Source organism: Trichosurus vulpecula, chromosome 3 (genome assembly GCF_011100635.1).
Source record: "Trichosurus vulpecula isolate mTriVul1 chromosome 3, mTriVul1.pri, whole genome shotgun sequence".
In the NCBI taxonomy this organism is placed as follows: Eukaryota; Metazoa; Chordata; class Mammalia; order Diprotodontia; family Phalangeridae; genus Trichosurus; species Trichosurus vulpecula.
This window is the reverse complement of record NC_050575.1, coordinates 285120709-285175822: the sequence shown is the minus strand read 5'-3', so window position 1 is coordinate 285175822 and position 55114 is coordinate 285120709. Positions and strand designations below refer to the sequence as shown.

Sequence of the window (55114 nt, the reverse complement as noted above, 5' to 3'; positions counted from 1 at the left end):
GCGGCTCGATCCAACAACCTTTCATTATCTTTCCTTTGCCTTCTACTCTACAGTTAACTGCCAGATGGCCTGGTCCGTCCCTCTCAGCTTGAGGACGGAACTAGTAACGTCTAGGCGGAGCTCCGGGGCTGCCTCCGCCCGGCAGGGGGCGCTGGGCCCCGACTTAGCTTTGCATCTCCGCCAGCCTCGCTTACGTGTCTCCTGCCTTTACTATCCACCCTCGTAGAGCGAGGAGGGAGCCAGGGGGGGCAGTTCTCGCCCCGAGGGGAGACTGGGAGAAGTAGAGAGGACTAGGAGGCAGGGACTTCACAGACAGAAGGCGAAGCGGCTATGTGCCTGCCGTTGACGTCATCTCCCAGCGCCAGTCGGCACGCGACCGCCGTCGGCTGTTGTACGTCATCTTTACGCGCCTGTGGCCGAACCAACCGTGGCAGCTATTGGGATGTCGGGGCGGAGCCCAGGACCGCCGGGAAACGAGGGCGGGCCGGACGCAGGTGAAGAGGCGGGGCCTGGGCGGAGCTGGCCGTCCCGACGAGGGCGGGGCCGCAGACGGGCCCCGGACTGCTCTTCCTTGAGGTGGGAACCGCAACTGGTCACTTCAGTCTGGGCTTCGGGAGACCTCGGTATCAGCGCCATGAATGAGGCAGAAGGGCTGCGGCAGCGCCGGCCCGTGCGGGCTCAGGTCGTCACTGAGGACAACCAGGCGCAGGAGGCCAAGCAGGGCAGGTAGAGGTCGAGCCTTTTCGGCCCAGTATCCTCCGGCTCCCCTGACTCCCTTTCCTGGCCCGAACGTTGGATGGGATGGGCTCTGTGGTCCCAAGTCCAGTGGAGGCTTATGTTTGCATGCCTGAGTGTGTATGTGTATGTATGCTTGGGCATGCATGCATGTGCGTGCGTGTGTGAGCGCAGAATGCGCCTGCCGTTTGTCCCTCATTCTTTTCCTGAAGCTCCGGCTTCCCAGGACTTTAGCAGCCCTGAGTGTGGATTCTGTCACTCCAGTTACTCCTCCTCCTCCTTACTGTCAGCTTTGCTGTCATCATCTGGTCTCACTCCCCCGGCCTCTGGCTACCTGTCCCCAGGCTTTTCTCTAGTCTTGTGCCTTTAAACACTTAATTTTCCATTCAGTTCGAAGAGCATTAACTAACAAATGTAAATGCAAACAAATTGCCCTAAATGACTTCACAATTTAATGGGGGCAGTGATGAGTGAGGAACACCCGCACAGAAATAATATGGAAAGAGGGGAAATCGCTACGAGAAATTTGAGGAGGAACAGGTCACTTCTGGGGTGGTGGCGAGAATTCAATTTAAAAATGTATTAAGCACCTACATAGGTTCTGTTTTTTTCCATTTTATTTTTTAATAGGTTCTTGATAAATGTTTGTTGAGTTGAATCTACTTAGGTGTGGAAGTACACATACAGCAATAAATATGAAATGAGGGAGGGGGCAAAGGAGAGCTCTGGCAAAATGCTATGAGAAATTTAAGGAGGAAGAGATCACTCGAAAAAGTTTTTCTTTTTAAAAAAATTATTATAAACTTAACAAACATAGACATGAACATTTACATATACAAAGAACAGAAAAAGAGGATTTTATATAAGATCTTGAATGTTATGTATAATTTGAGTTTTTTTAAAAGTATATATTATATTTAATGATAACACTACCCTGCTTGTCCGTGTTGCTTTCTGAATTTTGAGGGATCACCTTTTGAGGGCATTTGGGTGGAAGATGGTGTGAATCCCAGACTGGAGATGCTACAACCTGAACTGGCCCTTGATTTCAACAGGTAGAGATGATGTGTGTTGTAGAGTTCCATTCCAGGTTTGAAGTTGGGCCACATGCAGGGGCATGAAGGTGGAAGAGAGAAGTACAAGAAGGAATGAAGGAATGAGGAATAGTCTATTGACTGAAGCAAATCAGGTAAAGAGGAGTGTGAATAAGGTTGGAAATGTAGGTTGCAGCTGGATTGGGAATATCTATGAATGCCAGAGCCAGCAGTTTATACTGTTTTGCTAGGCTTTTGGAAGGTGCTCGGAGGTTTTTGAAGAGAATGATGTGATTATAGTACTATATTAATAAAAATAATTGTGGTAGTTGGAAGAGTAGATTGAAGAGAGGATATCTTGGAGTCAGGAAGACTAATTAGTTAGAAGGGTTGTACAACAGCTTAGTTAAGAAGAATCGAAGGTTTAAAATGGAGATGTAGTGATGGTGAAAAAAATACGGAGTGGATTAATAGATGTTGCAGAGACCACCTCTTGTGCATGGAAAGTACACATTCCTCCCTTCTGCCTTTTAGAATTCCTAACCTCCTCCAAGGATCAGATCAAGTGCCACCCCTTTCAGGATGTTTTTTCTGATCTTCCCTTCTCAATTCTGAAGTTACTTTGTGTATTTATTTTGTATATGTCTTATATTTGCTTATCTGTGTGCCTGTTGTATCACCCAGTAGAAAACAAGCTCTTTGAGGGCAGGAACTATTTCATCTTTATCTTTGTGTCTGTAAGGTCTAGCACAGTGCCTTGCACTTGGAGTTGAGTTTTGATAGTGCTTGCTGAATTGAATTGAAGGTACAGTTGATAAGACTTGACAACTGGACAGGCATTTTAGGCCCAGGCAATATAACCACTAGACAGTTGGGATATGGTGTTAATGCTCTAGGGAGGGTTTAGGGGTGGAGGTATTGGTTTGAATCATCTGCATATAAGTGATAATTGATGCTATGGTTGAGGAGATGATTGCCAAGAGAGATGATGTAGAAAGACAGATGAGAAGGCCAAGAATAGAACCTTCAGGAGACACTCAGTAGTTAAAGGGCAGGAGAAAGATGAAGATCCAACAAAGGAGAAGGAAGGAGTGTTCAGAGAGGTAAGGGAAAAACTATGAGTGAAATGTTATGGAAGCCAAGAGAAGCGAGTGTATCCAGAGGAGGGAGCAACTGGAAATGTCAAAATGCTGTAGAAAGGTCAAGAAGACTGAGGATGGCATCAGAATGCTGCAGAGAGAAGTAAAAAAGGATAAAGGCATCCTCTACTCTTGGCTAGGGCTCTTCTGACCCCATCTTTAAGAGAACTTGGGGAGTCATTTGATCCCAATGTTATTCTTAAATTTGAAGCTTTTATCTGAAACTCCAAACAGAATTTAATTAAGTGAAATTTCTACAACCCTCTGTGGGTATATATAGTTATTCATCCAGGTATATAGATGTGATATAGCACTAAATGCAAGAAGGACTGTTTGAATAGGCTTACATATATTATTTATGAGAGGAAGAATGGTAATGCATTTTAGGTGTTTTTTAGCAGTCAGAAGAGGTTAATAAATGATATTCTCATTGGCTATGATTCCAGAAAATTAAGTTTTGGGAGAATACCTTGTAATGACACTTGACTTATGAGGAAAGCAGTGAATATGGTGTCGTAGTGTAAGTATACTTCTTAAGAGTCAGAAGATCTGCATTGAATCTCAGATCATACAGTTACTAGTAATAAGTTATTGGATAAATCATGTAACCTCTCTGAGCCTCAGTTCCCTCATTTGTGGAATGAGCATAATAATACTTGCACAGTGCATCTTAGAGGTTTTTGAGGAAAGTACTTCGTAAATGTTAAAGTATGTGAAATTATAAGAATCCTGTACTTTGCGACGTATGATCATATGATTTAGAACTGGAAGGGAAAGATAATTTGGCCCAATTCACACATTTTGCAGATAAGGAAAACAGATCCAGAGATCTTAAGTGCTATTACCCAAGCCTCAAGAAAAAACTAGGGTTAGAACCTGGGTCCTTTAACTATAAATTCAATGATAAGACTTGTTTGAGGCCCTTAAAGTATTTATTCAGTATATACAAATGGTATTTTTATCATTAACGTATACTGCACATAATTTACTATATTTACTAGCATTTATTGCTAGTCTCTCAGGATAGTTATAAAAAATAACAACAATAATAAATTGTTATTGTTCAGTTATATCCAGCTCTTTATGACTCCATTTGAGATTTTCTTGGGAAAGATACTGGAGTGGTTTACCAGTTCCTTCTCTAGCTCATTTACAAGTGAGGAAACTAAGGCAAACAGGGTTAAGTGACTTGCTTAGGGTCACACAGTATCTGAGACTGAATTTGAACTCAGGTCTTTTTGACTCCTGGCCTGGCACCTATCCATTAGCTGCTCTAATACACTGCCATAGCTCTTTACAATTTAAGAAGGCTTTCACTTCCATTGTCTCATTTATTCCTCACCAACTCTTAGATAATCAGAGAAAACACAATACCCATTTTGTAATTGAGGAACAGGCTCCATGAGATTGTGTGATTTGCCTAAAGTCACACAGCTTGTAAGTGCCAGATCTTTTAGTGCATAGTCCAGTTCTCTCTCTTCCCTATAAAATAGTGACTTCTCCATAGAAAATCCCAATCAAATGAACTCAGTGATCTATAGCAACAAATATAGAAAAGATTCACTCAAACACATTTAAAATAGAAAGATGAATGAAATATACATTTTAATGTTTTTAACAGGTATCTTTTATTGCTTGGAGATTTGCAGTGGGTGGCTAAATCTAATTCTGAGATCTCTGTTCATACTCCTGTCACTGGGGCAGAATGGGAATGGAGGGTGGGGAAAGGTTACATTTTTATTACAGAGGTAATTAAATTATTCTTACACTTCTCTTTTGGGATTTACTCTTTATATTTGTTTAGACTGAATGGAATCATATTATTCTGTTGTCTCATCTTAAATGTACTTTGTAGTGACTGGGTTGTTTTGATGGATTTCCTAACTTTTTTTTTATCATTTTTATTATTTTATTTGTTGCCAAACTGTTCTTATATTTTCTTCCTTTCTTTCTATTCTTTTGATATTATTTTTATGTTATCAGTCTTGATCTTCTCTAATGTAACACCTGGATGAGGAAACATTATTGAGGACCATGAGTTCACAAGAAAAATTAATTAATGGCCACATACTTATTTTATGTTTATCTTCCTTTTAAGAGAGATTCTTTTTAACATATACAGAACATTATGACTGTTTAGATTCTATCATTCACATTACTGATGATTTTGTCAGAGATTTTTATCACAAATAGTTAATTTTAGGGGACCTTTCCATTTTTTCTGATTACTTCCTTTAGCTATGTCAGAAGTCAAATGTTATAAAATATCAAAATGAAATAAAGAAGGAAAGCAGTGTCCAAAATCAAGGAAAAGAGTAGCAATAGGAATATATTGACACATAAGAAGAGGTTTTTTTGAGCTATAAGATGTGCCAAACAGAATCTATTATATGAATCCATAAAAGTACATATTCAAAAGAACAGAGTAGATCATAGATCTTAGAACTGCATGAATCCCCAGATTATTGGGTATAATTCCCTGCTTTCAGACAGGTGAAATATCATTATATCCATTTTACAGATGGGCTTCTTAAGTTTAAGAGGCTAAGGGATTTAACCATAGTTTACGCAGTAAGTAGTGGAATAAAAAGAAAAATTAATCTTAATGAAAATTCAAGGAAACAATTTAGTAAAAATTTTCTTTAATGGACATAGAAGTTGAACAGTGTTAGATAAGCCCATGTATAAAGCTACAATTCCGGACATTATATTTGCTGTTGTAACTTTAAATTTCTGTGAGCTGTGAAAGCAAATGATCTGGTTTTTAATCCCTTCATTCATTGTGGAAAAATCAGTGAGAAGCTTGCTAGCATATAAATGAAAGCTTGTTATTACTCTGTATCTTTCATTCCCAAATGCTCTACAAAATTAATTGACAATAAAAATTGTGTACACTGTGAAGCCATTTTCTTTTGAAACAAAGTTGCTTCTAGGAAGAAAGTGCAACTATGTAATAGCATATAGCAACCTTTTATTACTATTTAGGAGAGAAAGTAAAAGATGAATTAAGTTGTTGAATATTAAGTTAAAAATTCAATAGCTGCTCACTCTTCCCTTCAAGTAAATTTCCTACCTTCTTCCTACCCCACTCTCTATCCCAAATAGGCTTTTGTTGTTGTTTTTATTATTTTTTTTATTAGCTTTGTAAATGAGCAGTGTAGAATAGTCAGGAGCACTGAGAAGAGTCAGGAGACCTGGGTTCTCTTTCAAGAATGGCCACTCATTGAGTAAAATTGAATCACTTAATTTTCCCCCACCTAAAGTTTCTCATAACGAAAATAATGTGTTTTCTGGTCTGCTCTTAAGTTTAATGTAATATGGGAACTAGGTGGTAAATTTAAGTTATGATTATTTCCTAGATTTTTTTGCTATTTGACATTTACACGTAGTTCTAGCTCCAGTAATTACTTTGATCTTTGTTATAGTTAATTGTCCTGATCCAGGAAAACTATCAGGTTTATTCAGTCCCCCCTTGAGTTCTATGATGGTACACAGGTCTTCTCTAGTCAAATAAAACCATATTTCTTAGTACATAAGATCATGACAAAAAGTGTTTTTGTTCTTGGTGGAATAATAATGATAATAGTTGACATTTATATAGTACTTTAAGGTTTGCTTAGTGCTTTATACGCGTACTCTTATTTGATCCTTATAACAACTTTGTTAGGTAGGTACTATAGATATTATTTCCAATTTATAGAAGTAGATATTAAAATTCAGTTGTGTGTTGCCCTGGTCAGAAGTGGGACTCCAACTCTTGATTCTGAGTACAGTACCATTTCCAGGAGACCATGTTGCCACTGTCAGAGGACCTGGAAAAACCTTTTAATTTGGCTTGAAGAACTCTCTATATAAGTCCACAGAAAATCTTGTAGGTCAGGGCTGAGCCTTCAAAAACTGGCAGATCGAATTGCACCATCATGATTGTTTACTTACCCTTAGACAATGTATGAACTATTTAGTTTATGTATATTTTGTAAGGGATAGAAGGACTGCTTGAGGCTGAAATTATCTCCAGAGATTGAAGACAACATGTTTTCTCTAATCTCATGAGGTACCTAAAAGGCAAGGTACCAGTTTTCCTGGCCTGGACATGTCTGCACAAGTTAGGAAGGAAAAACATCATGAAATGGTTCAACCATTTTGTTAGTAAAAATTATATAGTCTTTAGTTTCAACAAATCAACTGCATACTACAAGATGGAGAACAATTATAAGCCCAGTATGAGCCAATGGTGTGACTCACCTGCCAAAAAAAATCTAATACACTTTTAGGCTTTGTTAATAGATGTATAACTTCTAGACCCAGGGAGATAATAATCCTATTCTATGTATTTGTCAGGAAATAGCTCTGTTATTCAATTCTGGATGCCACATTCTGGGGGTATTGACAAATTGGAACCTATCCAGATGAAGTTAATCAATATGTTAAAAGATCTGGGAACCATGTAGTGTTAGGAAAGTTTGAAGGAAGTAGAGTTATTTAGCTTGGAAAAGAGAAAACTTTGGAAAGGAGGCAAAACGAACTGCGATAACTATCTTCACATATTTGAAGGCAATATATAGAACAAGAGTTGGATTTGTTGTGCATTCTTTCACAGGGCAGAAATAGGTAGAAGCTACAAGGGAGCAGATTTTGCCTCAGTACCAGGAAGGAATTACCAACAACTGAAGATGTACAAAATGGGATGAGGCTTTTTTTTGTGTGACTTAGAGAGTTCCTTGTTGCTAGAAGTATTCAAGAAGAGTGTAAATAACTATTAGTGTTGTTACAGTGAAATTCCTATATTGTGAGGGAGGTTGGACTAAGTGATCTCTAGGATGCCTTCCATCTATAGAGTCCATGATTTTATGGATATGTTATGGTCAAAACCACCCTGTGTTTGATAGGATAATGTCTGGCTGTTATAAAAAAAATGCTTTGACTGGTTAAGATAACCATTGTTGGTACTGGCTAACAACACCTATCGACAACAGTTTTTTTGTGTTGACTGTAATCAGCATGTTCTGTGAGATGGCAACCAAATAACATTAAGTGAAATACTTTAATGTATTCTTTAAGGGTTAAACAAACCAAATGTGTGTCAGTAAATGTTTAACAATTGGCTCTCCAAAAAAAATTGTACTCATGCCACACTTTTAAGTGTAATCTGCATTATTAACATTTTCTTTGTCATTTTCTTAAACTTAGACAATCAATAAAACAATAAATCAAGCCCTTATTTGTAGTGTTTGCCAATTTCTGAGATGTAAATGGTTTAAAAATTTTAACATTTGGCTCTTGTACCAGTTTCAGCTGGCTCCAGCACCCTCTGATTAAAACCAATTTTTTCCTAGGATAAATGCAGCATGGTTAGTAGAATTAACTTTATTAGTGATCTGGTAATGCACCTGAGGAAAATAAACCTTCATATATGTATTAAAGCACATCTCCATTTATGCTACATGTGATTACTTCTCTTATGCTATAGAGAAAGTGTGGGGCTTCCACTGCACATAGAAACAGTGAATCTCCCTTTTCTTCCCGATAAAACATGAACTGAGCAATTTGTGAATTTGTTAAAGGTTAAGACAGTTAGGGTGGCAAAACATTTCCTTATGAGGGATTAGATTTTCACAATTATTGCCTGGGGAGCTCTTTCAACACATGGTGTTGTTTAGTCTGTTGCATCAGCTTTAGTTTTAACATCTGAAAAATTCCAGTGGGACCCTATAATGACTATTATATTCTTGAAAACATCCCTGTGTTCAATCTTCAAAATAAGCAAATTAATGCTCCCACCCTTCAGCTTAGAGTATGTTAACTACTTTTTTTTAGGGTCACACTATTTAAAAAATACCACATTGGGACTTTAACTGAACTTTATTGTGTTTGATATTCCTATTTAGTAAAAAGTATTCAGGTAGTTTTAATTAAAATACATTTATGGAATTAGATTAATTTGCCCCCATCTCCCTCATCTGAATAGAATCATTAAATTTTGTCTGGCTGGGAATAGAGGCAAACATGAAACAATCTCTACCCTTAAGGCCCTTATATGGGAGAGACAATATATACATACACACATATGAAATATATATTTATGTGTATATACATATAATACATATATAACATGTGTATACAAAAATTTGCAAACTGTGTTCATGGCAAGTTTTTTTTTGGTTAGGGCTGGAGTAAGAGAAAGGCACTAACAACTGGGAGGGACTCAGGAAGGCCTTTGTGGAACAGGATTTTTAACCATTTTGGAGTCATGGACCCCTTTGGCAGTCTGGTGATACCTGTGGATACTTTCTCAAAATCATGTTTTTAAATGTATCAAATGAAATACAAAGGATCACAAAAGAAACTAATTATATTGAAATATAGTTATCTAAATATTTTTCTAAAAATTCATCCCAGGTTAAGATTCTCTTGTGTAGAAAATGTTTCTTGAACTCTCTTTAAGGAAACAAAAGATTTTAAGAGGAAAAGATGAGGTGGGATTACTTTCCAGGGATGGGGACAGCTGGAACAGAGGTGTGGAGATGGGAAATATAGTCGACATAAGTAAAGAATAGCAAGAAGACCCGTCTGAACAGACCATAGACTTTGGGAAAGGGAATAATATATAATAAGTTTGGAGAGGTTAAGTTGGGTCCAGGTCATGAAGATCTCTGAAAGCTAAACAGAGGAGCTTATAATTGATCCTGAGAAGCAACAGGGAGTTTATTGAGCAGGATGACTGACATACTTAAGGGTAACTTAGACTCACCCTTAGGAAAATCATTTTGGCAACTGTGGAAGATGGATTGGAAAAGGGTAAGAGACTCGAGAGACCAATTAGAAAGTTACTACAGTGCACTAGTATATGTTCATGTGTTAGCATGAACACAGCTAACATAAACCACCAGTACTTCTTTAGACACTGACAACCTCTCAGTGTTTAGCTTCAGAATGTTATGCTTGTGAGCCATATTTGAGAAATTTTTAGAGTATTTTTTGTTTTGTTTCTACCCGTATTTTGTTTTTTGTTTTTACCTGTATTTCCCAATGTATCCTTCCCATCTCCTCATCCTAGAGAGCGATTGCCTATAAGATACAATAAAAAGAGGGAAAACAGTCCAACAAAACCAACACATTGAAAAAATTCTGAAGCATATATAGAGTGTTCTACACTTATAAGTCTACTACCATGACAACAAATTTCATCCTTGAAATAGGTATGTTAATCTTTCCTTTTAAGTCTGCTGTGGTGTGCAAATGGGACCAGGATCTGGAATAAGACTAATCAGTTTTCCCTGTTTTCCCATGTAGTCTTGAGCAAAATCACCTAATTCCTTTTTATTTGTTTTTATTCTCACTATTGTGAGTTGTATTGGTAAGGCTATGAAAATGGTATGATTTGGAGCCGTTGAAACTTAGGGCAAGTAAATAATGAGTTGAGCAGGCCCTTTGTCCTGAAGTATTTAGAACTCAACTCTTTAATGGTGCCTAGGTGTCCAGGTGAATAGAATGCTAGGCTTGGAGTTAGGAAGACATGAATTCAGGTGCAGCTTTGGCTTTTTGGTAGCTGACTGTCTGCCTCAATTTTCTCAGTTGCAAAATGGGGATCATAATAGTACCTATCCCCCAGGATTAAAGCACCTAGCATAGTGCCTGGCGGGCCCTTAATAAATGCTTGTTCCCTTCTGTCCCCTCCTCTTTTTCTTATTTGACCCTTTCCCCACATTCTTCCAAAGCAGTAATGCTGAAGCCAATAACTGTCTGGCATATGCCAGGCAATTTAGTGTTTCCAGCACTTGGAAGAAACAAAAAAACCAACATGTTTGCTGGTAAAAGGCAAAGCATGCTGGAAGGGGAGGAGCAATAGTATTAAACTTTAACACAAGTAGAAAAAGCAAATAGCCGCTTGTGAAGAAATTAGGTGAGAGGCTCTTCTGCTCCTAATAGTGTTTAAAGAGATCTGTAATGCTGTTTTTATAGTTTGCTGATTGCGTTTATATATTTTATTTTTTGCAGCACTTATAGCAGTAGAGTTTTCCAGATGACCTTTATGATGCTAGCAGCGTCCCTTACCATTCCGTTGCTTGGGGCAATAACTCTTCTGAATTGCCCCATTGATCCTCAACCACTCAGGTGAGTTGTATTCACAATTCCCCACAGTGATTTTCTAAAGATAATATAATGAAGCCATTATTCCTTTAGGGTGAAAGGGGATGATGAAGCAAATCTATAATTAACGGTAAGTTATTATGAGACAGAACATATTTTTTTGGTATTTAGATGATTTTTTTTTTAACTTGACATGTTAACTTTTCTAAATTCATTATGGATGATATAAAAAGAAGGCTTTCTTAAAATCTTACACAGTACATGTTATGCTTAATATCTCTAAAATATTGAATATAGCCTTATTTTAAAAAATTAAAACTTCCATTTTGGCAAATAATTCAGGATATGAATAGTTTATCTCGATTCACATCTGGGCTTCAAATTTTTTTTCCCCCTGAAGTACTCTTTTCTTTCCAGGGTTCTTTTTTTTAATATTTATTTATTTATTTAACATATTTAGTTTTCAGCATTGATTTTCACAAGAGTTTGAATTACAAATTTTCTCCCCATTTCTACCCTCCCCCCCCCCCCCCGACTCCAAGATGGCGTATATTCTGGTTGCCCTGTTCTCCAGTCAGCGCTCCACTCTGTCAACCCACTCCCCTCCCATCCCCTTTTCCCTTCCTTTCTTGTAGGGCAAGATAAATTTCTGCACCCCATTGTCTGTGTATCTTATTTTCTAGTTGCATGCAAAAACATTTTTGTTTGTATTTGAACATCTGTTTTTAAAACTTTGAGTTCCAAATTCTCTCCCCTCTTCCCTTCCCACCCACCCTCCCTAAGAAGTCAAGCAATTCAACCTAGGCCACATGTATATCATTATGTATAACCCTTCCACAATACTCATGTTGTGAAAGACTAACTATATTTTGCTTCTTCTCAACCCATCACCCTTTATTGAATTTTCTCCCTTGACCCTGTCCCCTTTCGAAAGTGTTTGTTTTTGACTACCTCCACCCCCATCTGCCCTCCCCTCCATCATCCCCCCCCCATTTATTTTTATCTTCTTCCCTCTTCTTTCCTGTGGGGTAAGATTCCCCATTGGGTATGTATGGTATTCACTCCTTAGGCCAAATCTGATGCGAGCAATGTTCACTCATTCCCCCCTCATCCTCCCTCTCCCCTCCTCCCACAGAACTGCTTGCTCTTGCCTCCTTTATGCGAGATAATCCACCCCATTCTATCTCTCCTTATCTCCCTCTCTCAGTATGTTCCTCTCTCATCCCTTAATTTGATTTTATTTCTTTTAGATATCTTCCCTTCATCTTCAACTCATCCTGTGTCCGCGCTCTCTCTCTCTCTAAATATATATATATGTATATATATACACACAGACATAGATATATACATACATACACATTCACCCATATATATACATGAACATATATGTATGCATATTCCCTTCAGCTACCCTAATACTAAGGTCTCATGAATCATACACATCATATTTCCATGTAGGAATGTCAACAAAACAGTTCTCCTTTAGTAAGTCCCTTGCAATTTCTTTTTCTTCTTCTTTTTCTTGATTACCTTTTCATGCTTCTCTTGATTCTTGTGTTTGAAAGTCAAATTTTCTATTCAGTTCTGGTCTTTTCACTGAGAAAGCTTGAAAGTCCTCTATTTTATTGAAAGTCCATATTTTGCCTTGGAGCATGATACTCAGTTTTGCTGGGTAGGTGATTCTAGGTTTTAATCCTAGCTCCATTGACCTCCGGAATATCATATTCCAAGCCCTTTGATCTCTTAATGTAGAAGCTGCCAGATCTTGTGTTATTCTGATTGGGTTTCCACAATACTCAAATTGTTTCTTTCTGGCTGCTTGCAGTATTTTCTCCTTGGTCTGGGAGCTCTGGAATTTGGCAACAATATTCCTGGGAGATTTCTTTTTGGGATCTGTTTGAGGAGGCGATCAATGGATTCTTTCAATTTCTATTTTGCCCTGTGGCTCTAGAATATCAGATCAGTTCTCCTTGATAATTTCTTGAAAGATGATATCTAGGTTCTTTTTTTGATCATGGCTTTCAAGTAGTCCAATAATTTCTAATTGTCTCTCCTGGATCTATTTTCCAGGTCAGTGGTTTTTCCAATGAGATATTTGACATTGTCTTCCATTTTTTCATTCCTTAGGTTCTGTTTTATAATATCTTGATTTCTCATAAAGTCACTAGCTTCCACTTGCTCCAATCTAATTTTTAAAGTAGTATTTTCTTCAGTGGTCTTTTGGACCTCCTTTTCCATTTGGCTAATCTGCCTTTCAAGGCATTCTTCTCCTCATTGGCTTTTTGGAGCTCTTTTGCCATTTGAGTTAGTCTGTTTTTTAAGGTGTTGTTTTCTTCAGTGTATTTTTCAGTATTTTTTGGGTCTCCTTTAGCAAGTCATTGACTTGTTTTTCATGGTTTTCTCGCAACCTTCTCATTTCTCTTCCCAATTTTTCCTCTACTTCTCTAACTTGCTTTTCCAAATCCTTTTTGAGCTCTTCCATGGCCTGGGACCAGTTCATGTTTTTCTTGGAGGGTTTTGGTGTAGGCTCTTGCACTTTATTGACTTCTTTAGGCTGTATGTTTTGGTCTTCCTTGTCAGCAAAGAAAGAATGCAAAGTCTGAGACTGAATCTCAGTGCGTTTTCGCTGCCTGGCCATATTCCCAGCCAACTAACTTGACCTTTGAGTTTTTCAGTGGGGTATGACTGCTTGTAGACTAGAGAGTTATATGTTCCACGTTTGGGGGGGAGGTGCCGGCTCTGCCACACCAACACTGCTCCTTCCCCAAGAACCCCCAACCCAGACTGGGCTTAGATCTTCAGCAGGCTGTACACTCCTGCTGTGATCCACCACTTAATTCCTTCCACCAGGTGGGCCTGGAGCCGGAAGTAACAACAGCCTTAGCTGCCCCACCTCTGCTGCCCCCGGGGCTGGAAGCCGAACAGTGAACTCCTTCTACTCCTGCAGCTTTTCCCACTAACCTTCTCTGCAGTCTTTGGTGTTTGTGGGTTGAGGAGTCTGGTAACTGCTGCAGCTCACTGATTCAGGGTGCCAGGGCCCCCTCTGCCCAGCTCCTGGTTTCTTTGGTCTACGCCGCTCAGGCTGGGCTGTGCTCCACTCCTTTCCCAGCTCCCAGCTCCCAGCTCCGTGTGGGATAGACCTCACGCAGAGACCATCCAGGCTGTCCTGGGCTGGAGCCCTGCTTCCCTCTGCTGTTTTGTGGGTTCTGCCATTCTAGAATTGGTTCAGAGCCATTTTTTATAGGTTTTTGGAGGGACTCGGTACGGAGCTCATGCTAGTCCCTGCTTACCAGCCGCCATCTTGGCTCCGCCCCCCAGATTATTTTTTAAAAAAAAATTCCTGAGGGCCTAAAATGTTTTAGGATACCATATACAATGTATTTATGTATAATGATCTGATTTCTGCCATTCTTATCATTATAAGAATATCTTTAAGCAGAACTTAAATGGCTTAAATTTGAAAAAGACTGTGATTGTTCTTAAGTAGGAATAAAGCTATGTTCAAAGAAGTTAACTTTAACTTGTCTTAAAGTCTACTATGCATCCATATAATATTTTTACATGTGATTGTGTTCTACTTTTCCTTAATCATTTGCTAAAAATGCTAATACACTCTAAATTTAGCCAATAGTCATATAATGCCAAAAGCAAATAGTTGAATTGTGCTCTACTCTAGTCAAACTATTTCTTTTTTTTGATAGTCAAATTATTTCTTTTCTCTCTTAACAATTATTTTATTATTTAATATTTTAGTTTTCAAGATTGATTTCCACAAGATTTTGAGTTACAAATTTTCTCCCCATTTCTACCCTCCCCCCCCACTCCAAGATGGCATATATTCTGATTGCCCCATTCCCCAGTCAGCTCTCCCTTCTGTCTCCCCACTCCCCCCACCCACATCCCCTTTCCCCATACTTTCTTGTAGGGCAGGATAGATTTCTATGCTCCATTCCCTATATATCTTATTTCTCAGTTGCATGCAAAAACAACTCTTTTTTTGAGCATCTGCTTTTAAGTTCCAAATTCTCTTCCCTCTTCCCTTCTCACCCACCCTCCCTAAGAAGGCAAGCAATTCAACATAGGCCACACATGTATCATTATGCAAAACACTTCCACAATACTCATGTTGTGAAAGACTAACTATATTTCCCTCCATCCTATCCTGTCCCCCTTTATTCAATTTTCTCCCTTGACCCTGTCCCTTTTCAAAAGTGTTTGCTTTTGATTACTTCTTCCCCCATCTGGCCTCCCTTCTATCATCTCCCCTTTTTTATCCCCTTCCCCCTACTTTCCTGTGGGGTAAGATACCCAATTGAGTATGTATGTTATTCCCTCCCCAAATCAAATCCAATGAGAGCAAAATTCACTCATTCCCCCTCACCTGTCCCCTCTTCTTTCCAACACTTATGTGAGATAAGTTACCCCATTCTATCTCTCCCTTTCTCCCTCTCTCAATATATTCCTCTCTCATCCATTAATTTGATTTTATTTTTTTAGATATCGTCCCTTCATATTCAACTCACCCTGTGCCCTCTGTCTACATATATGTATATTCCCTTCAACTACCCTAATACTGAGAAAGGTCTCATGAATTCCACACATCATCTTTCCATGTAGGAATGTAAACGAAACAGTTCAACTTTAGTAAGTCCCTTATGATTTCTTTTTCTTGATCACCTTTTCATGCTTCTCTTGATTCTTGTGTTTGAAAGTCAAATTTTCTATTCAGCTCTGGTCTTTTCATAGAGAAAGCTTGAAAGTCCTTTATTTTATTGAAAATCCATATTTTGCCTTGGAGCATTGTACTCAGTTTTGCTGGGTAGGTGATTCTTAGTTTTAATCCTAACTCCTTTGACCTCAGGAATATCATATTCCAAGCCCTTCTGTCCTTTAATGTAGAAGCTGCTAGATCTTGTGTTATCCTGATTGTGTTTCCACATTACTCAAATTGTTTCTTTCTGTCACTTGCATCATTTTCTCCTTGACCTTGGAACTCTGGAATTTGGGGACAATATTCCTAGGAGTTTTCTTTATAGGATTTTTTCTAGGAGGCGATCGGTGGATTCTTTAAATTTCTATTTTATCCTCTGGTTCTAGAATATCAGGGCAGTTTTCCTTGATAATTTCTTGAAAGATGATGTCTAGGCTCTTTTTATGATCATGGCTTTCAGGTAGTTCAATAATTTTTAAATTATCTCTCCTGAATCTGTTTTCCAGGTCAGTGGTTTTTCCAATGAGATATTTCACATTATCTTCCATTTTTTCATTCCTTTGGTTCTGTTTTATAATATCTTGATTTCTCATAAAGTCACTAACTTCCATTTACTCCAGTCTAATTTTTAAGGTGGTATTTTCTTCAGTGGTCTTTTGGACCTCCTTTTCCATTTGGTTAATTCTTCCTTTTAAGGCATTCTTTTCCTCATTGTCTTTTTGGAGCTTTCTTGCCATTTGGGTTAGTCTATTTTTTAAGGTGTTATTTTCTTCAGTATTTTTTTTGGGTCTCCTTTAGCAAGTCATTGACTTGTTTTTCATGATTTTCTTGCATCACTCTCATTTCTCTTCTCAATTTTTCCTCTACTTCTCTAACTTACTTTTCCAAATCCTTTTTGAACTCTTCCATGGCCTGAGACTAATTCATATTTCTTGGAGGCTTTTGATGTAGGCTCTTTGACTTTGTTGACTCCTTCTGGCTGTATGTTTTGATCTTCTTTGTCACCAAAAAAAGATTCTAGAGTCTGAGTCTCAGTCTGTGTGGTTTTTCACTGCGGTCATGTTCCCAGCCAACTACTTGACCTTTGAGCTTCTTGTCAGGGTATGACTGCTTATAGAGTAGAAAGTGCTTTGTCCCAAGCTTTAGGGTCCAAGCACTGCTGTTTTCAGAGCTATTTCTACTCTACTGTCACCATAAGCTCTGCCACAGCAGCGCTTCTCCTCTCCCAAGAACTGCCAACCAGGACTGCAACCCAGATCCAAGCAGGGCAAAGCAATGCCTGAACCCCCGCTCTGGTCCGCTGCTCCATTCCTCCCACTGTGTGAGCCAGGAACTCTGGAAGCAGTCCCAGGAGCTTCCTGCTGCTGCTGCCACTGCACCACCTCCGTCACCCCCAGGCCTGGGGCAAGATTGCTCTCTAACCCAGTCTAGCAGTTTCCCCACTAGCCTGCTCTGTGGTCTTTGGTGTTTGTGGGTTGAGCAGTTTGGTGACTGCCACAGCTCAATGATTCATGGTCCTAAGTCCTGCTCTGAGCCAACTCCCATTCTGGTCTGTCCTGGGGCAGCCCACGCTGGGCTGTGCTCTGTTCCCAGCCCTGTGTGATAGACCCTTCCCAGCAACCATCCAGGCCATCCTGGGCTGGAGACCTGCTTCCCTCTGCTATTTCGTGGGTTCCACAGCTCTAGAATTTGTTCAGAGCTATTTTTTACAGTTGTTTGGAGGTATTTGGGGGAGAGTTTAAGTGAGTCCCTGCTTTCCAGCCACCATCTTGGCTCTGCCCCCAAACTATTTTTTAAATAGTACTTCCCGTTCTGGGTGCAACAAACTGAAATGTGTCCAGAGTAGAGTGGGGTGGGTGGGTGGGATTATGTTATTTGAGAAACAATAGAAGGCACTGGGGATGTTTGACCTGGAGAAGAAAGGAATTTGGTAGTATTGGGGGTAGAAGTGGAGCATAGTAGCAGTCATCAAATATTTTAAGGGCTGTTGTCTGGAAGAAGTAGGTTGATTGTGCCTGTGTTGTTCCAGAGGTCAGAACTAAGACCAATCAGTAGAAAAATTATAGAAAGGCAGATTTCAATGTAGAGTATAAGGAAAAACTTTCTGACAATTTAGGCTGTCCCAAGAATAGAATGGTTTTCTTTTTAGGTAGTGAGTTCTATTTCATGTTCTTCATTATAGAGGATTATCTTTTCAGTTGTAGGGGAAAGTCCTGCATGAGGTGAAGCATGAATTAGATGAATTTGCAGACCCCTTTTCAATTCTTAAGATTCTTTTGCCTCTTCTAGAAAATTTAAAGTAACATAAACTCTTAGGCTAGTGATTTTTCTGCATGTAGATGGCAAAAATATTTCACATAAAATAATGGTTGGTATTGCTTATGGTATTTAATAGGGCTATCTCTGACCGTAACTTTTCTGTAGGTAGTTGATTTTTGAAGAAATGTCTCTAAGCATATTCTTGTACAGTAGAAATGAATGTGTATAAAAGAATATATGTAACAATTTTCCGTGAATCAGGAAAACACTGTTATTACATATAACCCCTACTTCATATGCTAAATAGATGTAAACTAATGGTAATAAAACAATAAAGTGTTTTTAGGACAGATTTTAAAATAATTTTAAATTTAACCTTAAAAGTATTTGAAATTTTGTTGCCATTTGTAGTTTATATTTCCTCTATACTATAGATATATGTAATTAGGGCTAGAGAGTCAACAGAAAAATAAAGATGACAAGGACTTATTAAGTTATATTTAGGGCAAGAACAAGAGAGAATGAGATTGCTGGTAAAGCAGTTGGTAGAAAGTCAATAAAAATTTGTTCTTTCACTTATAGCAACTATAGTATATCTGATAGTTCTTATCACATCAACTTTGAATCAGTATTGCCTATGTGCAGCAGTCCTGCTTTTAAGCTTCATTTAAATGGGCATAATTGGAACATTTTCTTTATAGGTGTTCACAGAAGCTTTTTATGTTTCACAGAGCAATTGAATTCATTTCAGCACACAGTAACTGCCTGATTTGAGCAAGACATTGTGGTAGTTAATGAGAGGTGCTATTTCCTACTTTGGTCAAATCACTAAATCACTCTGAACCTCCACTTTCCTCGTCAGTAAAATGAAGAGGCTGGATAAAATAATCTCAAAGGTCTCCTTGGTTAGAAATCTTATGAAAAGATTTGGTCTTACCCTCAGAGACCTTCCAATCTAGTAGGATAGATAACACTTTTACACAAATAGGTGTGGTAGAATAAGTACCTGAGAAAGTTATAAACAATGGAATGTCAGTAATTGAAGGAGGATGAAACTACTTCCATCTGTGGAAGATCAGAGAAAGCTTCTTAAAAGGGATAGGATTTTAGTTAGGCCTTGAGGATGGGTAAAATTTTAGCAGATAAGGTTTATAGCAGATGAAAGAGTGCAGTAGATGGGAAAAAATTTTTGACCCATGAATATTTTGCGAACATATTGGCAGCATTATAAAGTATGTGAAGGGAGAGGTTTATGAAATAAGGTTGGAATGGTAGGTTGGAACTAGACTAAGGAGCATAGTCTTTGATAGTCAGTGCAGTTATTGAATGCTTTTGGTTAGGACAGTGATGTGATCAGAGGTCACATTAGCATTACTCAATCGTTAAGGTGTAGAGTAGATAGAATGGGGAGAAAGTGGAAGCAGGAACATCATTTAGAAGTCTACCAAAACATTCCAGGAAAAAAATGAAGGCCCGAACAGCAATTGGATTGGAACGATGGAGATGGATAGTAGAGATTTTGTAGAGGTAGAATCTATAGGACTTGGCAATTGATTGGATAAGAGGAATGAGTGAGAGGGAGAAGTACAAGAAGATTCTAAAGTTTCAAACTTAGATGCCTGGGGGGATGACAGAGTCATTAACAGAAGTAGGGAAGTTAGGGTGGGAGGAGGATAATAAACTTAATTTTAGAAATATTGAGCTTAAAATGTTGTCAGGACATCCTGGGGGATATGTTCTACATACAGTTGGAGATAGCAGACTGGAATTTGGGTGAAAGGTTAGATCTAGAGATAGAGATTTAGGAATTATCTTTTTAGATAATTCTGGCTAAGAGATTAATAGATAAAACTGTGGGAGTAAGTGTGATCACCAAGGTGGAATCTGTAGAGCAGGAAAAGAGGTTTGGGTAGGGGAGGGCCCCTGTATTTTTGGAGGATGAGAACTTAGAGAAGGATCAACCAGAGACTTTTGAAATAAACTATGAGAGGGCAGTGTCCCTAATGCCAGGGGAGAGGAAGGCATTGTGGGGTAATAATTATCAGTGTTAAATATTGCAGAGAGGTCAAGAAAGATGCATACTGTTTTTTTTTATATTAGCCATGTTGCCAAAAAAAGGCCAGAAAAATAAAGAAAGTGAAAAATTATAAGTTTCAATATGCACTCAGAGCTCATCAGTTCTCTGTCTGGATATAGATAGTGTTTTTCATCACAAGTTCTTTGAAATTTTTGTGGATTATTGTATTGATCAGAGTAGCTAATTCTTTCGCAGTTGATTCTTGTTAAAATGTTACTGTCTACAATGTTCTTCTGGTTCTGCTCATTTCACTTTGCATCAGTTCATATAAATCTCTCCAGGTTTTTCTGGAACTATCCCTTTTATCATTTCTTATAGCACACCCATCTAGATCACCTAATTAGCCTACTTGATTTCTTTTCACTGTTGTTTCTGGCCTACCCCAGACTACTTACCAGTCCTTAATCCCATCCATGTCCTTTCACTGTCCTTTTTGTATATAAGCATCAGTCTTATAACCACTAAGTTGCAGATTCACTTGGAATCTATCCTGCTCCTATTTGTTACAATAAACCCTACTACTCTGACTGAAAGAAGGATTGAGTGCTTGAATTCTTTCCAGGCAGACCCCCCCGACCCTTAAATTTCGAGGTTCCCAGCACCCCAAACCACAATAAGTAGATTGTCATTTTTATGATATTGGCTTGGCCTACTCACAAATAATTAATATTTCTCCAGTTGTTTAGATGATGATGAGTACTGTTAAGGGAATTTGGAGTTTGGGTAGGAAGAAATGAATAAGTACATTGTCATGCGGCCATGTGGAGGAGTTATTTGCGATTAGATAGCATGAATTGATAGTGGACCCAGTCAGCATGGTTTTGTGGATTTATCCATCAGTAGATCTGCATATGAAATGGAAAAAGCAGATGTAGAAATTATTTGATAGTGGTGATTAACAAGGTGTTGAGTGGTGGAAGGTTAAGGGATTTAAGGGTAGAGGTGTATGCAATTTGAAAAAAACTTCAAAAATTTTCTTTTCAAATGAAGATCTTCCTTCTCTCTGAGATAAATTATTATTTCTCTCTTATATTAATAAGTAATTAATTTCAAGGGGATACAGGTTTTTTTTTTGTCCTTACTATTTTCTCATTGAGAAATAAACCTCTGTAGGTTATTTAGCCAGTTCTTGTGAAGGACATCGCTGATAGATGAGACTGACCAAACCCTCTGGGTACCTGCTTCTTACCCCATCCAACTAGAAGATCTTATCCAATCTAGGTGGAATTTTTACTCTATCATCAGTTCATTGTTCGCTGACTAGGTAGAGGATAGATTCTTTTGTATAGATTGTATAGATTGGGAGTAGTCTGGCTTGAGATGAGTCTGTCTTTGTCTGATTAATATGATCAGAGTCAGCGTACCCAGCCCCTCATTGGAAGAGGCCTACTTCTCATAATATCCTTTCTTTTATTAATTGTTAACTAATCAGAATTTATTTCTGCCTGTCGGGAGCACCCATTCTTCCAAGGGTATATAAGCATCAAGAGGATTCCATGAAGAGTCTTTGATTTATGAGAGAAAGCCAAATGACCATCCTTTTATTAACTATTCACTAGCCGTAATTGATAAAATGATTAATTACCTAGAAATGATGTCTCTTGGCCTTTTTATACATCACATCTCCTTCCTTCCTCCCTTTCCCTCTCCCCCACTGAGAAAGCAAAAAAACCAAAACCAAACCCCTGTTAGAAATATGTATAATCAAACAAAACAAATTCTCAAATTGGCCATGTCCAAAAAAATTATGTCTCAGTCTATACTCTGAGTCCATTGGCTCTCTATCATGAGGTAGGCAGGCAGTGTATTTCAACATGAGTCCTTTGGAACTGTGGGTGATCATTGTGATCATTCATAAGCCTTTCATTATTGTTTGTCTTTTCAACATTGTTGTTATTCGCTAAATTATTCTCCTGGTACTACTCACGTCATTCTGTATCAATTCATATAAGTCTTCCTAGGTTTTTCTGAAACTGTGCTTCATCATCTCTTACAACACAATAATGTTAATGCAATGTTAATAAAGCTTACTGTGGGGTCAAATGGATAGGAAAATAAGTGATGTTAGAGCATGTGATGAAGGACTGGGTAAATAAATAAAAGGGACCAAGTTCATGGTAAGGCTAAAGAGCAGGTCCAGGAGGAAGGAGGTCATGGGAGAAATAGAATGATAGGAAGTTGTGGTCAGAGAGGGTAATTTTAGAATATAGAATCTTGAAGAGAGAACTGTTTGAAGGGATGGTGAAGTCTAAGATGTGCCCTGGGTGTGCGGCTAAAATAAAGTTCAGTTGAAGGGCAGAGAAGTTGAGAAGGCTGAAGAATTACGAAGGATGTTAAGGTCACATGGGACATAAAATGGAAAGGAAGACTGAACAAGATATTTAAGCCATTAAGGAAAGCAGAAGACTACTGACTCTGGAGTCAGCAGATGATATCAAATAGGATAGGGGCAAGATGGGATGAATAGTTGGCATGGCTTCAAAGAAGACTGTTAAATAGTGGCAGCAGAACAAGGGACTAGAATTGAGAGTAGAGAGCAAGAAGTATGCTTTTCTCTCTTGTTTACAGGTTGGAAGGAATGGGAATAGTAACCACCCTTGCAAAGTTGAGGTGTCATTAGGGGAAGCCAATTTGAGGATGTAGAGAAGTATAAGAAGAAGTGATAGGGGATGGAGAGGAGTACAATAAAGCAGGAGTTCTAGAGGATGTGGTGGAAAGAGTTAATAAAATTTCTCAGGGATATCTTGGGCCTAGGGAGAGAAAGTTGAGGTGGCTAGAGTGATTGGGGAGAAGAAGGCAGGGTGGCAGAATTTGCTCTTTTTTTATTCAGGAATTGAAGGTTTGAAGAGACATGTTTAGTTAACAAATGATTATTGAACTATTCATAAAATCATTTTGATTTAAATGTTAATGCTTTATATTTTTGTTTTAGATGATGTTTTCATTCTATAATTTTAGTTTTCTTACTTCCTGAAACAACCTCTAATGCTTCTGGTTACTTCTGCTATGTTTAAGGAATACATCTTCTTTATTAATAGAGCTATGATTGGTAATACTAATGGGGTAGTTTTTGTATCTCCTACATCAAATGATGTAGTCCTATGTCCATAGTACTCTCTCAATAAATATTTTGTTGCTGTATTTATTGTATACTTGGATAAATTAAATTTCATTCCTTTATAGTTTCAAAGAGCCTCCCTTCCTACTTGGAGTTCTGCGACCAAATGTGAAGTTGCAACAGGCAGAAAAGTTATTTGAAAACCAGCTTATTGGTCCAGAGTCCATAGCAAATATTGGTGGTAAGCATGTGAAACCATTAAGCTCATCCATGACCTTTAAACTGTTCTGATTTTCTTGTTCTGCTGAGAAGTATTTTTACTTGTCTTTTATTTCTTGGAGGGAATCTGTTCTGTTATTGGCTTCCCAACTTTCCAAGTAGAAATTGTATTGCTTATTAACTTTGGAATATTTATATAATTAGTTGGACAGCTTGTTTTTAGTTTTTAGCCTAGTCACATTTGAACTCATCCTGACTCCTGACTCCAGAGCCGGTGTTCTACTCACTGTGCGACCTAGCTGCCCCAAGAGATGTTACTTTTAAAGGAGAGATTATTAATAAACTGTTTCAGACTTGGGATTGCATTGTTCAGTCAGTCTACAAGCATTTATTAAATACTTATTGTGTTGCAGGCTATTCACAGAGGATACAAAGAAAAGGCAAAAAATGCAGTCCCAAACAGCATTTTATTTTGTATCTTGGAGATAATAGGGAGCCACTGAACTTTATTAAGTAGGGCAGATGACATGGTCAAACCCGTACTTTAGGAAGATCAATTTGACATTGTGGTAGAGGATGATTTGGAGTGGGGAGAGATTCAAAGCAGGGACTCCAGTTAGAGGTTATTGCAATAGTCCAGGTAAGTTGAGATGGGGGCCTTTTCAGGTAGTGGTTGTGTGAGTGGAGAGAAGGGGACATATGAGAGATGTTTGAAGATTTGACAATAGATTAGATATGCAGGGTGAGTACATGTGAAGAGTTGAGGGTGGCATGAAGGTTATGAACCTGGGTGACTGGGGGATGGTGGCACCCTTTAGGAAAATTGGAAAGAGGAAAACTTTTTTGGTGAAAGATAATGAATTATCTTTTGGTTATGTTGAATTTGAGATGCCTATGGCATATCCAGTCCAATTTGAGATGTTCAAAAAGTGGTTGGTGATATGTGATTGAAGATCAGCTGGGAGATTAGGGCTGGATTTATAAATTTAAGAATCATATATATAGAGAGATGGTAATTGAATGCGTGGTACACTGTCAAAAAAGATAGTATAAAAGACAATAGAAGAGGGTGGCTCTAATGCCAATACTCTCTTAGAACAGGTTGGGATGAAAGGAGGCACTCCCAAATCACTGAACAGTTAACAAAAGGTGGGGACCAGACTTTGTGTGTCTTGGATTTTTTTATACTCTTACGTGTCAGTGAAGCTGTGGCAGGGAACTTGAGACTGATTTAATCTGGTCCTGGGGACAACTTTGTCTCCATTTGGGGAAAATAATCCCTGTTGGTAAAAGAGAAGGAAGAAGGGTCTGTAGAGAAGAAGCTGCATCAGGGAAATGCTATAAAATATCAATCCTAACCCAAGGGCCCAGGCAGAGTCTTGGGAGACATTCATGGTTAGTAACCATGACGAGGGCAAAGATGCAGCAAAGGAGATTGAGAAGGAATTGTCAGACTAGGAGAGAGCAGTGTTAGGAAAACCTAGAAAAGAGAGAGAATCCAGAAGGTGAGCAACAGTGCTAAATACTATAGAGAGGTCAAGAAGGGTGAAGGTTGAGAAAAAGCTATTAGATTTAGCAATTAGGTGCTCACTGGTGACTTTGGAGAGCACAGTTACAGTTGAATGATCAGGTCAGAGCCAGATTGCATGCAATTCAGAATCTAGGGAGAGGATAGGTAGTGGAGTATCAATGGCTTTCTCAAGGAATTTAGCCAAGAGAAAGAGGAGAGATATAAGACAATAGTTACTGAGGACATTAGAATCAATGAGAATTTTTTTTTCTTAAAGGATGGAAGATTTCATGGGTGTATTTGTACTGATCACAGAAGGATCCAGTAAACAGGGAATAATTGAAGATTAGAGAGGGTGAGGATGATGGTAGTGGCAGCCTGCAAGAGAAGACAGGAAGGGAAGGGATCAAGGGTGCCTGTTGAGGGATTTGCCTTGGCAAGGAGGAAGGCATATCAGTAACTCTAAATCATTAACTTATCACACTTTTATATTTTACATGGTCAACATTAATAATAAACACTGATGCAAGAAGGTTCTTTGAGTCCAGACTTTCAGACCATAGGCAAGTGTTAAATGGAGGCATTTTTGTAATGGAACCCTTTGTATCTTTAGGTATGTCATGCTTCTTTTCCTCTGTTCTAGTTTGCCTAGAAATAATAATCATAATCATAATGCTAGCATTTATTTAGCATTTTAAGATTTTCAAAGCACTTTACATGCTATCTTACTTCATATTCACAGCCCTATGAGGTAGGTGCTATTATTATCCTCATTTTACAGATGAGGAAACTGAAGCTGAGAAAGGTTAAATGACTTGCCTAGTAAGTGTCTGAGGCAGGCTTTGAACTCAGGTTTTCTTGATGCCATATAAAGTACTCTATCCACTATGCTTCCTAGACCTTTTCAAAGTAAATGGAAGATTTTATTTCTTGGTTAACTTAATTTAGCAATCAATCTTCTAGAAAGGAAAGTTGCAGAGACTTTTACAATTAGTAAATGTTTTCACTAGGTGGATAATGAGTGTGTTCCAGACATAGAGGAAATTACATATGTTGATTTTAAGTAGGTAACATCCAGACATATTGACTGGATCTCTAATGGATGATTAATCAATCAATGAACATTTATTAAGTACCTACTATATACCAAACAGTGTTCTAAACATTGGGGATACAAAAAGAGGCGAAAGACAGCCTTTGCCTTCCAGGAACTTATTATAATCTAATGAAGCAAATAAATATGTACAAAGTAAATTATATACAGGATAAATAGGAGCTAAATAACAACAGGAAGGCATTAGAATCAAGAGGAGATGGGGAAGGCTTCCTGTAGAAGGTGAGATTTTAGTTGAGACTTAAAGAAGCCACAGAGATCAATAGTTGGAGCAGAGGAGAGACAGCATTCCAGACATGGGGGATAGCCAGAGAAAATGCCCACAGTTAAGAGATGGAGTGCCTTGTTTATGGAACAGCCAGGAGGCCAGGGTCACTGGATAGAAAGTGTAAGATGTAAGAAAACTGGAAAGGTAGGAGGAGGAAGTTAGATTATAAAGGGCTTTGAATACCAAACAGCATTTTGTATTTGCTCCTAGAGGCAATAGGAAGTCACTGGAGTTTATTCTCTCTCTCTGTCTCTCTCTCTCTCTCTCTCTCTCTGTCTCTCTCTCTCTCTGTATATGTGTATGTGTGTGTGTGTGACATTATTGGACTTGTATTTTAGGAAAATCACTTTAGTGGCTGAATGGAGGATGAATTGGAGTGGTGAGAGACTTGAGGAAGGCAGACCCACCAGCAGGCCATTGCAATAATCAAGGCATGAGATGCTGTGGCCCTGCACTGAAGTGGTGGCAGTGTCACGGGGGAGAAGGGGGCATATTCAAGATATGTTGCAAAGGTGAAATGGCTAGGCCTTGGCAACAGCTGTGGTAATATGGAAGATAGGAAGGAGGAAAGGTTTAGGAGGGAAGATAATTCTGTTTTGGATATACCGAGTTCAAGATGTCTAGTGGACATCCAGTTTGAGATGTCTGAAAGACAGTTGGAGATATGAGATTGGAGGTCAGCAGAGAGGTTGGGGCAGGATAGGTAGATTTGAGAATCATTAGCACAGAGATGGTAATTAAATCCATAGGAGCTGGTGAGATCACTAAGTAAAGTAGTATAGAGGGAGAAGAAAAAAGGACCCAGGACAGAACCCTGAGGAACACCTATGATGGTGAGATGGGTAGGAGGAAAACCAGGAGAGAGTGGTGTCCCCAAAATCTAAAAAGCAGAGAGTATCAAGGAGGAGAGAATGATCAACAGTGTCAAACTCTGCAGAGAGGTCAAGGAAAATGAGGGGGAAAAGGCCATTGAATTTGGCAATTAAGAGAACATTGGTAACTTTGGAGAGAGTAGTTTCAGTGGAATAAAGTTGGAAACTGGATTGTAAGACTTAACTTCTTACAAGAAGACATCGAGAGGAGAGAAAGTGGAGGCACCTATTGAAGACAGGCTTTTTGAGGATTTTAGCTGCAAAGGGCAGAAGAGGAGATATAGGATGATAGTAGTTAATGGGTCAAGTGACGGTTTTTTAGGATAGGGGAGACGTGAGCATATTTATAGGCAATAGCAAATGAACCAACAGAACAGAAGAGATTGAAAATAAGAAAGAGGGATGATAGAGGTTCGGTCTTTTGAAGGAGATGGGGTGGAATAGGATCACTTGAACAAATGGAGGGATTGACTCAATAAGGAGTAAAATCACTTCATTAGATGAGACAGGTATGATGGAAATAGTTGCAGAAGTCATCTGTGTAGTAGCAGATGAGGAAGAGAGGAGATGAGGGAGCTGATGGTGAATGGCCTCAAATTTTTTCTGTAAAATATGAGGCAGGTTCTTGCTGAGAGAGTGGAGGGGAGGGGGAAGTGAGACATAGGAGGTTTGAAAAGGGCTAAAAAGGTTTGGAAGAGCCACTGTGGAGAGTTGGATAATGAGCTGATAAGGGAGGTATATAGTAGGATTGTCTAACAGCAGTAAGGGCCCAGTTGAGGTCATGTAGCATAAATTTGTAGTGAGAGGACAAAGATAAGAATCACACAGTCTAAGAAGACATAGCTATGTTGAGTTCTGTGTCACTGGAGGGAGTACCCAAGAGATCATAAATCTTTTGAGGCATTCCTTAATTTTTAATTGGCATTTAGATTAGTGGCTATATAGCTTTCTCCAGATATTCCTCTAAACACTCACCATATTGATCATATGCAACCTGAGTTATATTCAGACCAAAGAGACAACTCTTTAAGCATAATATTCTTTTCCATATATTTAAAGTATTGTAGAGTTTTGCCTTCAAAAATGTCTTTTTTTTCCTTATGAAGAAGGGCAAAGTGAAGAGTTAAAAGTCACCTGTAATTTTTTTGAGCATCATGTTGGAAGATCACATGTATGTATAAATATTTATAATGTTGGAGCTCTGCAGATAAGATACTCAAGTAACTTCTCTTCCCTATCTTTTTCCAGATGCTTTGTTTACTGGCACTGCTGATGGTCGGGTTGTAAAACTTGAAAATGGAGAAGTAATCACAATTGCCAGACTTGGTAAAGGCCCTTGCAGTAAGTCAATGAAGAGTTCTCATACATTTCTTGAAATCTTCTGGAGAGACACTGAGTTATTCCATAAAACTACTTGAATTTAGAGATCAGATAAACTTTCAAGGAGGCATAGTCTATCAATGGAAAGAGCAATGGTCAGGAGGTTGAGAGACTCCTGGGTTCTACTAACAGCTTGCCTAGGACTATCCATATGACCTAGTGACTGCTGGAATAATTTTAGTCATGCTGCTCAAATTCTATTTAGTTTGGTCTTCCCAAAGTACAGTACTAAGAAATGGAAATATTTATCCTCTACTGCATTGTTCATTTTCATGGACCAATAATCATTCTCTGTGAACCTCATACTCAATCTAGACTTCAGTATTGCCACCTAAATCCTTTGTCTTTTTTGGATGGCACTGTAGTTGTTACATTACTCTGTACAGAGCTGAAAGCCTATTTGAAACGGGAAAATGTTGCAAAATGATTCAGCTTTTGAAAATAGAAATTGAACACTTAAATACCGATTGTTGTAGGTTTGGTAAATTACCTTTACAAAGAGAGAAAAATAGATCCGTAGACTGACATGGAACTATGTTTAAAAGATTAGTTTTACATTTTCTGATTAGTAGAAAAAAGTTCTTTAGGTTAGGGCAATGGTATAGCCCACTAAGATAAATGGTAGCTTTTGGAGGCTGTCACTAACTTATTTTATTAACTGAGAAAAGTCTGAAAATCCCGAGACAAAGATGAAGCTAAATAGTGATGGTTATTGCTAAGCACATTCTCACCCTTGTAAAAAGTCGATGTATTGTGCAGAGATCATGACTGAGCTGGCAAGGCAACATTAAACAGGTGAAACCATAACTTTATACCATAATTAGTCTTTTATTGGTATTATGTGTAGGAAAAGAGTAGTAATGAAGATACTATGGAAGATAATCTGCTGTGGTTAAAATTCTGGATTGAGAATTAATGTTCCTTTCCATTTGTCTTCATAGAAACCAGAGAAGATGAGCCTACTTGTGGGAGGCCTCTTGGCATACGAGTTGGACCTAATGGTACACTTTTTGTGTTAGATGCTTACCAGGGAATATTTGAAGTGGATCCCAGTACAGGTATGCTGTGACCCCTTATAATTATTTTGGTAACCTCAAACTTTGCTTTGAATTAACTTTGTATTCCTTGACTTGCATTAGAATTTCAATCATAACAAATCATTCTGTAATATTTTCTCATTCATTTGAATATATATAAATCATTAACCTATAACGATTCATTGCAACATTTCATTTTTAAAATTATAAACAGGTAAAAATGACAAAATAAGTTTGTTCTATGTCCCTTCAATGGCCTGCCCTGAAGTTGTACCCCTTTTGGTTCTGTTTTCCTTCTTTCCTTTTTTAAAAATATAGTTTAGGTACTGTATATAAATTTCTGGTCTTGTTGATTTTTTTTCTCTGCATGTTCTCATATAGACATTTAATCTTTGTGTGCTTCATATTTATTGATTTTTATAGCTCCATAATTTCTATGATTTATTCAGCTGTTCTCTAAATATTGGTCATATATGTTTCCAGTATTTTATTTTTTAAAAGTATTGTGAATAGAGTAGCTGTGAATGTTTTTATACATCTAGGTCCTTTCATGGTGTTTTGGGGATAGAGCCCTATCAGTGAGATCACTGGGTTGAAAGGTATGATCTCTTTTGAGGTTCTAATTGCATATTGCCATGTTGCTCTCCAAAATGTTTGAAGTAGCATATAGTTTTACAAATTGTTTCTCCACAGACCAACCAAAATTGGATTTTTAAAAAATTGCTATCCTAGGGAGTATAGGTTTATATATGCAGGTTGTCTTAATTTTCTTTTCCTCTGATTATTTTGGGAATTTTGAGCTTTTTCATATAGTTATTACCAATTTATATTTATTCTTTCATAAGCTGTCCACTTATTCTCTTTGACTATTATTAGTAATATTACTGGTAGTAATTAGTAGGGCAATATTATTACTCTTATTTTTATGCATTAATTTTTTATGCATTCTAGATGCCAGGCTTTATTTACTGCTAATAATTTTTCCAATCTAATTTTTCTTTTAATTTTAGAGGGTTTTTTTTAACTGTTAAAAATTCTTTTTCCTTTGTGTAATCAAGCCCATTTTTGTCTCCAATAACTTTTTCACATTGATTAAAAAGTCCTTCCTCCCTATAGTGAGATAAATGTTTCTATTTTTTCAGTTTTTTTTAAAGATTTAAAAGTATTTAGATAACTGATCCAGTTAGAGTTTACTGTGGTATGTGGAGTGGATCCAAACCCATTTTTTGTCAACTATCTAATTTTTCCAGAAGTTTTTAATGAATAGTGATTTCATTCCCTAGTATTTAATTGAGGAATTTATCTAGCAGTAATCTTTTATATTTATTGAGGTCAATTAATGGGTTCTCTGTATTCTTTTTCCAGTGCCAGATAATTTTAAAAATTATTTTATGTTATATTTTAATATCTAGCTTTGTTATTTCTCCTTTGCCAGTATTCTTTTTCATAGTTATCAACATTATTGTCTGTATTTTTCAGTATTAATTTTACTTTGACTTTGTCTAATTCTATAGACTAACATCACTATTTTGCATATTGTATATTGTATGTTGTATATTGTATTAAATCTCCAAGTTAGTTTGGGAAGCATTGCCATTTTGCTTTATTTAGGAGATCTAGTCATAAGCAGTTCAGTTCTCCCTTGAATTCCATCAAAATCATTTTATTCATTGTATAGGTCCTTTGTGTGTCTTGATTAGTAAGAGACAACTTGGTATAGTGAGAAGTGTGTAACAATTTGGAGTCAGAAGACCAGTGGTCACACCCTAGTTCTGTTCCACATTAACTATCACAAGATTACATAATCTTGGGCAAGCTGCTTAAAATTTCTGGGCCCCAGTTTGCTCATCTATAAACTAAGGGTTTAGACTAGGTCATCTTTAAGGTCCCTTTAAATTCCAAGTCTCTGATTCTAAGTTAATAGCCTTAAGATATTGATGTAGGTTGGCATTTCCTTTGCAATTTATGGACTTAGAGTGTTGCCTACAACTTTTCCATGGTCATCAAACCAGTATATTTCAGAGTCAAGACTTCAACCCAGTTCTTCCTGGCTTCAAGACTGCCTCTCTACTATACCACATATTTTCTTGGGGTGTGTATGTGTGTCTGTAGTGGGATGAGAGTATGAGGGTGGATAAACACTAAATAAAACAGTTTTGCCTTTAAGGAGCTTAAATTATTTCTCTTTATATGCAAGACATTGCACATGGCACCTGTACTACCAACACTGGGGTGGATTCTGTAGTTCTTAGTAAAATCTGGAAGGGCAAGTACCAAAGGAGGCTACATTTGTGAAAACAGCTTGTTAAATGAAGGTTTTTAGCCTCAGTAATCTGAAAGTTCACAAGATGGTCCTATTATTTTATGAATGTCTCTTTCTCTTGGTATCACTTTGTCATTGTGTCTCTGTGCAGGCATGTCTACATCTCTCTCCATATATCTTTGTATATGTCAATGTCTATCTTTTTTCCCTTAATTCACTAAAATATAGACCTTAAGCTAAAAAAATTTGTTTTATTTGTCAAATTTTGGGGGTTGCTTTGAATTTTAGAGGCAGACAAATGAAGGGGGTTTTTTTTAATGTTTTCTTCCTCAAATTTAAACTAAGTTGTTTTTTTAAAATTTCTACAGTCAGTGATTATGTATTTTTTTCATACCAATGGCACTAAATCAAAAAAAAAGTGCCTCACCTTTTTGTGTGTGTCTTGGACCCCTTTGACAATTTGACCCTCATAGTAATGCTTTTAGATACATAAAATAGATAGGGTTACAAAGGAAATAAGTTCTATTGAAATAAAGATATACCGACTACCTGAAATCTATTTTCACTTCCCTTGGATGCCTATAGATGCAAGGTTAAGAACCCTTGCCATAGTGGAAGTAGGATGTGTGCTTTTAGTGAATTTATGTTGCTAGCAGCTGCTGTTGGGGCATAAGACCAATAACACCAGCACACAGAAGAGCTGCTAGCACAGGTCCTTTGATCTGCTTTTCTAAGGAAAGCAACTTTAAGGGGTTAACAATCTCAGTTTAATTAAACATACATATATCATTCACTTAGTTCAGGGGAAAAGCCAGCATCCTGAACTTCAGAGAGAATACAAACAGAAATTACAAGCATACATTATATAAACAGAGCAAATAAACACAAATCAGTCTATCTATAGCAATACATAGTTACCAGAGAGAAGCACCAACATCTGGGTTTTCAAAGCCGGGGGAGGGGGGCTGCTTCAACAGCTACCCAGAGGCCAGTAGCCTGTTGCCAGCCCTTTTTTAATGAGTGTGCCTCCAAAGGCAAAATGCTAACCTCTGAGTTTATATCCACTTCTTCAGGGTCAAAGGGCGTCATAACCATGTGACTCAAACCCATGTGACTTAGGCCTTCCCTTGAGGTAAGCAGGTCATCAAAGACTCCTGATTCAATCAAAGATTCCTTAGTGCTGAGAAGCACTTCGAAACAAAGACAACAAAAAGTACGCTTTGCTTGCCATTACATTTGAAAAGCAAAACTCGTCAAAGGTACTTGATTATCTCAGCATTCCAAAAGAGAAAACAGTAAAAAAAGTTCTTCCCTAATTACCATAACAGTGGTCTAAGAATATTATTGTATTTTGATGTACTTAAGGAAAAAACTTCTAAAAGTCTTCAGAATTGTGAATCTTCTAATTTACATGGCAAACTATTTCATTCCAGTTTTTCTTTTTGAAGATAATTAGGTTTATGTTTTAAAAATCATCTTTCTTATTGGAACACTAACACATTGTTGGTGGAATTGTGAAATGATCCAACCATTTTGGAGAGCAATCTGGAACTCTGCCCAAAGGGCTATAAAAATGTATATATCCTTTTACCCTCAATACCACTTCTAGGGCTGTATCCCAAAGAGATTATACAAATGGGAAAAGGACTCACATGTACAAAATATTTATAGCAGCAATTTTTGTGGTGGCAAAGAATTAGAAATTGAAGGGATGCCTATCAATTGAGGAATGGCTGAATAAGTTGTGGTATATGAATGTAATGGAATACTATTGTGCTATAAGAAATGAGGAGCAGATGGTCTTCACAAAAACCTGAAAACACTTATATGAACTGATACTGAGTGAGGGGAGCAGAACCAGGAGAACAATGTACACAGTAACAGCCACATGTGCAATGACCAACTGATAGACTTGGCTCTTCTCAACAATGCAAGGTTCTAAGACAACTCCAAAAGGGTCATGATGGAAAATGCTATCCACATCCAGAGAAAGAACTTTGGAGTCTGAATGCAGATAGAAACATAATATTTGCTCTCTCTCCTTTTTGTTTTGTTTTGTTTCTTCTTTCTTGGGATTCATTCCATTGATTTTAAATCTTTACAACATGACTAATGTGAAAATATGTTTAATGTGAATGTATATGTAGAGCCTATATCAGATTGCCTGCTGTCTTGAGAGAGGGGGAGAAATTTTAAAACTCAAAACATTGTGGAATTGAACGTTCTAAACTAAAAATAAATAAATAAATGAATACATGAAAATTTTTTAAAAAATCATCTTTTTTGGAAAAATCAAGCTTAAGATGAAACCAGGCATTATTTTTTCCATCCAGGTAGAGTGAAACATCTCTTGTCTTCCCAAATACCCATTGAGGGAAAGAAAATGTCATTTGTGAATGATCTGACAATTACTCAAGATGGGAGGAAAATTTATTTTACGGATTCTAGCAGTAAATGGCAAAGACGAGACTTTCTGCTCTTGGTTATGGAGGGTACAGATGATGGACGGTAAGTGTTTATCTCTGTAGTTCTACTCAGTTATAGAAGTCAAGGAGAGTAACTTAATACATTTTAAAAGAACCTCTGGAGCATTAAAAACATTGATGACATCTGTTGTTTTTGCATCACTATCATTTCTAAATGTATACTTCTCCTACCAGGCAAAACTTTCCCTTGTAACAATGAATAAAAAAGAAAGAAAAAAAAAGCAGTTCGATCAAACTAACCAATCCATCAACTGAATCTGATGACAATATAAAACATAGTGCATCATATCTGTGGCCTTTACTTCTCAGGAATTTTCTCTTCTTTAGAGCCAAGCTTGGTCTTTATAATTATCAAGAGTATTCAGTTTCATTATAAAAAACAAATCCATTTATACTGTTGAAGTCATTACATAAATTGCTTTCCTGATTCTGCTTATTTCACTTTAGTTTGTGTCTTCTCATTTTTTTTACAGTACAATAATATTCCAATAAATTCATGTGCTACAATTTGTTTGACCATTCTTTGGTCTGTAGCCATTTATTTGGTTTTCATTTCTTTTCTACCACATGCAGTGATTCTATGGAAATTTTATTGTGCAAATGAGAGACTTTCTTTTTGTATTTGACTTCCCTGGGGAAGATGAGTCTATTGTTCACCTATTAGAGAGATCTCTAGGTTTAAAGGGTTTGAACATTTTTTTTTAATTTTAAATTTATTTATTTAACGTATTTAGTTTTCAGCATTGATTTTCACAAGAGTTTGAATTACAAATTTTCTCCCCATTTCTACCCTCCTGCCCACTCCAAGATGGCGTATATTCTGGTTGCCCTGTTCCCCAGTCAGCCCTCCCTTCTGTCACCCCACTCCCCTCCCATCCCCTTTTCCCTTCCTTTCTTGTAGGGCAAGATAAATTTCTACGCCCCATTGCCTGTGTATCTTATTTTCTAGTTGCATGCAAAAACTTTTTTTTTGTTTTGTTTTTGAACATCTGTTTTTAAAACTTTGAGTTCCAAATTCTCTCCCCTCTTCCCTTCCCACCCACCCTCCCTAAGAAGTCAAGCAATTCAACATAGGCCACATGTGTATCATTATGTATAACCCTTCCACAATACTCATGTTGTGCTCCTTCCCAACCCATTCCCCTTTATTGAATTTTCTCCCTTGGCCCTGTCCCCTTTTGAAAGTGTTTCTTTTTGATTACCTCCATCCCCATCTGTCCTCCCCTCCCTCGCCCCCCCCCTTTTATCTTCTTCCCTCTTCTTACCTGTGAGTTAAGATACCCAATTGAGTATGCATGGTATTCCCTCCTCAGGCCAAATTTGATGAGAGCAAGATTCACTCATTCCTCCCTCACCTGCCCTCTCTCCTCCTCCCACAGAACTGCTTCCTCTTGCCACCTTTATGTGAGATAATCCACCCCATTCTATCTCTCCCTATCTCCTTCTCTCAATATATTCCTCTCTCATCCTTTAATTTGATTTTATTTCTTTTAGATATCTTCCCTTCATCTTCAACTCACCCTGTGTCCACTCTCTCCCTCTCTCTCTCTCTCTTTATATATATATATATATATATATACACATACATATATACATACATACACATTCACTTATTTATATATATATATGTACATATATATACATAAACATATATATATATATATATATATATATGCATATTCCCTTCAACTACCCTAATACTGAGGTCCCATGAATCATACACGTCATCTTTCCATGTAGGAATGTAAACAAAACCGTTCAACTTTAGTAAGTCCCTTGCAATTTCTTTTCCTTCTTCTTTTTCTTGATTACCTTTTCATGCTTCTCTTGATTCTTGTGTTTGAAAGTCAAATTTTCTATTCAGCTCTGGTCTTTTCACTGAGAAAGCTTGAAAGTCCTCTATTTTATTGAAAGTCCATATTTTGCCTTGGAGCATGATACTCAGTTTTGCTGGGTAGGTGATTCTAGGTTTTAATCCTAGCTCCATTGACCTCCGGAATATCACATTCCAAGCCCTTCAATCTCTTAATGTAGAAGCTGCCAGATCTTGTGTTATTCTGATTATGTTTCCACAATACTCAAATTGTTTCTTTCTGGCTGCTTGCACTATTTTCTCCTTGATCTGGGAGCTCTGGAATTTGGCGACAATAATCCTAGGAGATTTCTTTTTGGGATCTATTTGAGGAGGTGATCGATGGATTCTTTCAATTTCTATTTTGCCCTGTGGCTCTAGAATATCAGGGCAGTTCTCCTTGATAATTTCTTGAAAGATGATATTTAGGCTCTTTTTTTGATCATGGCTTTCAGGTAGTCCAATAATTTTTAAATGATCTCTCCTGGATCTATTTTCCAGGTCAGTGATTTTTCCAATGAGATATTTCACATTGTCTTCCGTTTTTTCATTCCTTAGGTTCTGTTTTATAATATCTTGATTTCTCATAAAGTCACTAGCTTCCACTTGCTCCAATCTAATTTTTAAGGTAGTATTTTCTTCAGTGGTCCATTGGCCCTCCTTTTCTATTTGGCTAATTCTGCCTTTCAAGGCATTCTTCTCCTCAGTGGCTTTTTGGAGCTCTTTTGCCATTTGAGTTAGTCTATTTTTTAAGGTATTGTTTTCTTCAGTGTATTTTTCAGCATTTTTTGGGTCTCTTTTAGCAAGCCATTGACTTGTTTTTCATGGTTTTCTCACATCCTTCTCATTTCTCTTCCTAATTTTTCCTCTACTTCTCTAACTTGCTTTTCCAAATCCTTTTTGAGCTCTTCCATGGCCTGGGACCAGTTCATGTCTTTCTTGGAGGCTTTTGGTGTAGGCTCTTGCACTTTGTTGACTTCTTTAGGCTGTATGTTTTGGTCTTCTTTGTCACCAAAGAAAGAATCCAAAGTCTGAGAATGAATCTGGGTGTGTTTTCGCTGTCTGGCTGTATTCCCAACCAACTAACTTGACCCTTGAGTTTTTCAGTGGGGTATGACTGCTTGTAGACTAAAGAGTTCTATGTTCCACATTTGGGGGGGGATGTGCCAGCTTTGCCACACCAGCACTCCTCCTTCCCCAAGAACCCCCAACCCAGGCTGGGCTTAGATCTTCAGCAGGCTGTACACTCCTGCTCTGATCCACCACTTAATTCCTCCCACCAGGTGGGCCTGGGGCCAGAAGCAACTGCAGCTGTTGCTGCCCCACCTCTGCTGCCCCGGGGGTGGTGGCTGAACCACGAACTCCTTCCACTCCCACAGCTTTTCCCACTAACCTTCTCTGCTGTCTTTGGTGTTTGTGGGTTGAGAAGTCTGGTAACTGCTGCAGCTCACTGATTCAGGGCGCTAGGGCCCGCTCCGCCCGGCTCCCGGCCTGGTTGGTCCGAGCCGCTCACGCTGGGCTCTGCTCCACTCCGTTCCCAGCTCCCAGCTCCGTGTGCGATAGACCTGACCCAGAAACCATCCAGGCTGTCCTATGCTGGAGCCCTGCTTCCCTCTGCTGTTTTGTGGGTTCTGCAGTTCTAGAATTGGTTCAGAGCCATTTTCTATAGGTTTTTGGAGGGACTCGGGGAGGAGCTCACGCTAGTCCCTGCTTTCCAGCTGCCATCTTGGCTCCACTCCCAGGTTTGAACATTTTAATAACTTTATATTATAGATATATTTCTATATTACTTTTCAGAAGGGTTGGTCCCATTCATAACTCCTTTGGAACATTTCTGAAGGAAACATTTCAGCTTTTGAGACAGGTCTCTAATTGGTTTTGTTAATAGGTAGTAATTGTGGAAAAAAGACAATGAAACAAGAAAATCTTACCTTTCCCTTGAAGGGATAAAATTAAAATAGGCATCTTTTCCCCTGTGATTTATGTTTCTGAATAAAGTTTTCACATTGCTGTTGGTGAAACACTATATTCGCTTCTTTTTTGGCAAGCAGAGCTCTGTGTACACTGTGTTTTATAGTCTTACTTACAATTATTTAATTTGTTTGGTTGGAAGCATTTATTGTCTGCTACCTGGAATGTATAGCCTTGGAGAAGGCTCGTGTGGTGATAAGATAGAAAATGTGACTTTTTTGTAGAACTAATATGGGTGTAACTGTCTAAGACCATCACAAGCATACTAGCCATCTCTGTCAATTTTGTCTGTTTTAGCCTATCTCCATATAAGATTGACATAGGTAAGGTATGAAATCATTGGGTATGAAGAAATGGACAGTCATGGTGTTGGGCTATACTTCAGCAGTTCTTTGCTTATGATTTCATATATGTATGACAGCTAGTCCAAAAACAATTATTTGAAGGGGGAGAGGACACAAAGCCAGACATACAAGGTTGTTGCCTTTAATTATTTAATTATTAATCCTAGGGCAAAGATATTTCTATAACGAAACTGTGAATTGGGGACCAGTTCCATTATGACTAATTTTTAGAGCTAGTTAAAAGCATGAGATTTGAATTCTCTTGGCAAGTCAGATTATGCAAGAATCCTACAGATGTATTTACATGCTTAAATTGTAGATTCTTTTATGTATTTCTTTTTGTTACCTAGTTTTGTTATCTCGAGATGTTATGCAAGACTTACTTCACTAGCAACTTCAATTATATATAGATTCCTAAGAATAAGAGGTCAGGCTTTCAACACTTATTCATGGATATAGTGAAGTTCCTTACGTAGCAGAAAAATAGAGTGGAAATACAGTGATATGAGCACAGTACTTCAGTGGATGCATGATTTCTCAGAGTGGTTATTTTTCCAACTGTACAGATTACAACCTTTCCACATTTTGTCCTGTGAAATTTTTGTTGGTGTTAATTGATGACTTAGCCATCTCATTGTAGATCTTCCTCTGGGTCTTTAGATGTTTCGTTGGTACTCATGCAGCATTTGAGCTATCCATTTCTTATCCCTCATCCTTGCCACATTCTTGGCCTACCTCACTGTGTAATCACTCCACTTCTTGCAAGTCATTCTTGTCCATGTGTTACAGCCTTCTTATACCCACCATACATCTTCCCATTGCCTTTTTGGTACCCTGTAAGTCTGATTTTTTTAAATATATGGTATTCTGTGAGTCAATCATAAAGCAAGGCAGATGATGTTAAAAAGGTGGGGTTTGGGGCTTGGGCACACCTTGGAATCATTGAAGGTGCAGTACCATTTCATAAATGCAATCCATATACTTATCATATTCTTATTCAATTCTGGGCTTAGCTTATTGTCCATCTACAGTGCCAAGATATTTGCAGGGATGGGCTACCTTAGTGGGCTGCCTATCCAACTGTGTCTTGTTGCCTGGGTAACGCACATTTGTCATTTATTTGGTTTTCCCACCTGAACTATTAGGCACATCTCTTTTGACTTTTAGAGGATTATTTTTTTGAGAAAGCTATGTGTACTATTCAGCACTTAATGTAATTAGCATGGTGCCATCTGCAAAGAGCAGCATTTGGAGAATATCATCATATATAAGTAATTTCCTTAATATTTATATTCTAAATTGGTCATCTTCTGTGAAAATGATGAACACTTTTGATGGTTCTAAAATGCCCTGGTTTTATTCCTTACTTGATATTTGGAGGATTGTTGTGTAATTGCACCTGTCAAAGATTGTTTGATCTGTCAAGGAATCTTACATAATCTAAACATTTGAATTGGAGACATTTTGTTTAAGAAGAGCTTCTAAAACCACATCTTGTTCTACAAAATCAAACACAGGAGCCTTTAAAAAATTTTGGTTAAAGTAAAACATTTAATTGGGACTAAAACACTTAAAAAAGGATTAAGGAAAGCAATTTCTACATGTACGTTACAGGAATTAGGATTCCATTTTGAAGCAATTAGTGGGGAAAATGAAGGAGAAAATTTCCACTAAGAATCATATCTGGTGTGAAAAGGGAATGGCAAAAGAGCTCTTGGAATCAAACTGAACATAGCTGTATGTGAGTACGCCTATGCAGCAATTGATCTATGCTCAGAGGATCCACTTGTTTCATCTCTGCTCAGCAGCCTGTCTCTCTGTTTTGTGGAGTCTCAGAAACTTGCTGAGATTCATGTGATCTTGAAATGTTGCCATTAGAGACTTCCCTCTATGTATTTTCCCTTACATATTGGGATTTTTTTTTCATTTAACATGCAAAAGGACATTTGTAGTGCAAAAAGATTCTATTTTTTAAAAATCCTCTGAATATTCTAAGCAAGCTTTTGATGCAATAAGTGAGATAATGAACCCTCTTTTGGTGGGTGAAACTATGGTTTATTATGGAAATGCAAATCTCATCAGATGATAGTGGCAGTTAACAGCTGAACAGAAGCTACAAATTACAGAAATCTCAACCACTCCCTGACATAGTAGAACCAAAGCAACTTTTTCATTGACCTCATAATTGAGCATCCACAAAATTCTAGAGTTGAAGATTTTTCAGTATGGCTTTGATGCTAATTTGTATTCGGACCAAGTTCAGGAATCTTCTGCAGTGGGATAGAAAAAAAGCTTATTTTGATGTTCAGGTCCTCCCTGTGCTCAAGCGCTTCTGAGAGTCTAACATTATTTTGGATTATTTGGGTTTATTCCAGGGATACAACAGATATTTCAACAACAGGTATTTCAACAACAGTGTCTCTGTCTCTGTCTCTTTCTTTCTGTTTTGAGGGTAGATTTTGGTAGACAGCATTGACAAGATGTAGGATAGATAGTATAGAAAACCCCTCTAATGAGAAGAACTGGGAAAATGCTGACAACATTCTATTTAGATGAGGGGAGAAGATATGTTTCTGATTTACTGAAGAAATGGAACACTTTGAATTACTTTGTGAAGACACTCTTGTAATGATGGTAGAGAAGTACAATAACCATTCATTAAATGTCTTCTTAAATTTGTGTCTGATTTGCTCTGGAAACCTTGGATATCTCTTGGCTTGGAAAAAAATCTCTTAAGGTAGCTGGAGAACCTGTGGAAGCTCTTCTGGGTTTGATACTGTTGTGGAATAGTCGTAGTCTCTTGGCTCCAAACTTTTATCTTTGGTGCTAATCTGGAAATGAATCAGGTATTTGAACCCAGCTCACCTTGAGATGTGAATGAATTTCAGTATCAGATCAATATCCTAAAGTGCCCAGTAGGGGGAGCAGGATACTAAAAACATCATCAAATACCATTTATCCCTGTTCTTTTATTATCGCAGGGAATGTTTATTTATTGCCAATTCATTTATTACTGTTTTTCAGATTGCTAGAATATGATACTGTAACAAGAGAAGTAAAGGTTTTAATGGAGGGATTAAGGTTCCCTAATGGAGTCCAGCTGTCTCCTGCTGAAGATTTTGTTCTGGTGGCAGAAACTACTATGGCAAGAATAAGAAGGTGTGTGAAACTTGTGGGATGGGATAATGAGGATTACTTGTTCTACTTTTTACTTTATTAGTATGTTCCTATCAAATACTCACTGATAATATTTTAGTATTAAATTAAAAAATGGGATCACTTTTTTTTTTACCGTATTATCCTTTATTTTCTATCCCCTATTTTTTATATATGTGGTAGCTAGATGGCTCAGTGGATAGAGTGTTGGGCCTGGAGTCAGGAAGACCTGAGTTCAGATCTGGCCTCAGATAGATACCTACTAGCTGTATGGCCCTAGGCAAGTTACTTAACTCTGTTTGCCTCAGTTTCCTCATCTGTAAAGTAAGCTGGAGAAGGAAGTGGCAAACCACTCCAGTATCTCTGCCAATAAAACCCCAAGTGGGGTCATGAAGAGTCAGACATGACTGAAACAACTGAGTAACAATGAAAATTTCTTAAAATTATGTTGAAAATTTGTTCCTGTAAGATCCTACTCAGGTTAAGGCTATTGCTTCATAACAGATCTTCTTTCTGGCCTGCCAATTCAGTTCTTTCCCTGATTCCTTCCTTTGTGCTCTTTTACTTTTGACTAAAGATTCATGGTTTATGATAACTTCGTTTCCTCTAATACGCTGTTATGTATAGTTGGAAAGGTATTTCTTTGAAATCAAAGAAACACAGAAGTCTATAGAGCTGGATGGGACTATAGTAGATATCTAGTCCAACCACCTCATTTTACAGGTGTTAAACTGTGGTCCAAGAAGTTAAGTGACTTGTCCAAGGTCATATAGGTAGAAAGCAATGAACCCAGGATTTGAATTCTGGTTCTCTTGATTCCAAATCCAGCACTCTTTTCACTGTTCCAATATAGCTTATATTTAAAAGGCTTTTTAAAAAATGGAAATTTAGATGTTGCTACAGTTTTCTGTAAGCCTAGCTTCCTATCCTGAGGGTCAGGTTGGGATAAAGCCTCTTGATTTCTCTCATTGCTTTTTTTTTCCTTCCAGATTCTATGTGTCTGGGCTCATGAAAGGTGGGGCAGACATGTTTGTGGAAAACATGCCTGGTTTTCCAGATAACATTCGACCAAGTAGCTCTGGAGGATACTGGGTCGCCATGTCAACTGTTCGACACAATCCTGGGTTTTCTATGATGGATTTCTTAGCAGAAAAACCATGGATTAAAAGATTAATTTTTAAGGTAACTAAAATCTTTAGTTCTGTGAACAAATGGAAAAATACTCAGTTGCGATCTTAAAGGTCCATTTGAACACTAAAAGTTCTATTTTTTATAGTTTTACAATTTTTTGTCTATTAATTTAGTAATTTAAGTGAACATGTGAAAGAAATTGGAAATGAAGTGTAAGACTGGAGTAAATTAAAAAATAACTGGTGAAAAATACAACAACTTGGTTTCAGAAAGGATAAAGTTGTACAGTTTGAAACATGAGCTATCCTTCCTCAGTTTCCTCATTTACGTTATTTTCAGACTGATGACAAAATTGAAATCTATAGGGGGGAAAGCATTGTATAATTATAGTGTATTCATATGTTCATGCTTTAAACACAGAATTTATTTTATGCTAAATTTGGCAAAATTGGTTGGCATTATACTAGAAATCTCCAGCCTCTTACTTCTGACATGAAGTAGCCAACCTTTCAACAGTTCTACTAACTTCATTATTTTTCATTTGGTTTAGGTACCCTTACAATCTAAGAGGTAGATACCTAGAACTTTGGTTTTCAAAACCTGAGACTGGGTCTTGAAACTTGATCTAAAATGCCTTACAGATAGTAGGTGTTTAATAAATGTTAATTGGATTGGATTGTTTTGTCCCCTCCATCCTTATATTTTCTCACTGCTTTGTGCTACAGAGAGTGGAAGCATTAGCCTCCTCTGACACTCTTACTATGTTGGGATTCCCAGTCTCCTTTGACAGGTAGCAGCATCAGGACCTGTGAAACTACACCCACTCTCTTCTAGTTTATTGGTAGAGATTGGAGTTAAACATGTCAAAAGAGCCTCTCCTTTCCCTTCCCCTCCACTGATGAGCATAGTTATCATGTGAAAGTCCTCACGTGGTGTAAAATAGTAGCACTACCTCATATTTATCTAATACCTTGTACTTTGCACAGCATTAACATGCTCATTATTGCACTCAATTCTTGTTTTTTCTTTGCTTTGATTCTTACAACATGTATGTGATATAGATAGGGTACTGACATTTCCATTTTAAAGATGAGAACACTAATGCATAAGTAGGTTAAGTAATTTGCCCAGAACTGAACAAATTAGTGGTAGAGCTAGGAGTATCCATAGATCACTTGAGTCTTAGTCCAGTTCTATTTATACTATACCATGTGTTAGAGTGGAAAGAAGATGGATTTGGAGATAGATGGCTTGGATTTGAACCCCAGCCGCACTATTTATTACCTGTATGATTACCCACAAATCACTTCATTTCTTGTGGCCTCCATTTTGTCTTCTATAAGATTATGGGATTTAATTAGATAGACCTCTGAGACCTCTTGTAGCCCCAGTTCTATGACCTGTTGTGTCAAGCTGTACCTAGTCTCATGAGATGATGAATTCCAAGAGTATGTTGCTGTTCAGTTGTTTCAGTCATGTCCAACTTTTTGTGATCCCATTTGGGGTTTTCTTGACAAAGATACCAGAGTGGTTTGCCATTTCCTCCTCCAGCTCATTTTATAGATGAGGAAACTGAGGCAAATAGGATTAAGTGACTTGCCCAGGGTCACCCACCTAGTAAGTTTCTGAGGCCAGATTTGAACTTATGAAGATGAGTTTTCCTGACTCCAGGCTTGGCACTCTATTCACTGTGCCACCCAGCTATACTCCAGGAGGATATGCAAAAAATATCTGTATGTGACCCATTCTGTGATACTCCTGTTTTTTATTAAATTCAGTTATCAGGCTAAAATTTTCACAGTTTGCCAAATTTTATTAGCTATGCTAAACTTGAATCACATTTATAATAAGGATTTTCTAAAAATTATTTACCATTTGGTTAATTGTGAAAAAACTGTTGTTTTGTTTATGGGCCCAATATTGGCACTTAAGTTTAATATTTCCTTCAACTAGAGAAACTCAGGATGAAAAATATAATAGAAAAAAACCCACATAAACTAGGTATCCTACAGATATGGGTTCTAGTCTCAGCTTTGTCACTGCCTTCCTTGTTGGTGACTTTGAGCAAGTCATATAATTTTTGTGTTTCTGTTTCCTTTTCTATAAAATAGGGATGATATTTATCCTTTCTACTTTCCAAGGTTGTGGTCACAGTTAAAATAATGTGCGAAAGCACTTTGGAAACCTCAAATACTCTGATTCAGATGTTAAGTAATATTTTAGAATTCAGTGTTTTCCTTTCCCTGCACCCTTTGTACATGATAAGGCTTTCATTGTAATTACATGGTATTATGAAATAATGTGAAATATTGCTTTCAGTGTGTGCATCTATGATTCTATAAAAGATAGCTCCTCTTCATTGTATTTCCTTGTGCTGGCCTGGATAATGTATCATTGCCCACTCTTAAAATGCATTGAAAATATCTGTTTGCTTGGCAAAATAGAGCATAATGGAAAATAACCAGTATCCTGTTTTATACTTGTATATATGGTAATGTATGCATTTAAGATGTAACATATATTTAGTTTTGCTTATAGTGTTGTACCGAATAATCATTTTATGGGATTAAAATTTGTTATAGAACACTAATTAGAAAAAAAAAGGATACCCCCTGGAAGTGTTTACTTTTTTATATTACTTTAAAAAATACATTTCTAAAAAAAGACTTAAGCTCCTGAGAAGCAATTTGCCAACAATTACTCATTGGGAACCTACCTACTATGCTAGGTACTGTATATTGTATATTCCAGCAGCAGTAGCCAGTAGAGATAATCAATCAATTTTGCTTGCAAGCTTTATTCCCTGCTTTCCCAACATTCAGTCCTGTCACTTTTTAGAATGCTGGCCTTTTCAGAGTCCTTAAGACTTCTGTTGCTTCAGGAATAGGAGTTGTCGGGAGTTGTAGGCGAAAGGGAAGTTTTTCTTTTATTTCAAAGTTGCAGGGTACCAGTGCACTAGGACTGGCAGTTACCATTAAAACAATGTATAATGTTTTACTTACTATAGTGGGTGAGTTCCTCATGCAATATAATATTATGGTTTTCAGTTATCTCAACAGTGATTCTGGAAACTTTGTCAATATGTCAAGGTTCTGTAATTTCATCAGGGTCGAGTACTCCCTCCACTGACACAAATTTCTTCCCCTATAATTTGGTGGTGATATTTGAGATTCACCATGACCAAAGATCCACCACCTTATTGCTAGTGTGGTGTGGAATCCCTCCCAACTTAACAACTTTCTCTGTCTTTAAAGCAGAAGTGGATAAAAAATGTTTATATTTGATACTTGTTTATAGATTAATACTTGTTATTAATCCAGTTTTAGCATGTTATTATTAATAGTTATGCTGTTCTTATTCATATGTGCTGCCATAGATCACTGTGAACTAATCATATCTTATTTGTTTTTGAACCCAGTTGGTAGAAGTTATTTATTTACTTTTTTAATACATTTTGTCCAGTTTATAATTTTGTACTCGTCATTTTGACTGGTCTGGAGATCCCTTAAGTACCAACACAATTATAGTTAAGCTATTAAGAACCTATTGTGAGAAATCAGATAAGCCATAGAATCAATTAGAAACTAATGTCTTCTTCTAATATGCTTCCTTTCTAGCTATTAAGTCCGGAAACAGTGTTGAAGTTTGTGCCTCGATACAGTCTTGTCTTGGAACTTGGAGACAATGGAGCCTACCGAAGAAGTTTACATGATCCCAATGGACTGGTTGCTGCCCACATTAGTGAAGTGCATGAACAGGATGGATACCTTTACTTGGGCTCCTTCAGATCTCCTTTTCTTTGCAAGCTTAACCTTGAGCTCCTTTAACCAACCACAAAGAAATCTAATGCTACTGCTCTAGGAATTGTCCTGCTCAAATATTTTAGTGGTCTCAGTATCCGAGGTGTTCCTTTACCCATAGTCATGGAAATGCATCTACCAATATTCAGCATCATCCCTTTACAGAGTAGTAGGGGAATACTACAGTACTCTGCTCATTTCTTAGTTTTCCATGGTAGGATCTTTTCATCTTGGTTTACTTTTTTAAAGGCGAGTGCATGAGATGGTGGCTTTGGGAATTCAGGTAACAGAATTCTCTCATCCAAGAATATCTGCTTGTGTGGCAGTTCTCTAGGGAAGTTTGAATTCTTTTATATACTTAAACAGTTTAAGGAACTTATTTCTGCTACTAGTTCTGTTCTTCCATCCTTAGCTTTGCTACCTGTGAAATAGGATTAATAACTACATTGGGAGGGGATGATTTGATATACACAGAAAGAACCTATGGAAAGTTAAGAGTTACATTATAAAGATTTATGCTTGAACACTGATTGCAACAATCCAAAAGGCACCCTCTGCACAGCTGAAGTGTTTTGTTTTGCTAGGCTTTTAGGTAGTTAAAGCTTTGCCTCTTGAGGGGCACTAAAGGCTTTTAGGATACCTCAGTTCCTTTCAACTATATAAAGGTTAGGTGCTGCAAGAAGGTTCTCTGGTGAAAGTCAATTTATTTCAATAACAACCAAGAGTCAATACCAATGTCTCTTTCTAAAAACTACCTATTATAATTTCACCTAACAGATTCATTCCAACAGTGATTTCTTTAGAACATGATTTGTTTGCCTTTATATTGTTTCCACCTGCAGACATGGTTGAAATCACTATGTTCCAATGTCATGTTTGCATTGCTTACCACTTTGACAAGTAGTTGTCTTTTAAATTAATGGCAAAGTACAGGAATAAGAACTATGTAATAATGAATATATTAAATTTGCTTTTCTGCTATTTGACTTTTTTGACTGTGTCACCCAGAAAATTATTTTATTATAGAGTGTAATTATTATAACAATGTCTGAGAATTAAGTTCTGCACATTATTATCAGGAGGCCAGTTTTCAGTTAACATATTTTTATTTAGGAGGGAAATGTTAGATTTAGTATGGAATTAATAGTTACAGTGCTACTTGAAGAGAAGAGTACTATCTTCCATGGGAAATTGTGGTATATTTCAAGAGGCAGCCCAGTTTAGAAGAATTGCTTGAAATCATTTGCTTTTCCTCCCCATGGACTTAATTCTTTGTGGCCCTGTAGCTAGCTATGTTGCTTTTCTATTCTTTCTTTCTCCAAAGCCTTCCAATTATAAACATGTATTAGGGAAATTGCTGAAGTGCTTTGGAGAAAGATACTATTTTAAATAGAATGTGGCTTTCAAGTTTGACAATTTAAATAGCTGTATTTTTCACTTAGACTATATGTACTAATTGAGCGGATACTACTGAAAAACGACTGAACAACAAACAATATGTACTGATTGGGCAGCTATGTGGTGCAGTGGATAGAGTGTCAGAACTGGAGGCAGGAAGACTCATCTTCTGGAGTTGAAATCTGGCCTTAGACACTTCTTAGCTGTGTGACTGGGCAAGTCATTTAACCCTGCTGTAGAAAGAAATGGCAAACCACTCCAGTATCTTTGCTGAGAAATGGGGTTAGGAATAGTCAGACATGACTGAAAATTATTGAACAACAACAAATAAGTACTAATTATATCACTGTCTAGCTTTTTTTTTTTAAACTGGGCTGCCCTCATATTGAATATACCCTTAGGCGACTATGATGTAGGGTTATAATGTTAATCCATTATGTTGAATTGCTCATGTACTGTCTTCTTTATGTAAGGAAAGCTGATGGGAAATTGAGGTAGGTAAAATCCTATCTTCTCTCCATGAAGCTATATAATGTAGCATATAATTAATATTGACTGTTGAACTTTTGAGTGTTCAGTGCATAGAGGAATGTTTATTTCAATTTAGCATTTCTTATGTGACAGGTACTGTATAAAACAATTAACAGTCCTTGTGCATCATGAAATCACAAACCCTTTTTAAAAAATTGCAAAACAACAATTTAATAGTAGCATGTTAAATCACTATCTTATTTATGCTTAAGGGCTAACTTTTTAGTGTAGCAAATTACTTTTACCTTTGTCAATTTCTAGCATCCTACATAGATGATGAAGATCTATGTTTTTCAGGCCTTAATTTTCACAAATATTAATAAGCCTAGGAATGCTGGTATTCACCATTTTTTGAAAAGGAGTCCCAGTTTTGCCACAGATATTTATTTGCAGTATCTCTTTCATGCTGAAGATGCTATTTCCTGTGCTTTATTTAGAAATTTGGAATGGGTGGAAAAAGCCAAAAAATCTTTAGTAGGTTTGAACATGACTGTTTTTATGTGTATATTGTACCAAAAGGATTTGTTTTTACTGTAACTTTACAGTTAATTAGCTTTAATGTAATCCAGTGCTTGAGTCTCTTTATGAAGACAGTAGTGGCCAGAGAATTTTCTATGGGTCAGAGACTTCAGTTTTGAGATACTGCACATTTTAGGATAGATATTCTATTCATCTTGTAAAACTAAGGAAGGTGAGGAAATAGTTGAGTGAAAAACAAAGTCAGTAATTGATATTGTTTCTTGAATTGAAGCCATGAAATTTAGTTAAGCTGATTTCAGGCCCTATACCCCCATTAACTGCCAAACTGAGTAATATCAAAATGTATACTACCAGTGTTGTAATTTTATAAGGACCCTAAAAGTCATCTAGTTTCATGATCTCCAGTAGAATTTTCCCAAAAGTCATATCCAAATTTATAAATTAGGGGAGTCACAACTTTGTATATGCCTACATTTTTTTATATGCTTACAGGCATTGCAGTCTATCATCAAGTAATTTTCAAGTTACCTGGTTGTTTATACCTGGCAAAATTTCTTCCTCTCTTCTGGCAACCCCCTTTTCTCTGAATTTTTGTTTTCTTTTTACATAGTTAGGGGAATATGAAGGCCATTAGCTTTTTGCCCCTGTGAAGAACGTTTTTGGTAAAACAGCTGTCCCTTTAATCTAAGCCTGGAGGGTCTTCCCCTCCCATTTGTTTTTTGAATAGGTAAAAGAGGCCATTTTTATCTTCATTTCTTACCAAGTCTTAATCACTGAATGGACATTGCCTCAAACTGAAAACTGGGAAAGACCTTAGATTAAAAAGGCCAAGGTCTCTCACTGTATCTTGGGCCCTCCAGTTGTCTTGATCTATGTCTTGCCACTGGACCCAGATGGCTCTGGAGGAGACAGTGAGGATGGTGACTTTGCACAGCCCTCTCTCACTTAAATCCAAATCATTTGCAAGTCATGGCATCTCCTTCCCGATGTCATGGTCCTCCTCAAGAATGAAGGACAAACAACGAACAAAAAGGCAGTGAGGATCGAGTGCTAGACTTGGAGTCAGGAAGCCTTGGGTTCAAATCCCAATTCTCACACTTGTGAAGTGTGTAACAATGGGCAAGTCACTTAGTCATGCTGAGGCTCAGTTACCTGATCCGTAAATGAGGATAATACCTATGGAACCTATCTCACAGGGCTGTTGTGAGGACTGAGAAGGTACGTAAAGGGCTTCACCAACTTTAAAATGTGCTGTATAATTGTCAATTGTCATTATTACCTGAAAAATCTCCACAAAGGGTTTCATATCTTGGTAACACATGGTAACATTTCACAACTGTACTACTTAGGAGTTTTCCTAATACAAAACTTAAACTCCTCCCACTGCAGTTTAAGCATAATGCTTTTTGCATCAACCTTTTGCAAGAACAGCTGCTTGCCATCATTCACACACTGTCTCTTCATACATATTTGAAGATTGTGATTAATTCTCTTCCTTCCCCTCCCCCAAATATTTTCTCATTTCTGGGAGAAATAAACCTTTTTTGCTTTAGTATTTCCTCATAATGTCTCTTTTCGTTTAAACCTTTAATTGCTTTCTGGTTGATTTCCTTTGGATCCCTTTTGGGGTTCCCATATTATCTTTCTGTTTGTACTTCCATTTTTAGAAAGGAATAATAAATAGGCATATATTAGAACAAATGTCTGTTACTTATAGGATGAACTCTTTGTGGAAAAACTAGCTAATTGAAACTGAGCCTTTACTTTTATTATAATCATCGTGTGTGAAATGATTAAAAAAGACTTGAAGTATCTCTGATTTTAACCAAATGCCAAAATATCATTTCTCTAGTGGAAAGTTGGCAATATCATCTTCCAGTGGTTTTCCAAAGGATAGACATTTGGACTTATATTTTCAAAGCATTCTTGATAAGGGCCAGTCAGTGTAGTATTGTCAAAAGAGCAATGGATTAGGGATCGGGGGTCTGGGTTCTAGTAACATCACTGCCACTAACTAGCTGTATAGCTTTTCGCAAGTCGCTCTTCTTTGGACCTCAGTTCTCTCATGTACAAAAATGAGGGGATTTGATTCCATAAATCTCTGAAGTCTTTCCCATCTCTAACATTCTATGATTCTGTGAGGCAGGTTTGGATAGATGGCCTTATTATAATTTAATTTTTAAGGACATACTGTCACGATTACCTTATTAGTCATCCACAGTAAGAAGAGCAGATTTGACTAATATTAAGCTTTAGTTTGGTTTGGGACCAGACGGGCGAGCACATTCCCAAATCTTGGATTGACTTCAGACAATTTTAGGGATCTTGAAATTCAGAATGATGCAGTGTCCTCCTTATTCTAGTTTCCCTCTTCCTGAACTGAGCCAGAACCAGACTGGCTTCTGAGAATAGGGAAAAAGAAGAGTCACTTTCTGGGGGTTTTCTTCTCTGTGCTTGCTATAAATTTTTGTCTTTCAGCATAAGGCTAGGTTATGGAGTGGCAAGTTTATGGTTGTATATTTTGTTCTCATTACTAATTTTTTTTAACAGCTATTTTGGATGAGGCAAATCAAGTGAATCTACTGGTCCTTGGCTTTCTTACATAATTCTTCACAGTTAAGATAAGCTAATCTTAGCTGTTCCCTCAGGGTAGTGGAAGCCAGTCCTTAAGTATCTATATCCTGAATGATCAATCAATTTTGACTAGAGTGTTTCAACTCCATGTTGTGATGGTTATACAACCCAATTGTTGTGCCCTCTAGATGTTATTTGAAATGTTATATGCTCCTGTTAATAGTGAGATAATTTAAAATATTAAAACTGTGTAGCTTCTGATAGTTCTAGTATTGTACCATCTCCTAAAATCATGTCATCCAATAAAGTTAAAGGCCATTGGGATAATTACTTAGATGTGGTCTCTTGTCTTATTTTATTATGGCACTTTTATATTTTCCAAGTTTTAGCTGTATTTTGCCATGTAGATAGAGAATTACGATTAATATTTATTTGTCATTTGTGGTCACCTCAGTGTTGTAGTAAGGGCTACTAGGAGTTTTATGGAACATAGGGAAGAATGATTTCGCCCTCTTCAGGGCAATTCATGACATACTAACACCAAAGACAAATAACTATTATATGTGTTTTATACAAGCATGTGTGTGTGTGTGTGTGTATGCGTGTACATATACGGATATTGGAGAGATATATTGATCACTTGGACTTTAATAAAATGTTGATTTAATGGGGACACTGGGAATGGAGGAAAGGAGAGTTACATAAGAGGTTTTGCTTTGATGTTAGCCACCTTGAGGTCATTAATGAAAGACAATATTCTAGGTTAATTGTTCTGGTAGTTAGATTATAGGAACTTCAGTGGATTAGATAGGCTCTTATGTATTGAAATAACTGAGTAACAGTAGCTGTTAAATGAGTGAAAATAAAATGAGCATATAGTTTAGTTTGGGGAATGTATGATTTTCTGGTAATGGCTGGTTCACTTTATTTGCTGCTGTTTACAAGAAGCTACACCATCTGTTTACAGGTATTTTGTTTCCCAACTATTACTCTGCTGCAAATCTGTTTAGGGATAAGGCTGCTTCAGACTTTTACTAGCTGTATGATTGGACAGTTACTTAATCATTTGCTTTCTTGGTTTCGTCATCTGTAAAATTAAGTGATTGGACCTGATAGCTTTCAAATTCCCTTTTTGTTTTAAATCTGATCTTACAAGTACGCAGTTTATTGGATAAAATAGTCATTCTTTGCTTGGTAAGTAATGAAAAAACAATGGTCTAAGAAATTATCTAAATAACATACTACCTACTTGAGTGTATATAAAATTTTAATATCTCCAAGTTGCTTTACTTTTCCCTTTTTCTATTACATATTGGGGGGAAAGAGAATTAAAGCATCTTGGTTAGTAATATAAGTAGTAGGCATGTTCTGCTGGCTTAAAAAATAACCCATAGTTTACCTGTATATTTTTGTAAATATTGACACATCTCAAAATATTACTGGCAAGTAGTTTTCTTTGTTCTGTCTTTTAGGTGCTTGGGAAGGAATAAATTAAGGGGGAAAATCATCTTCTATCAATATCTGTGTTGTATTAAGTTGATACTACCTAAATTGCATTAAAGATAAAATCTATGTGATTTATTGAAGTGACAGTAACAGTTTAGTTTTTAGACTCTTCTCAGGAAAAAACTGATTTTATGGAAAGTTCTAAGAGTTTTGTATTAAGATTCAGGAGAGCTACAGGCAGCATGTATAATGGAAAGAGCACTGAATTTGTATTCTGAGGACCTAAATTTGAATCCTAGCTCTGCTACTTGGGACCTTTTGGGCAGCACTATGGGCTGGTTGAACTACCTCTAAACATATCATTCTATTCTTGATTCACTCATTGGTGTCATCATTATGACTATTAGATTTTTTTTCTGCTTTGTTTCTTCATTTAGAGAATTGGGGTAGTCTGTGCCTTTGGAGACTATTAGGTAGATCTCCAAAAATCCTGAGTTAAAAGCATGGGGTGAGAGTTGATGGTAATGACATGTTCAAATGAGAAAGTTATGAAGGCAGATTACTGACAGTAGACTATAATTTGAGTCTTTTCCCTCCTTTCACCATTGGCTAGAGTGTCAGGAAAATGATCCTGTTTGTACTGTATAAAAAGACAATATAATTAGAAAAATAAACAGTGGAATGACACTTTAGGGTCTTGTTTTTATGGCCATTGAGTACACTATCTTCAACATTACTAAGTCAGGAAGAAGACTGGTTAAAAAAAAAAACCCTTGTAGCTCATATGCATAATATTCCAAACATGCATGTGTATATAAATAACGTGTATGTATGAATTTGTAAGTAGGTATACTGTGCAAATGTTACATGCATACACATATGTATGGATGGATGTGTGTGTGTACATGTCATAGATACTATGCATGTATGAATGAGTGTTTGAGCAAGTGAGCTTCTTGGCCTAATTTTGCTCATCTCTGAAATGTAAGCATTGAATTAGATGATATCCAAGGTCTCTTCCAGTTTTTAAGTGTACATATTGATTTCATCAACATGTGAGTAGATGATTTATACCCTACAAATAAATTTTTGCTTCTAGGGGACTTAGAAAAACTCTTAAAAAATATTAGGGCATGTGGTCACATCCTTTCAACTTAAAATATAACTTTCTACATTTATATGTTTACGTAATATATATTATATAATATATAATTATATAATTTATATAATAGATATATTATTAAATATAATAAATGTAAAATTTTGATATAATTTAAATAAATAATATAATTTAATAATATATAATATGTAATTAAATAATATAATTTAAATATAAAATAAAATTAAATATAAAATAATAAATATATAATAATGATATATTATATATTTATATTTATGTCAATTATAGTTAGTCAAAATCAGTGTTGATACTAACTCCATAGCTAAATCCTATCATAGACTTAGAGCTGAAGGGGGATATTGGATCTCATCCAGTCCCCTTATTTTATAGATGATGTGAACTGAGGTCTTCCTGGCTCCTTGCCCAGCCCTTGATCCTCTGTGCAATGTTGCCTCATCCAGTTTTGTTGGCCACATTGGAAAATCAGCTGAATGACTGCCATATTACTGCTAAGCTTTCATGGAGCTTCTATAAAGAATAAGATCTCTCTCTGTCACTCCCTCTCCCTCTCTCTCTGTCTCTCTGTCTCTGTCTGTGTCTCTCTGTGTCTCTCTCTCTCTCTCTCTCAATTAAAGCAGCAAGAGTTTTATCTTGACTTTGTACCTAGAACTTTTCTTAGTGGGTGGTCTGAAAAAGAGCCTTAGGAAAGGCAAGAAGAACCCAAACTATACCATCATATTCAACCTCAATTTTTATGTCAGAGCAAAGAAGATAAGGAATGTAGTACTTTCTGAAATTTTTGTGCTTTCTTCCATCTGGAATTTCCTGTGCTCTTACTGCCAACTCAAGGTTCACTCCTTTAAATCGTCACCTTTTGGCTCACAATATTTTTTTTTTCATTTTTCTTTGAGAACCTTCAGCACATATGTTGCCTTGACCTTCAGTTGTTAATATACATTTTATCTCCCCCTTCGAACTGAAACTCCTTGAGGGAACAAACTATATTATGAATGCTGTCCTGCAAGTTTGTTATACTAGCTCATGTAAGACAAGTCATT

The 55114-nt window shown here is 37.2% G+C and overlaps 1 protein-coding gene across 1 annotated transcript; it reads left to right on the top strand.

Moving 5' to 3' along the window:
* Positions 1-397: 397 nt before the first annotated feature.
* Positions 398-51820, top strand: LOC118841528 (adipocyte plasma membrane associated protein). Its single transcript, XM_036749034.1, has 9 exons — positions 398-726; positions 10907-11023; positions 23230-23345; positions 28336-28428; positions 29409-29525; positions 34101-34275; positions 41445-41579; positions 42566-42758; positions 46325-51820. The coding sequence occupies exons 1-9, from the start codon at positions 443-445 to the stop codon at positions 46532-46534; spliced, it is 1440 nt and encodes a 479-aa protein (XP_036604929.1). The 5' UTR covers positions 398-442; the 3' UTR covers positions 46535-51820.
* The last annotated feature ends 3294 nt before the right edge of the window (positions 51821-55114 follow it).

Excerpts from the sequence above, each read along its gene's own strand:
- LOC118841528 (XM_036749034.1), top strand. The coding sequence starts at position 443 with ATGTCGGGGCGGAGCCCAGGACCGCCGGGAAACGAGGGCGGGCCGGAC. Across the intron at positions 34,276-41,444 it reads GAGGGTACAGATGATGGACG|ATTGCTAGAATATGATACTG; the intron begins GTAAGTGTTTAT and ends ACTGTTTTTCAG. Across the intron at positions 42,759-46,324 it reads TTAAAAGATTAATTTTTAAG|CTATTAAGTCCGGAAACAGT; the intron begins GTAACTAAAATC and ends CTTCCTTTCTAG.